Source organism: Martes martes, assembly GCF_963455335.1.
Source record: "Martes martes genome assembly, chromosome: 13".
Taxonomy (NCBI): domain Eukaryota; kingdom Metazoa; phylum Chordata; class Mammalia; order Carnivora; family Mustelidae; genus Martes; species Martes martes.
The window spans coordinates 48,446,489-48,518,577 of NC_137901.1; the positions used below are offsets into that span (position 1 = coordinate 48,446,489).

The 72,089-nt window shown below is 44.9% G+C and overlaps 1 protein-coding gene across 1 annotated transcript; it reads right to left on the reverse strand.

Annotated features, from left to right (window-relative positions):
* Positions 1–16,824: 16,824 nt before the first annotated feature.
* GATA6 (GATA binding protein 6) lies at positions 16,825–48,191 on the reverse strand. The gene is made up of 7 exons (XM_080820933.1): positions 48,119–48,191; positions 45,575–46,737; positions 40,853–41,019; positions 37,008–37,133; positions 36,058–36,145; positions 35,864–35,967; positions 16,825–18,211 (listed from the first exon to the last, which is right to left on the reverse strand). The coding sequence occupies exons 2-7, from the start codon at positions 46,698–46,700 to the stop codon at positions 18,044–18,046; spliced, it is 1,779 nt and encodes a 592-aa protein (XP_080677059.1). The 5' UTR covers positions 46,701–46,737; positions 48,119–48,191; the 3' UTR covers positions 16,825–18,043.
* Between the last annotated feature and the right edge of the window lie 23,898 nt (positions 48,192–72,089).

Consider the following 72,089-nt stretch of genomic DNA (forward strand, 5'->3'; position numbering starts at 1 on the left):
CACATCTGTTGGAGTCCATGAACTTCCTCATCACCTAGAGTCCATCGTTTATAATAGGATCCACTCTTGGTGTTGTACAGTCTATGATATATTCAGTTTTCAAGGAAGGAAATGGGCAAGAGGAGATCAGAAATTCACAAACCGATCAGTAAGCAAGGACTCCAGGCTCCAAAAACAGAACTTCCCTCTCTTATCCTCAGTAGAAGGTTTTCCTTCAACCATCAAGCAAAGGAACACCTGATGTATATTAACATGTAGGATAAGTGTTTTAAAAAATCAATTTGCCTAAACCAGTTGCTTCTCAAACTTTCCCATAAATATATAACCCTAAGAGTCTTGTTAAATCCAGATTTTTGCTTGAATGGGTCGGGGATGGGGGACGGCACCCAAGATGCTTCAACAGGTTCCTAGAAGATATCCATGCCCCTGGACACTGGACCCCACCCTGAGAAGAGAAACTGAATTTGAGGTGTATTCAATGGGTTGGAAGCTTTCAAGTTAAGTGTATCTGGGTTCAGATCACAGCTCTGCCGCTTCCTGGCTAGCCAGCCAATGACTAGATCTATAAAAATGAGATGATCAAACTTACCTTGCAGGATTTCATGAGGTAATGACCGCGAAGTTCAGTGAAGAGCTGATACTCAGTGAACTGAGCAGGAATCACCATTACTTATTTTCATTGCTTTTATCAGTGTTCCATTTGCTTTTACTCTTAAAGATTTTGTTTATTTATTTAGAGAGAAAGCATGCACGAGCAGGGGGAGGGACAGAGGGAGAGAAAATCTCAAGCAGACCTGAGCCTGAGTGCAGAGCCCAACCCAAGGCTTGATCTCACGACCCTGAGATTCTGACCTGAACTGAAATCAAGAGTTGGATGCTGAACCAACTGAGCCACCCAGGTGCCCCTGTTATACCTGCTTTTGATCAGTTCTGCTTATACCCACCTTCATATAAAAAGCGTATTAACCCCTTTTAGACAAAAGCTAAGCAATCTCATTAAGAACACCTCATAAAACCAGATTAGCATGTGTTAACAGAATCATGTAACCCAGAAGTTTAAACAGATGCCCCCAGTTTTTTTTCCCACTGTGGTTTTGGTGGGTTTTTTTAAAGATTTTATTTATTTATTTATTTATTTATTGGAGAGAGAGAGAGAGAGATCACAAGTAGGCAGAGAGACAGGCAGAGGCAGAGAGAGAAGCAGGCTCCCTGCCAAGCAAGGAGCCTGATGTGGGACTCCATCCCAGGACCCTGGGATCATGACCTGAGCAGAAGGCAGTGACTTAACCCACTGAGCCACCCAGGCACCCCTTCCCTATAAAATTCTTGTCCTAAGAGTTTACGAGCACTCCTAGCCACTTCCTGTTTGTTGGGGCCCGTTCCAATTGATTTTTGTTCAACTAAAGTCTTAAAATTTTCAACACGCCTCAGTTTATCTTTTAACACTTTTTTTTAAAGACAGCGGTGCATATAATAAAAGGCAACTTGTGTTCAGGGGAGAAGGGGTAGAGAGCAATGGACAACAGCACACTCTGAAACCATAGACAAATGTAACAGCAAGGCTCTAGATTAGTGGTTCCCAAGCTGCGGGATTTCACAGGCCAGAGAAAGGAAAAAGAAATTATAATTGGGGGTGTTATTAACTTTTGACTTTGTCAAGAAAGAACTTCTTCCTGTGGTTATTACCATTCACTAGCACCATTATCCCATAAAAGGACCAAAATATTTCAATGCCAAATAAATAAATAAATAAATAGAATGGACATAACCCCAAAATAAAGGCATTCTTACAAACTTTAGGTTTATGAAAAATTCAATTGTAGCTCCTATTTTTCTCATTTGATTGCGAGTGAGCAATCAGAAGCAATCACTGATGTTGCATCTACTTTGAGTCACAAGTGCCTCTGAGAATACGGTGAAAATAATGGACCTTCCCCCCCAAAAATGTACATACCTACCTACATATATTTTTCAAGTAAGTCTAAATATTTGCAGGCCCTAGGTCATGATCACCTGCTCTTTGCTGGTAATTCAGGCTCCACCTTACTCACTAGTGACCTCAGCCTCTGGCCATCATTAATGGATCTGAGGTCCTCTACAAACTATAGGAGACTCAGAATAAGTTCCCACCATCAGGCTCCAAGGCTCTCAGGAGTAACCTTCTGCACCGTGGCCTGAATTTTCGTAAGAGGAATAAGGAGGAGTTTCTTCTTTTGCCTGGATCCTGCCCATCAGAGATAATGCCAAATCCAAAAGAGCCTCCACTCCCCCCCCACCCCCCAAAAGCCCCAAGACCGAAAGTTCTCTGGGTCCAGAACCAAAAAGCTCCACCTGGTGGTATAAGGTCATGGAATTCTGGGAAGGAGACTCAAAATAAAGGAAAAGTCACTCTGAAACAAGACCAAGGAATACAGATTTCGATCTGGGTCTCACATCCAGATGATTCTCAAAGCCCTGTGGAGGAGGCAGCCGAAGCTAAGACAGCTAAAACTGGTCCAGGTTCAGTCCAGCAGTCCGTGCTATAGGAATGGGGTGGAGGGCACTAACAATCCTAGAAACAGTATCCAGTGACACCCAGAAAATGACGTGGGTGACAAGATCATCACAGCCTGTTTTTGAGTGATAAGCAATGGGAGAAGCTTCTGGACCTTCAGAGGCAGGCAGATCGCTCAGAAGGGCTTCTCAGCTACGTCTGTCTTAGTAAACCTTCCTGCACCATCCACCCACCCAGCCTGCAGGTCCTGAGGCTGCCCATACAGAACCTACGATATCGTTCTACAGTATCCCTCTGCGAAAGGCCAAAGAAAAGTGATCTTTGTTGCAAGCCTCGGTGACTGTTTATTAAAGAGAGGAAAATCTACTTGCAACCTCCCCTCCCATCCCTTTCCCCTGAAAGATAAGGGTAACGGCTTCGTCCTTAAGTCTGTAAATTCCTGGCTCAAACTTCTGCAGGCTTTAGCAAGAGTCAGGACGCTAGGTGGATGTTATTCATAGAAACAGGTCTCTCTAGATGGATTATCAACCTGGTTTTTGCCAACAAAGGTTAGGGAAAATCTCTAACGGTGGCTAGGGTGGGGGAGAGGCTAATGAAAAAGGTGTGGGGAAAGTCAGGAATCCCTTGAATCATTAAAACCAGGTTGTATCTGGGCTGCCTGGCTGGCTCAATGGTAGAACATGTTACTTGTGATCTCGGGGTTGTAAGCTCAAACCCCACTTTGGGCATAAAGCTTACTCGAAAATAAAATAAAATAAAATAAAATAAAATAAAAAATAAAAACCCATTCTTATCTGGAGAATGCCAAAAGAGTTGATAATTTGGCATATTTAAATGTAAATGTATGGTGGATTCAGATACCTACCTGACCACCGAAATCTGTTCCTGGAGCCCCCCAAGGGATTAATGAATACTGGTAATGCTTTACTTCTTAAGCTGTGTGGTGGGTACCTGAGTATCTCATGATTATTCTTTGAACTGAATATATGCAGATACATATGCTCTTTGGGTTATATATTTCATTGAAATAAAAATATTTAATTAAAGTCGTCTCTCTTCCCATTGCCTACCCTACCTGAAGTTAACAGAATGAGTCGATTAGTGGATCAGATTTGAGAGTTTATCTTTTCTCTGCAAGGTCTCTCCCTCTGTACTTCTTTCCTCTGTGTGGCTTCCTGTTTCCTGACCCTGCTGGAATGTGAGCAGCAAATCTTTAAGAAGGGAATTTGTGAACAGGACTAAGGGCAGTCTCTGTCTTTGTGTGTTCAGGGGTAAGGCTGAGCCACAGGCCCCCTGCCCTCCACTGCCTGAAGGGAGAGAGAGATCAGGCCAGTGGAAGAGAGGACTCCCTCTTGAGGGCCCACCTGTCTCAGACGAGAGACAAGCTGTTGGACGGGCCACAAACTGCAGCCTCTTGGAACCCAGCCCAGCACTGGAAGGGATGCGAAAGGGCACAGGCTCTAGAGAAACAGGTATCATCTTTAGTGCTATTCTCGCTCTTTTCTCGTTCTTTCTCTCACCATATAACTGGCGGCCATCAGCTTGGATAGAGCTGCTTGGGTTCCAGGGGAAGTATCCACTGCAGGCAAAAGCAAGCTTGCCTTTCTACTTTGTAAAAGAAGAGCAAGGAACCCCAGATCCTTGGCTCCTGGTTAAAATCAGCCCTGCCAGAAACAGCTTTGTGCGCTCCCCGTGGAAGTGGAATTGAAGCAAGTGGCCGGCCATTGACCTGTCCGTCTATTGACCTGACTGGTTTGTAGTAACCAATCCCAAGAAGCCATGAGTCTAATGGTACAGTGACACCAACTGCCAACTGCAGCCACTTGGGGTCAGTGAAAATCAGATTCGGGGGGGGGGGGGAATCATGTGAATAACTTAAGAACAGAACAGCTGAAAGAAACCGGTCAATGGCAATTAACATCAATTTAGAGCTTGAATGAAACCAGTGGAACTAGAGAGTGAGGACGTCTTGGTTGGGGACAAATCTGCTATAAAGAAAATGGTCAGGCCCTTGTGCTCACCCCTGCCGGCGGGCGGCATGAGCCGACCTCGGGTTCTGGAAGCACCAGACCTTCCCCATCTTCCACAGCTGGGAAAGAGCTTTTTTTCCAGCAACCCATGGAGGCCCATCTTTAGTTACTCATCATTATCTGTCATTATTCCTACTACCGATGGTCTCCTAAATCTTTTGCTAGGAGACAGCATTAAACAGATTTATTTTTCAATATACAAGCCCATTGTGGCCTTGGAGACATCATGACAGGGATTAAAACCATAACAGGATTAAATAACTCCAAGAGGTCAACTCCAAACCCGGGATGCCCATCTACATTCTTACTTCTCCCAAAACTGTTCTCAACCGAAGTTTCTAGTCTTAATTACTTTCATTGGTAAGGTACTCAAGGAAAAAAAAATACAAAACTATTTCCTGTAATGATTAATCACTTCTTCCTAGAATGGAAGAATGGCTGATTCCTAGAGTACAGCTTATCTGTTTTAAAAAAAAAAAAAAAAAAAAAAGCACTCCATGGCCTAACCCTCCCCTTTCTCAGTTGATAGACTCAGATGGTAACCACACCCTCGGTCAGATTTGGGGGCTTTTTGTGTTTTTTTTTAAGCGGATAGAATTCTTCCACACCCCTTAAAGTAAGCCTCTTGCCTCACACTTAAGTGGCACTGTTGGTCTCCAGAACTTCAGAAACAACTGAGGGGAAGAGAAAGGAGCTCATCTTTATTTCAAGTTTACTTGGTGTCAAGTACAATGCTTGTCAGTTCACATACAGCATTTCATTTAATTTCACAACAACCCCAGAAGACATCCCATTACTCTCACTCTGCAGATGAGTATACACGGAGAGAGTCAGGAAAGTCAAATATTATGACCACGTTTGCACAGCTGGTAAGTGGAAATGCAGGGTTTAAGTCGACATCTGTCTTCTTCCAAAGTCATGGTTCTTCCCAGGATCCTCTATAGTTACCTAAGTTTCAAGAAAGCTAATACAGAAGGTGAGTCTACCTGTCATTACCCCGGAGCTTGTGCTGGGAACATGTCTTTTTAATGAGGCATACTTTTCTAAAAAGTATTTTTTAACCTAAAAACACCTCTCAAACACTGACTAGATGAACGACATCATCACATCACCATGATAAGAAGACACCCCTTTTCTGGTTCATAAACATGTGATGTCAATTTTTAATACCATCTGAGAACACAGTCATATCCAAAAAAAGTGAAGCAATCACAAGCTGTGAATTCCTAACAAGTCTCTGCGAATCTTGTACCCACACTAGAGGAGCAGAGAAATGCGGTCTTAAAAGGGAGAAGAAAACGTTAAGGTGCATAAAGTCTAAACGTCCAAGCGGAAGCCCGGAAGAGCCCAGTGACCTGCCCAGAGTCACACAGCTAGACCATGGCAAGCCAGGCTCAGGACTGGGCAGACGGGAGTCGCCAGCTCCCACCCTTCAGGAAAACACCCTCGTACAGAATGGTCCCCACCCAGTGACAAGCCTACGGAAGTCCCCAGTATTCGTTCACACGATGCTCTGAAAATTATTTTTAGATGTAATTAACATATGAACAGTAAGCTGAGTTAAACAATTACCTGCATAAGAAGGGTGGGCCTCAACCAGTCAATGAAAGGCCTTAAGACTTTCCAAAGAAGAAACGCCTCCTCAGGAATGCAGCATAGAAATGGGGCCAGAGTTTCCAGACTACTACCCTACAAAGGAGACTCAAGACTCCAACATCAACTTTTATTTTTTTCATCTTCAACTCATTTAACCTACCTCCCACTCCCTGCCTCCGGCAACCACCAATCTCTTGTCTGTATCTATGAGTTTGGGTTTTGGGGGAGGGCTTTGTTTTTGTTTTCGATTCCATATGGAAGAAAGATCAGATGGTATTTGTCTTTCTCTGCCCAACTTACTTCACTTAGAATAATGCCCTCAAGGTACATCCATGTTCTCACAAATGGCAAGATTTCCTTTTTTATGGCTGAGTAATACTCACAGATGTCTCTCTCTTATCGTCTCCATCCGCCCATCCACTGATGGACACCTCCGTGACTTCTGTATCTTGGCTATTGTAAATAACGCGGCAGTGAACAGGGAGTGCGTGTATCTTTCTCCAGATAAATACCCAGAAGTGGGGCGCCTGGGTGGCTCAGTGGGTTAAGCCTCTGCCTTCGGCTCAGGTCGTGATCTCAGTGTCCTGAGATGGAGTCCCGCGTCGGGCTCTCTGCTCTGCGGGGAGCCTGCTTCCTCCTCTCTCTCTCTCTGCCTGCCTCTCTGCCTACTTGTGATCTCTGTCAAATAAAAAAAACAAACAAACAAACAAACAAAAAACCCCAGGAGTGGAATTGCTGGATCATATCGCAGTCCTATTTTCAGTTTTCTGAGGGAGCTCCATCCTATTTTTCCTACTGGCTGCACCAGGTTGCATTCCCGCCGAGAGTGCACAAGGGTCCCCTTTCCTCCACAGCCTCACCAACACTTGTTGTTTATCATCTTTCTGATGCTAGCCCTTCCGACACATGGGAGGGGATATCTCCTGCAGCTCGGATTTGCACCTCCCTCCTGACAAGGGCCCTGCAGCACCTGCACATGCACCTGTTGGCCGTATGTATACATGTCTTCTTTGGAAAAATGTCTGTTCAGATCTGCGCGATTTTTAATTAGATTTTTTGTTTTATTGCCACTGAACTGTATGGGTTATTCATGTATTTTGGATATGAGCCCCTTATCAGATACGTAATTAGCAAATATAGTCTCCCATTCATTAGATTGCTTTTTTTCATTTTGTCTGATGGCTTCCATTGCCAAGCAACGGCTTCTTAGTTTCATCTTCACTTTGTCTTTGATTTTGGGGTTCGATTCAAAAAACCATCCTGAGGACCTACATCAAGGAGCTTACCACCATGTTAATTTTTTTAGTTTTATGGTTTCAGTTCATTCAAGTCTTTGAGTTAGTTTTTGCGCATGGTGTCACAGTGGTCAAGTTTTGTTCTTTTGCATGTGGCTGCCCAGTTTTCCCAACATCGTTTACTGAAGAGATTGACCTTTTCCCATTATACGTTTTTGGCCCCTCTGTTGTAAATTAACTGACCATATGTGTGTGGGTTTATTACTAGACTATCTATTCTGTTCGATCAATCTATGTGCTTTTCTGCCAATACCACACTGTTTTAATCACTATGTTTTTATAATATATAGTTTAAAATCAGGGAGCATAATGCCTCCAGATTTCTTCTTTCTTAAGATTGCTTTAGCTGATTGGGTCTTTCATGGTTCCATTCAAATTTCAGGATTATTTGGGTTTTTTTTTTTTCTGTGAAAAATGCCCTTGGAATTTTGATGGAGATTGCACCAAGTATGTTGACTGCCTTTATTTTAACAACACTGATTCTTCCACTCCGCGAGGACGAAATGTCTTTCATTTATGTCTTCTTCAATTTCATTCATGTCTTGTAGTTTTCAGTTCACAGGTCTTCCACCTCCCTGATTCAATTTACTTCCAGGCCTTTTATTCTTTTTGATGCAATTATGAGACTGCTTCCCTAATTTCTCTTCCTGATAGTTTTATTAGTGTACAGAAACACAACAGATTTTTGTGTATTGCTTCTGTATCCTCCAACTTTACTGAATTCACTTACTGTTTTTTCGATGGAGTCATTAGGGCTTTCATTAGGGTGTTCTATATATATCATGTCATCTGCAAACAGTGACAGTTTCACTTCTTCCGTTCCAACATGGATGGCTTTTCTTTCTTTTTCGTATAATTGCTCTGGATAGGACTTCCAACACTATGGTGAATAAAAGTGGTGAGAGTGGACATCCTTGTCTTGTTTCTGACCTTAGAGGAGAAGCTTCCAGCTTTCCACTGCTGAGTGTGCTGTTAGCTGAGGGCTTGTCATACATGGCCTTTATCTTGTCGAGGTACATTCCTTCTATACCCACTTAGTTGAGAGTTTTTATCATAAATGGGTGTTGATCCAACATCAACTCTTCACAGAGTTATCAGCTTGCTGGCCTGCCCTATGGATTTCAGACTTGCTATCCCCCCATCACTGCATGAGCCAATTCCTTAGAGGGAGGGGAAGAGAGAAGAGAATATACACACAGAGATAATATATACATGCAAATGCAAATACACATATAGAAGTACACACACATGTACATGTACATATACATATATAGTTCTGTTTCTCTGGAGAACCCTAACAGAGGGCGAATGAATGAACGTGGTTTTTCTAGGCTGCATATGGGAAATAAAAAGCAACTAAATCAGTGAGTGTTTATTTACCTCATAAACGCACTATAGTAGAACCATGCTCAGAGTTATAAATGCTGTTCCTCCCTCCACAAAGCTTCACAAAGCCAGGCTGACGAAGGAACTATGAAGTGGTAACATCACTCTCCTTTTTGAACACTGAACACTGCCTGGAGCAACTTGGTCAAGCCACAGACCTAGTGTGTGGAGCCAGGATTCAAACGCCTTGACTGCATGACTCCAAAGGCCAGTCTTTCCCACCTCGTCGCACTTCTGATTTACTTAAAACATCATGAAAAGTCAAACGCAGAGATCTCAGGGAAAATGGAGCCAGCCACAATGTCAACTGCTTTAAAGAGTTGGTCAAGGAAGGACAGCTGAACCAAGAAGCCTCTTGCACGGTGCCCGTCGAATATAAAGCCACCAACCAAAGGGTTTCTCTGGTCAGTTCCAAAGTAAAAGAACCTCTCACTCACTTGGAAAGGAAAGGACGCACCTTCTAGGAATGTCTCCTGGAAGGATTCAACTAGAAATTTCAGCGATGAATCTAGTGGTATCAAAGTATGAGAAATACAAGTATTCAACAAAATGTAAATGGGAAAAAAAAATAGAAAGTCCTGGTCAAAAGTAGGTAAGGAATAAGAAGTGTGTAAGAAAGAGCAAAGGGATATTAAGAGTTACAGAAACATTAAATATTACATAATCTATGCTAGTGTGTTCCCCACAGACCAACTGGTATTCAGTAGGTCTTTATGAATGACAGGTAATACACAACAGGTACTCCCAATACGATTTACCACAAGTAAGATGGCTTGTGTTCTCAAAGTATACGGTTCTCCGGTTCTCCGAATAGAATACACAGGGTTTAAAAAGTTCATTGGGGAAAAAAAAAAAAAAAAAGTTCATTTGACTGGAGTCATCACTCTCAGCCAGCTTAGCTACTGGTCATTGCCCAGCTGATTGGAGCCAGAGATCTTCCCTCTGCCAGATTCAACAAGGGAGCATAAAGAATGCAGTCTCTTATTTACAAGCTGTGAGGCCTACAAAAACTTTGCAGAGTGTTATCTGTCCATTTGGTGATAAATGATTCCAGGGGCTCAGAAAGGGAAGCTGTTTGGGTTAGCAAGTTTAGGTGTTTGTCCCGATTTCCTGCTCTCACAATGCTTTCATTTATTCCAGCAAATGCAGCCTTATGATTCACTGGAGACCGATGGTCATTTGTGCTACTCCCTGGAGGTAACTCTGAGCTGGTGTTGGGGGACATACGCAATCTCTGAACAACTCTATTGGCCCAAGTCTCAGTAGCTTGTTAATTTCTAAACTGATTAATGAAGCAATGCTCAAGAGTAGAAGTTACTAGCCTCTGCCAAAGGCCAAATTTTTGCTCACAGTGTTTGGTTCTCTAGTTTCATTTAGTGACCTCTCAGCCTAGCCCAGAGCCAAGGCCACTGAGTCAGAAGCCTGGAAACCTGGGGTCCACAGGCCAGCACGACTTAACCTCTTAAGACTCAAGTTTCCTCTGCTGAACCTCGGGAAGGTCCCAGCCCCTTCCATTTCTAAAGTTAAATGAATCCATGATCTCTAAGTGAGCAAGTACATTAGAAGGTATGTATTTCCTCATTGGAACGACGCCAAGATCAGGGGTTCCCACCAATACCCAGGCCTCCAGCAGTGCAAACAGAAACTGCATGTCCCCTCAGAAAACACCAGAGAATAAACTGAAAGAAGATAGGAAAATTCAGAATGATTCTGGGAAACAAGCTCAATATACACTTAGCATATGTAACTACTAATTAGAAAAGTGAGACTCTAATATCAGAAAGTATGAAACATCTAGGGATAAACTTCACTAGAAACATGTACAGGATCTAAATGGAAAGTTTAAAATGCTAATGGGGGATGCAAAAAAAAAATATCTAAACAAATGAAATGATATACTTCATCTTGGACAGGAAGAAGATATTAATACTCCCTAATTCAAAACTTTAGTATTATCCCAATAAAAATACCAGTAGGTTTTTTTTTTTTAACTGAACAAGTCGAATTTAAAGTTTGTATGGTAAATAAAGTGAAAATAGTGATCAAGTTCTCATTTTTTTTAAAAGATTAATGAAAAGGAGTTAGCCCTCTAGATATATCGAATAGTAAAGCAATCTGGGATCAAAGCATGAACAAACAGATCATTGATACAGAATAGAAAAATCCAGAAATAGAGCCAAATATATATAAAAATTTATATTATATATATATATCCACATAAGAATTTATACAAGAATACATATACATATGAGAATCTACATATTTTTTTAATTCCCATTTTCAATCAGTGGGAGGTAAATGGATTATTCAAGAAATGATACTGGGACAATTCGGTTGCCATTTGGAAAAACATAAGGTTAAATATATACTCTACATATTACAACCAAAAACAAAAATTCCAGATGGAACAAAATGTAAACCTCAAAAGCAAAACCATAAAAGTACTTGAAGAAAACACGAGATTAAAAAAAATCTTAACAGTGGAGAAGGCTTTCCTAAATATTACACAAAACTCCAAAGCCATAAAAAGCAAGATTGATAAACTGAAATACCTTTAAAAAAGAAAAGATCATCATGGCTTCTTTTAAAAGTATACACAAAGTCAAACGAAAAACCAGGAATAAATATCTTTAAAGTGTATTTCAGACAAAAGGCTAATGTCCTTCATATGCAAAGAGCTTCTCAAATCAATGAAACCAGTAACCCAGTAGAAAAAATGGGTAAAGAATATGAACAAAATTGGGCAAAGAATTCACATAAAAGACTACACACATGGCTCTTAATCATAGGAAAAATGTTCAGCTGCATTCACAATAAGATAAATGCAAAACAAAACTCAAGAGATGCAAAAATGACAAAAATCAGAATGCCTGCTAACAAACGTGTCTGGCTAAGGGAAAACATGCAGTCTTGTACATTGCCTGTGGGAGTGCAAACTGAACCAACCTCTATAGGACCAATTAAAAGTAGAGATACCCTTGACTCAGTAATGCCACTTCTAGAAACTCACCTTATAGGTGTATCTGCATCTGAGTGAAATCACACAGATAAGGGATAATTGCAGCACTGCTCAAATAGCGAAAGCCTGGAAACAAATATTCTTCAGTAAGGCACTGATTAAATAATGAACTACCCATAGTAGTGAAAAAAGCAATTAGTGTTTATAGTACACTACCAGGTATATAAAAAAAATGAGTATATATACTTGCATATGCTTATGTATGCACTGATAGTCAGTGCATATAATCGATACAAGAAATAAGTTACATCTGGGAGAAGAACAGAGTGGCTCGGGGAATAAAGGATAAGAAGGGCAACTGTTTTTCACTGTATTCCAATTTTTAACTTTTGAATTTTGTACTATTCAAGCAATTTTATAATTAATGCAAGGCCAAAAAATGCACAATCTTCAGCCTTACACAGGACCTGCAGAATCAGATTCTTTGGGGAAGGAGTCAGGGGCTGTGCAATTTTAACACACACAATGCATGATTCTCATGCAAACAGAAGTCTGAGAACCCCTGACAGAGAGCATCATTAGTAATGTTCACTTAGCAAAGTAATAATAGCAACAATGATATAAGCACTAATGAACACTTATTTAAAAAGATAAAGCCCAAGACACCACTGCCAACATCTTGCACAAGTTTTTCTGAAAAAAAAAAAAAAAAAAATTCCTTGGCACAACCAGGCATAGAAAGACTTGGCACCATAATGAAGCATTCCTTGTTCTCTTGTGTTCGGTTTTAACCACTATTAATAACTTCGCCGGCTTTTTACACTTTGCAAAATGCTTTACCCTCATCTTTTGTGCCAGGTAAGGGCATTAACAAGCCTTACTTGGAGTTCCATAAGTAAATTGCTCAGAATTCCTTCAAACTCTTTCCCTTACTTTCCAGCTAACTACACCCTACCTTCCGTGTTCTAAAGAAACGTGTTGTGGGAAGAAATACATTTATTAACTAGGTGTCTTATAGAGGCAGACCTATATTGCAAATCACAATTATGGATATCTGAAATGCTGGGGGAGAGGATGACCACCTAGCCTCATGTCTCAGGCAATTCTGGCTTCCCTTCTGCGTTCTTCAGTTTCTTCCCCTTTAAATCGAGATGAGAAACAGTATGATGGAGAGATTAAGAGCATGTGCTTTGGAGCTGGACTGCTGGGGCTCAAATCCTACCTGTGCCACCGTGTAACCTCGGGCAAGTTACTTCTCTGTGCCTCTGCAGACACATCTGTAAAATGGGGATAGCACCACTTCATTTCCTTGGGATGAGGATTACATGTATGGACATACGTGCAACACTTTGTACAGAAACTTGTATGCCTGAGCTAGATAAATTTGTTATTTCAGACCAATCTTGGAGTGTTAAAGGAACAGAATTCACAAAAAGAAAGGTAAAACCCCAGGGAAGGGGCAGAAAGACACGGAGGAAAAAACTCTCAATGGCTAAAGAGAAGACACAGAAGGCAAACAATGAAAAGCTGGTTGTTTCCAAGAAATAAAAAACCAACTACAAGATATTGAAGCAATGGGCCAAGCAAAGCAAAGCTGTTTTTTCCTTGTTCTGCGGACGGCTCAGCTGCCAGACGTTTCCATTTTCCGGTCTGGGTCCGTATCGCTGTATTAAGTTTTGTATCGGGGCCCCAGACCAAGCAGGTTCGGCATGCAGGGTTAGGACAGTACCTCTTACAAGGCCCCTATGTTCATGAGTATGACCAGGCTTCTCACCCTCTGTGGCTTAAGGCAGCAGGCAGACAGCACATGCACTCCGTAGACCAGAACGGTGGTGAGGGGACCGGAAGACAGCTACAAGGGTCCAACTCCATCAGCTTCCCACAGGCACACCATCGCCTCAGCACAGAACCTGCACCTGGGCCTGTGGGCAGCAAATGCTGATGGGAGGGACCTCCGAGCAGCCATGCTGCCTGATTTCCACATTTTATGGTTGCTCAGAGACAGAGGTCCAGAGCGAGGAAATGACTTGCCCCAAAGTGAAGAGATACCAAGATCATTACCTTACCACAGGGAACCACTGACGACTGAAATAGAAGCCCTTCCACTAGTTAAAATACTATTTCAACTTTAATTGCTATACTTAGGCTATTTTTTAAATGTCCACTCTTTAAAAACAAAAAAACAAAAAAAGCTTCCAACCGAGTTTCTCTTTTAACTAGGACAGTGTTAACAGCCGCCTCTCTGGGCTAGCTCCCAAGCAGGAACGCACAGCGTAGACCAGCCGTCCCGAACCCGTTCTCGGGTGCAGTGTTGGGAGATGCGAGTACCTGATGGGAGCATGGTTGCTTGCTCTAATGTCTAACTCGGGGGTTCAACGTGAACCTGCCCCTTCCTAACTTTCCTTGAGAACCTCTGCGTTAAGTATCAACCATAAATCTTATCCAGAGCCCCTACAAACTTACTGAGGCTTTCAGCCCTCCTAGTAGTTGACATCTCAACCAGTCGCAGACACCATAGGATTCTTTTCCTCTGCAGGTCCTACAAATGGATCCCACCCTGTCCCAGACACCCCAGCACCCCCGTTGCCGCAGAAGGTTCGGCCACACAAAATTCATCTTGAAGCCTCCAGTAGCCAGAGATGTAGGTACCAAATTTTTACAACAAACCCTGTTTTTGAAAAATCTGGTCTACCAAATGTATTGGTATTTCTGATTTAAAATAATTAAATTCATATCTGACTGCCCATCAGAGTTTCCAAACAGGGGATAGGTAATGATTGTTGCCAAGCTGACTTGGTATTTCAACCCAGAAACAAAATGCATTTTCATCAGCAAGAGCAAGAGCTACCTTACCCTGAATGAATCCTGCTGCCGACCTGGCCTCGCCTACACAGTTATTTCCTCTTCAGAGTCACAGATTCTAAGACCCCATGGAAAATGCCAGGACATAGAACTGAACACACCACAGCTGCCACACTGCCCCGAACTCCCAGCAGCCTGGAACCTGGCCCAGCCACCGGAGACTTACTGCACTGCCCTCCCAGCAGCTAATCTAGCTATGGGCTGAAACTGCATCAAGTTTCCAAGGACTGGGGAAAACACTTCCCATGAGCAAGAAGTTAATTTATTGCAGGGGGAAATGAATGGCTCCCTTTGCATTCCTGACCCTCCCACAGGCACCGGGCAACACCACAGTGACCCCGGAGAGAGACCCCAGACAGAGGCTTCAGGTACGTAAGGTGGCCTGAAACTGACAGGTGACGGTAATTCTGCAACCCATGGTGATGGGTCCTGAGGCTGAGCTGCACCATCTATTTAGACGCACTCCCTTTAGAGACAGGACTTGTTTTTTGTAGGTCACACTCTATGGGAGTAGCGCTGACATCACCTATTTGAAACAAATTATCTAAGTTCTTTATACAATCACAGGTGAGAAGGTTATTGTTTAAAGGCCTACTTTAGGAAAGGTCATGGTGTTAGGACAGGCTACATACGTACAAGCAGCCCCACTCCCCTCCTTCTTGCTGCTTGTACTTTAGGAAAGCTTGAATTCCTTCCCTTGTGTGTTCTTAAAGGAAAAAAAAAAAAAAAGCGAGCTTTAGCAACCCAATGGTGTGCTGGGTTTGGAAGCAGCAACATCTAAGACCATCCACAGGAAAAAAGATGATTTGAAAGCCCCAAAACGAGTAATTCATTTTCCAGCCAACTCTTAACTCATATTAACTCAACTTATTTTATTTAACTCAACTCTTTTTAACTCTCAACTTATTAACTCTTAACGAACTCCCAACCCACCAGAAAGCACTCAAAGTAATGAGAATCAGAAGAGAAAGAAGAGGGAAAAAATAGTCGGGTAACAATTTTCTTCCGCTCTCAGACTAACCCTATTCTTTTAAATAGTCAGCCAAACTCAGCAGACTGTCTAGACTGCCTCTCCTGTGCCTCCTCCCTCCATCCCTCCAACTCTGCCACCCCCTGGGCTGAGGAAATCCCTCATTTCACTCACCCCACACTTGTTCAGAAAGTGCAAGCTGAGTCAAGGGACACCATACCCTCACAGACCATACACTTCTGAATACCCCGCAGGGAGTAAGGTATTCCAAACCCCCATGTGGTTAAAGCACTTGCCACCCTCCCTCCAAGTCAGCACTTAATGCTTACTCTGTGCCCACACTGCTCTGCACCAATTCACACGGGTTATCTCATTTAATCCTGAGTTATATGCTAACTGGACTGATTTCAACAAGGAGGAAAATGAGAACGGGGTAACTCAATCACCCAAGGTCAGAGAGCTAGTGCAGGCAGAGTAGGGACCTACCTGAAGCCTGGCGGTCTGACTCTACCAGACCATTCTTCTAGCCCACCGTAGAGGTATCAGGCTGCACGTGGAACTCTGTGGCTTACCCGGACACATATACCCCTCAATTCGGAGTCTTACTTGCACTACCACCCACCACAAAGCAAGATTCTGCCCTCTTGGAAGACTCAACATAGAATGACTATCAGCACACAAGAAAGAAGTAAAACATGTCCCACATTTCAGGAGCCAAAATGAAATGCCAGTCTCCTGGTTTTGTGTTGTGAAACAGTCTCCTGGTTTTCTGAAATCCAGAGACTGTCCAGATCACCTCCTACCTTCTAGAGAGTGTTAAGGACTTCAACCCCAGAGGAGCTGGGAGACTTTGGTGGCAAGAGGAGAACTGGAAGGGAAAACAGTTCTGTTTCTGGGTCTTAAGAGTGTCTTTCCTTCAGAGGGAAAGACTCTGGACTCTCTAAATGTTTTCAAGGATGAGTCCCTACACACAACGCTTATAATCTCAGATACTGTCATAGACACTGGGTCCTTTTCACTTTTATAAAAGTCATCCCCAATGCAAACTCAAGGCGCTAACTAACTCCGTGTGCCAACTTCAAATAAACCAAGGAAGAAAGCAGCTCCAAAAGGACAATTCATTGAAAGGAAAGTCAAAAGGCAATTTGCAAACACCACGTGCACTTGTTTTATGTGAGTATCTCTAGCCACATACAGTATCCAAGTGAAACTAGAAGGGAAGGAACTCACTGTACAGAAGACAAAACAATACCCTTTTTATTTTAAAACTTTGGAGAAATAAGTTTCCATACGCCATCCCATTTTTTAAAAAAAATTAATGTAAACCAACCTGCCTGTGGGTCAGTCACCCTATAGACTTCATCGTAGTGTGTACAGATGCCTAGAGTATTTACAAATGTTATCTGTTAGGTAGTCAAGTTTTGTTGCAATTTTTCCAGCACATATTCCACAGTAAGAATGAAGAGGGGATCCTGGTGTCGTTGTATAAAAATTCTTAACAGATGGATAAAGGCAATTTTCCTGAGAGAAGATTTGTTCTTGAAATATTTTTTCTTTCACAATTGGAAATATAGAAATGGGATGCAGTTGTAGAAGAAGTCTAAGAATGTCTACGTTAACATTTTTTTCTTTTAAATTATTTAAGTACCATTAAGTTAAAATGTTTACATTCATTATAAAAAATGTTGTTAAATCTTATGCAAATGATTTAACACTGATTGCTGCAACGCAAATTGCACTTTTTAAAAAAAATTATTGTTTACATGGAAGAAAAATATCTTGTTTGCTACCCTGTTTACAAATCCTGACTGACTGCAGATCAGTCACACAATATGCACTTTGAGAGAACGTCAGTCACAGTGTACGTTAGTCATTACGCAGTCTTGCAAACTGAGTCACAGTTCTGACTCAGCCTCCAGAGGTGTGTGTACCAAATGGCCTCAAATGGTCTTCTCCATGAAAGCAGGTGAAATTCAGGTGTGGAAAAGGTACGAAGAAATTCTGGAACAACCAAAACCGATCAGAAGAAGCACATGATTTGGGGCAATACACATAAAACCTTGAAAAAAAAAAATTTCTCTTCAATATTCCTTCGCAGGCAAGGCCCCAGTCCTAGTCCCAGTTTCCGGAAGTGGCGTGGCAGACATGAGGTACCCCTGGCAGGCCCAGAGGCAGGCTGGCTGAAGGGGCCGTGGGCAGGGAGGAGGCCAACAGGCTGTGGGCTGTACCAGCCCTTCCCTGGAAGCTCTCCGTCTTTTCTCGGACTCTTCAGAGACGGGGGTAGGGTGGTAAGGCAGAGCAGGCCTCGAGGGAAAGGAAATACATCTCTTTCAAAGTAAAGGCACGGAAATCACGCATCAGAGGAATGTTCCGTCAGCATGCTCCCCCTGGTGTGGCCGGCTTGACCCAATGCCCACAGGCCGTGCGGCCTCCTGCTCCCGGGCAGCGGACTCAGGCCAGGGCGAGGGCGCACCAGGAATCCTGTCTCACCGAGGATGTGACTTCGGCCGGCGAGGCCAGGCTGACACCTATGTACAACCCATCTTGACCTGAGTACTTGAGCTCGCTGTTCTCGGGATTAGTGCTCTCTCCTGTGCCAGACATCACCGAGGCGCCCGCCTGGTGGAAGAGAGGGACAGAGAGTGAAAAGAGAAGGGGAGAGTCAGTTATCCGTTAAGTCTGTCAGGCGGCACTCTCCTGCAAGGAAAAACCTGGGGACAAAGGAGATGGGCCATGGGGCCAGCCGGAACGTGGCGCCGTTGGCCTCAGCCTGGCCGTGTAAACTCCTAAAACACTTTCCTGTGAACTTGGGAGCTCATGGCAGCAATCCCCAGCAAAATGCACGGCGGGACACAGGAGGGAGGCCTATTTGTAAGAAAGCACTGAACTCTCAACTCTCTTGAGAGTGAGACAAACCACATCACCTGGGTGAACAGGTCTCCATGATGCCCACACAAACTCATTTCCAGAGAAACAGTACACCACGCACACCACACACACACAGCAGAGCCACCGCTTACCACTTATGCCGGAAAGTCTAAGATGGAAAAGCTATGCACCTCAGCAGAAATTTTTGAGCACCGACTTCATGGAAAATTAACTCGTGCGTACACAGGTTTTAGTATCTACCGCATTTACCTTTAATTCTTCCAAGGAGAACGGGCCATTTTGAAAGCAGAGCACAATATAAAGAAAATACTAACACCCAGTACCTGTCATGATTGTGGCCATGATTTGTTGAAGCCAAAGGTCACTGTTCTCTTGTTTCATTCCTTCCCTTCATCCAAATGAGTAAAGCCAAATGGAAAACATGATATAACTTAGCAGAAGCAAACCCAAAGAAGTAATATCATGTTTAGACTACAGTTTGAGAAAACTTGTCTTTGACTTAAAAAGAAAAAAAAAAAAATCTAGCCATGACTAGCATGACACCCACACTCCATGTGGCTCGGACAGGGTCAGTGACGTGAACAACACCCAGAAAGACAGTGCCCCGTGAACACACACAGTACCCCTGGAGGTTGAAGAAGCTCCAGTATGTCAACAACAACACGTCTTCCTGGAGCACCCTTACCAATCTGAGCTCAGGCACACACACCACCTCCAGTGTAAGAACTCGGCCTGTACACATGCATCAGCCACAACTTCCACCTGCAGAACATTCCACGGTTCCCTCCAGCAACACGCAGTGCTGACAGCCAGGTACAGGAAACACAGGGGTGTATCCCTCAGCATTTATATGCACGCTTTGCCTGGTTAAGAAGTTAAGGATTTAGGGGCACCGGGTAGGGTCCTGGGATCCAGTCCCCCATCAGGCTCCCTGCTCAGCAAGTTGTCTGCTTGACCCTGTCCTTTCAGCCTGAAAGCCCAGAAACTCGCCTTAAGTCAGACAGACTTAATGAGCTCATGGAGAATATGCAGTCCAGAGCAGGCTCAGAAGACCTGCAAGGCATGAAGAGGAGCCTTGCTAGGCCAAGTCTGAGACGGACGCCCCTGGGGGGCGGGGGCTGGGGGTGGGGGGTCAGCATCTTCAGTCAGTCAACGGACCAATGTCCCTTCCATGATTTGGACAAAAGCATCCTGAAACCTGAGAAGTCAGCACCTGGGAAACTGAGTGAGGAGTACAGGAGCCCTCTGCATCACCTCTGCAACTTCTCTATAATCCTAAGATCACCCCAAAAAAAAAGTTTATTAAAAAATTAAAAAATAGGGGCACCTGGGTGGCTCAGTGGGTTAAAGCCTCTGCCTCTGGCTCAAGTCATGATCTCAGGGTCCTGGGATGGAGCCCCGCATTGTCCTCTGCTCAGCAGGGAGCCTGCTTCCCACCCCTCTGTCTCTGCTTGTCTCTCTGCCCACTTGTGATCTCTGTCAAATAAATAAAATTGTTAAAAAAAAAAAATAGAGAAGCCTGGATGGCTCAGTCAGTTAAAGCTTCAGCCTTTGCCTCAGGTCGTGATCCCAGGGTCCTGGGCAGTATGCTGCATCCAGCTCCCTGCTCAGTGGGAGCCTGCTTCTCCCTCTGCCTGCCTCTTCCCCTGCTTGTGTTCTCTCTCATTTATTTTAAAATTAAGTAAAAGCTGAAGATTTTTTAAAAAAATCTAGCCATGATTCCATACTTAAAATCACAGCTTTTTCCTCCTAAGAAACTCAGAAGCCTGTTATTTCTTCCTAGGTTCCAGGGTTTTATCCCATAAATTACTGGCTATTTGCTGTTTGACATAGGCAGAATCAAAAACATCCCTCTGCCTGGCTGAGCTGATGTGACATCTACTTCAGACAAACGTTGAGGCACCAGACACAGGCTGCACTGAACAGAAGGTACTCTGAGCCCCTCTGGCTCCACTCAGGGCCTGGAAGTCAATGTGGTTCTGCTCTTCATGGAACTAAACACCTTGTTTTCTCTCATCCTCACCATAACTGCCATGAGGCTAGGAAGGAAGGCTCCAGGAGGTCTGGCCATGGGAATTCCTAACTGCCCATCCCAACATCCCCATCCCACCCCTGACAGGTAACCCACCAATCCTTCCCTTTCCTGGCGAAAATGAGGGTTTGTAAAAATCCAGCCACAACCATACCACCACACTCCAACTTCTTTTTAACATGAGACTTAAGCTGCTTTGGGTGCCTAAGAAAGCAAATTTCGTGAAGTCATTAAGAGGACTGAAACTTAAAATAGGTTTTGAAATGACTGAAATAATCCTTTCAAACACACCAAAGCACTGGGTTTGATTACCCATGAATATGGTAATTCACGTTAGCCTTTAAGTCCAGAAACTCCACTGTGAGCAAACCCAACGTGGACCCAGATTCACCCCCTGAAGAAATAACGAAAGGGTGATATTCTATTACAAAAGGACTTAGTTGAGAAAGGAGGTACTAGACAACTAATAAAAAGAGTGCAATTATAAATGATTTGTCACATCCATCCAATCTCATACTGATCTACCTAATCCCAGAAAAAGCACTGAATCTGACAGCCAAGTTTATTTTCTGAAACAAAAAGGTACCTGGACTGGCCCAGGAAGCAGGTTACCTCACCTCACCAGACATGCTGAGATAGCAGAGGGGTCAGGCAGCAACAGGAAACATTAGCAAGGTGCTTCTGAGAGCCAGGCACTGGGAGCCCCAAAGAGACAGTCATTCTCTGGACAAGCTCCCAGGCCACATACACACCGGAAGGTAACAATCATCAACTGCCTATCACGAATGACAAATGAGTGGATGAGATATGGGGGTGGGCAATAGGTCGAAAAAGGATCAGAGGGGCAGGATTCCTGGGGATGGACTGCACGCAGCCTTGTTTCAGCCATCTACTGAGTAAGGTCACCTCTTCTCCAAGCCTCCTCCCTGGGTAAACTTGCCTTCACCATCACCCATCAGGTAGGGCTGTGAGGATTCAATGCTTCTGAAAGATCAGCGTGGTGATGCCTTGCAGTACACATAGGACATGGCCTTCTGAAACGGGAGGAGAAGCAGAGGCGGCAAGGAGGCAATATGGGAGGTAAACCAGAAGGCCAGACTTAAAACTCTCTATGCCTCAGCTTCTTACCTAGAAATTGGAAATTTTTTTTAAGTATTTTATTTTAAGGAGAGAGAGCAACAAGCAGGAGGAGCAGCAGAGGGAGGAGGACAAGCTGCCTCTGCGCTGAGCACAGAGACCAATGCAGGGCTTGATCCCAGGACCCCGAGATCATGACCTGAGCCGGAATCAAGAGCCAGATGGACACTTAACTGAGCCACCCAGGCATCCCTAGAAAATGGAAAAGAGGCACCTAAGTCCTAAGGTTATTGCAAGAATTAAATTCATTTACATACATAAAGCATTGCCAACAGTATCTGACAAAGAAGAATGAAGCAAGTATGCAATACTGTTAGTATTTTATTGTTCTTGCTAAATAGCATAGACCTAATTTAATCTCCCCAAGTCTGCCCTTCACCGGGTGAGTGACCACTATCACCTAGCAGGAGCAGAAGGGGAATTCATTCAGAACTAGGTGAAAACCATCTACTTCAGCAATGACTTTCTTCTAATTGTTACTGACAACTCTTCAGGGAAAGAAAAAAAAAAATAAGGTACTCCCTTAGCCTTTCAAAAGGTTAATGGACCTTCTTCAAATAAACTACATTAAAGAAATCCTAGTACCTTGAACATTATTCTTAACACTTGAGCATTAATTCCAAAAGCTACCAACTCAAGTACCTATTGTCTTCGTTGTTCAGTCAGAAACGTTAAGCTAGGGGTGCCTGGGTGGCTCAGTGGGTTAAAGCCTCTGCCTTCAGCTCAGGTCATGATCCCGGGGTCCTGGAATTGAGCCCCATGTCTGATTCTCTGCTCAGCAGGGAGCCTGCTTCCCTTCCTCTCTCTCTGTGCCTGCCTCTCTGCCAACTGTGATCTTTGTTAATCTTAAAAAAAAAAAAAGTTAAGCTATATATGGCAGACTAGGACTCCTGTATCAAAGGGCAGGCAAACCCCAAATTATATCAGTGACCCCTATCAGCTCATCTGAAATCAAAAGCAACATCTGACCGACTTTCTCAGGAGAAAATGAACAAGTGCTTGTGCCAACACTTGAGAACCTTATTTGTAACTATTTAAACTATTTAAACATGAAATACTGCAACATACAGCTTTTGTGTATCAATCATACCTTAATTAAAAATGTTTATGTAATGATACATAATGAGATCATAGTGATGAAATGAGACTCTGATAACCCCAGTCCCCTCATCCATGGCCAGTAGGGCTATATTCTGGTATACGCCTTGGAAGGCAATTAGCAAAGCTACCAAGAACCTTATACCCTACTTAGCTCTGTAATTTCACTTCTGGAAATGTGTAAGGAAAGAATTCAAAGGAAGGGAAAGGCTCCACAAGGGAAGACATCCGTTGCAGGTTAACTTGTAATAGTGGAAACCATGGAAATAATCTAATGCCTAATAATAGGGGATGGTTTGGAAAAGCAAGGTACATCCGCTCAAAGAACTATCATGCAATTATCAGAAATATTAAGATCACGTAGCAAAGTGGAAAAAATCCTGTAATGCAGTGTTAACTGAAAAACAGCAGGATATAAATTCTGTCATCATTACAATTTATGCACACACGAAAAGTATTTCAAGGCAACCCAGTAGCATGTGCAGACAGAAGACCATCTATTAGCCATCAGCACCTTCCTTTGAATATTTTAACTGAATGGCACAAGGCAGTCTAACTTTGGGGAAGGCTTTTGAAAACATGAGCACCAGAAATACAAGCACTTGAGGGATGAGCCCGACTGGAAAGGAGTCATAAAGTAGCATGAAAAAATAGGGAGGGATCTGAGTGGAGGCACTAAGTGGGACCAGAAGGGGCCCCCATGCACCCCCTGAAGGCATCTCCATCCATACCACCTGCCACCGGCTGGACCCTGGCTGACGTGTGAAACGTGGTTCCAGGTACGCTAAAACGCTGCACACACTACAATGGGGAAATCCGAGCTCTTGAGACCAGGATTCTGTGTGAAAAATCCAGAATCAGCACAACTCTCCTTATGAAACCTGGCTTGTCCTAATTGTTTCTCTGAAGTGTCTTTCCCTCTTTGATGAGGTTCAAGAGCTACCTGATCCAGAATCAATACAACTTGGAGGAAAAATGAAGAGAAAACTTAGAACCCTGGACCTGGAACACACCAGAAAATTCTAAGCGTAAATTCTGATTGGTAAGTATGTTTTCCCACATCTAGTTAAACCCTTGAACAGGACCCTAGTTCCGATGGCAGTTATCTGAACATAGAAAAAGCCGGCAGTTCACTGAAACCCACCTAACCCACAGCGTTCCTGCAGGAGCTGTGGGTTAGGTTAGGTTCCTGCAGGAAACCAAAAAGGAGTCTACTGGAATGTGTTCGGTCCTCTGTGTTACAATCTCTCTTAACAGAGTCCTGAGCAGAAGAAACAAAACACAGAGCCCCAGGCAGGTTGAGGTGAGCTCTGAGGGGAGCGTTTCCACAGTGCCCACAGCTGAACCATCCTTCCTCCTCTGGGTGGGCAGCTCACACAGGCGGAGGTCCTCACTTTCTCTGATCAAAGTGCATTATGAGGGTGGGGCAGAAATCTGTTCTGTGTTTCCATTCATGGCTTATCTGCTCTCCACCCTCCCACAGACAACTGAAAATGGAGGCACTTCCTGTTCAAAGAATGTGTTATCAGCTCCAGACTCGGCCAGGGCTTAGCACTGAACTCAGGCCAGGTTAGGTAGGAGACGCGGCTGAGTGGCTGGGCAGGCAATCTCCCTCTTCAAGGAATAAACGATTTCAGGGACTAACAACGCAGGCTTCTGAGAGGCAGCCACATGGAAAATGTCCACTAGCTTGTGAAGTAGGCACAGTTTATCTTTAGATCACATGGATTTTTTTTTTCCTGTGTGAACAACTTTTGGACATGTATCTGGGAAAGTCAAGATTTTATTTATTATTATTGTTTTGTTTTGTTTTTTTTTTTAGAGTTTATTTACTGAGAATGAGTGCACAAGAAGGCAGAGAGGCAGGCAGAGGCAGAGGGTGAAGCAGGCTCTCCACTGAGCAGGGAGCCCGGCATGGGGCTCGATCCCAGGACCCTGGAATCATGACCTGAGCCGAAGGCAGATGCTTAACTGATTGAGCCACCTGGGCATCCCCTGAGGAGTCAAGGATTTCTAATATGATGAACTCCTGAAGTCAATGCCCAGCAGTGTCTGGCTCACAGGGGGCTAACCAACCCTGTCCGTTCTCTTATCTTTTCCACTACTACACATTCCCCTTACAGGCAGGCCCAGAGACAGCTCCTAAAGCAGCTCTGGAGAGGCGACTCATCGGAGCAACGGAAACCTTAGAGGACACAGCCATTCCAGAACACGGCTTCTCTAGCTTGTGAATTACAAACATCAATTTCATCTCTGAAAGGAAGGAAACCAAAAAGGAGTCTACTGGAATGTGTTCGGTCCTCTGTGTTACAATCTCTCTTAACAGAGTCCTGAGCAGAAGAAACAAAACACAGAGCCCCAAGCAGGTTGAGGGGAGTGTGTGGTCATTCCCCTTTGATGATCATCACACTGCCTCCTTAGCTAGAACTCAGACTGTCGGCTTCCATGGCCTCTGATCTGTCCTTCCTACACATCTAAGCAAGCTTGTGGTTATGGCTTTTTCTTGTGTGAGGGAAAACCAGCCATCCCTCACTGCCAACACTCTCTTCTCTGCTTTTGTAACCTCTAGGTTAGGCTCTCACAGTGCTTTACGGTGGCCTGCCTCAAAAAAAAAAAAAAAATTAAAAAATGACCATGTGTAAATTCCAACAAAGGAGAAAACACTTTCAGATAAGTGAACTTTAACTCTAAAAACTGTACTTATTTCAGTTTGGAGGGAGACACAGAAGTGGCTCATCAATTAGAGTTTAGGTGAAGTGGCACAAGAAGATACACTAGGGTTCCATCTCCATCAGGACCCATAAAAATCCTAGAATTGTCAATCACAACAAAACCCTTTACGTCTCCCATTAACAACTCAAGTAACTCGAAAGAACATTAAGCACCTTCTCTCCCAAAGAGAGTCATTGTGCCTGCAGCCATTGACCAAATTCAGTTTATAGCAGAATATTTTAGTTATTTTTTTGTGTGATTTAACAAGCAAATTCTTCAATGGAGAGCTCACTGGCTGTCCTCTTGGGTCCTTTCGCCCCTTCTGGGCCTCAGGAGGTCAGGTTCCATCCATACCCCAGGATGATGCCCTTTTTAAGGAGGGAAGAACAATTCTATGCACACAATCTACCCTGGGAAAGAGACTTTTATACACCGGGACACATTCAAATATCAAGTTTGTTACGGTGAAGAAAGAATAGCCCAAAGTTGATATGACCTTGGACTAATAGTAAAATGCTACAGGGGCGCCTGGGTGGCTCAGTCGGTTCAATGTCTGTCTTTGGTTCAGGTCATGGTCTCACGGTCCTGGGAATGGAGCGGAGCACTGGGCTCTGGCTCAGTGAGGAAGGAGCTTGCTTCTCCCTTTCCCTCTGCTCCTTTCCCCTTGCTCCAGCTCTCTCTCTGTTCTCTAATAAATAATAAATCTTTTTTTTAAAAAGCTGATTATAAACCTAAATGGTGGGGGGGGGGCAGAGGGTTTGTCCCATGACTTGAAGTCACTGGCATTCTAAAGGAAAAGTTTATCTTCTAAAATGAAATCAAAACGGATGACTCTATTCTAGTCAAAGTCGTAAAGGATCCTGAGGAAAGATTTAAACCTGGTGAATTATGATCTTTTATAACAGAACTGGCTTTTCAAATTGGATGAGTATCTTAATCTCACCATCTTAATCGGAGGAAGCAGACCATGGTCGAAGAAGCAGGCAGCATTTGCAATACAGTATTATGAAGGGGAAATACGAAGTGTCACAAGGAATGAAAAATTGTGGCTATCAGAAAAACAAAAATATGTATCACATGGTTACTTTAGGGACGCCTGGGTGGCTCAGTTGGTTAAGCCTTTTCAGCTCAGGTTGCGCGATCTCATGATGTCGGGGTCCTGGGATTGAGCCCCATGTCAGTCTCCCAGCTCAATGGGGAGTCTGCTTCTCCCTCTGCCCCTCCCCCTCCCCCAACACACATTCCTGCAGGCTCTCTCAAATAAATAAAATCTTTTTTTTTTTTCTTAAGATTTATTTAACAGAGATCACAAGTAGGCAGAGAAGCAAAGCACGCAGAGAGAGAGAGAGGGAGAAGCAGGCTCCCCGCTGAGCTGAGAGCCCCATGCAGGGCTCCACCCCAGGACCCTGGGATCATGACCTGAGCCAAAGGCAGAGGCTTGAACCCACTGAGCCACCCCTCAAATGAATCTTTAAAAAAACAAAACCCATGCTTACTTTGTTAATACCATGAGTCATGTACATCTCTTAATTTCCCCCGTTAGAAAAGTAAGGAGTTATTTCTAATGTCTTGGGGTGGAAAGAAAACAATGCCATGAACTCCAAAATTATGTTTAAATAGTACTGCTCTTCTTGGGCTTCAGAGAGGTCTGTGGGCATCTTCCACTTATGCTACACAACGCTCTTGAGGACCAGATGGTAGGAATTACTTTTCCCTTTCGGAGGAGGAAAACAGGGGCTTTACAAAATCTTGGCTGCTTACTATAGTCACACGTACAGCTGGAGCTAGTGCCTGGATGCCTGAATTTGTTTCCTTCCAGCTGCTAATCGGTGAACCCCCAGAATAAACTTCAGACCCTACAGAGGCTTCACCAAGAATCCAGCAAATAAGCTTAATCAGGGCTTTAAATTAAAAGTGTGTGTCCTTAGTAAGATAAAACAGGATTCCCAAGTGTGTGCCCCAGCTCCAGTGAAACCAGGCCATGTTAACAACGAAAACAGCAGCACAGCAAGTAAATTTAAGCATCCTCAGACACTGACTTGGGACTATTTACTCACAAGACTCCAACGGGACACAGAGATCAATACCTATCATTTATTTTTCAAGTGTTTCTTAAAATCTGAGGTCAACAGAATCATCTGTTTGTGCTCAGTCCCACAATTTCCAAGTGCTGGCTCTGGCGCAACCCGAGCCAAATTATGAATTATCGCTTATACCAACGCCTGTCTTTGGAGATGCTTTTTTAAAATTATTCAAAATTTCAGAAAAAAATTAACAGGTAGATCTCAACAGGAACAAAGCTAGCAGACTGTATTTAATTCATATCCATTAGATCTTCATATTGCTAGTAACTCTTTTGGCAGACACCCATGAGAGGCATAATAAATTACTTTCGTTCCAGTAAAGGAATTCATTTTCTTCAAAGATTCATTTAGCAATAACATTTCAGAGCATTCTAAGCCAGGATTTCTTAAATTTGGCCATGTTTTCCCGTAACATTATTTCATGTTTTGTGACAATTTGTGTATTCTTACAGAGGCAGGGCGCGGGGGAAAAAAACTACAAGGAAATCTGTAATCTGCAGAGAAATGTGTGTTCTAAGATGAAGCCTTCTAACTAACCTGAGGCCATGAGAAGGCGCAGGACAGCCTGCCCACACTTCTTCCTCACCTAGCATTCGGGCTTTCAGACTGTGATAATGAGTCACTTATTAAATAAACCACAGTCCTGTGATAAATTGCGTGGATATATCTATTAGAAACTATTTAAAGGACGATATAGTTGGGCTGACTCCCAATACATATATAAAAGCACTGAATTATTAAATGCATCTCGAACTCTTCCTCCTCACTCTCCTCCCCGTAACACACAGGCAGGCACATACACACACGCGCCGAGCAGACAAGACAAAAAGGGGGAAGTCCAGAAAAGGCCTTGAGATCAAAATGAAAGTATGCGAACTCCACATGCTTCCATGTTCCCTGCCAGGTTGGCGTGTGACTTTCTCAGCAAAGGCCAATGTGGTCAGACAGGAACGTGAGTTATTAGAAGGAACTGAAAGAAGAAAGGGAGCCTGGCACGTAGGGAGGGTGAAGATAAAATGCCAACAAAATATTTACGTTCATGGCTTGTAGCGAGTGGCAAGTGGGATATTAATAACTGTGATGATTGGTCAACTCCCTGGGAATGGTAACGGCCCCGGGACGGGGAGGCAGGAGACATCGGTTCCAGCCCCGGCTTCAACACCAGCTGGTTCTGTGACCTTATGGAGTCACTCTGGATCCTGGCTTATAAATGAGGCAATAATAAAACCTAACTGCAGCACTCTCTCAGACCCTGGTGGGAGATTAATGACTTTTTAACTCTTTTTATTCATTTAGAATAGAGTATCGTGGACCATAAATTCTGCAGGGAAATGGACACTTGCCTACTAAATGCTTTTTCAATGATTTCATAAAAACAAACCGAAGATTGTGAACAATTCCAACTAACATGACACTCACGATTATTAGACGGAAATCACACCATTAGAAGGATCTTAGTACTACGACCTTGTATTTGATATTTTAAGACAGCCTTTCCAATAATCATGTTAGGTTCTTCAACCACAGTAAATTTCACTACCTGTTATCCTTTTATTATCCAATTAAACACGGTCTTAGTACTGTAGGACAATTTATTTAGAAATACATGAAAATCTGTACAATGTGCCTTATGTTTGGTTACATGCAAATTACTTCTCTGGTGAAATTTTCCCACCTGTTTCCCACCTACAGGACGATTTTTTGATGCTCAAATTACTAATGAAAATTAGTCAGATTTCTTTAAGAAAGTATGTCCTCTCTCTGAAGATTTCACTATCACCTATCACGTCTTACTCGTATGCCACACTAAAACTAGTAATATACTACATGTTAATGAACTGAATTTAAATTAATTAAGTATTAAAAAAAAAAAAAAAACTCTTGTATGCCAGTGTTAACACCAACTGCCAGACCTGGGTCCAAATCCTGCCTCTTAGTACATACATAACCTTGAGCCTGTTACTTCGTCCAGAGTCCAAAGCCCCCCTACCCAAATCAAAACAGAAATGGACCACCACAGGTCAAATGATAATTATGAATAAGAGAATGTACACAGAACACCTGACACACAGAAAGTACTTGGAGAAGCAAGTTTCTGCTTTCCTAAAAACCTGCTTTCCTATGTCTAGTATCTTGTAAATGATAAAGTATGGACAAGGGAGAGAGCTTCTGAAGACCAATAGTACAATGACAAAATGCAGGGCTAACACTAATAAAATGCCCTGCTCTCCTGCAACCTAAAGGCTCCTGTAAAAAAATACTGAACTGAATGAAGAGATGAGCAGTCATTTTTCTGTCCCCCTCCAGGAGCCTCATTCAGAACTGCTCTGCAGAGTCGAGTTTCTCTGAGTGAAAACAGCTCATACGGTACGTTTGAGTCCTTCATGAACGTACCTTTCAGCTACTTAACTATTGTAGGAATAATTAGTAAAAACCAGAATTATTATTTTGTGACCAACCAGAATGCCACAGTAAATCCCAGCGTGATCCGATCACCTGGAGAAGATGACAGTGTTGTCTAAGTTTGCTAATATGGAAGCAAGCTACGTGACTGCGAAGCAGCATTTTCCAATTTTCAGCATAGGATGCAAATATTAACACATAAAATCTATGGAAAAGACCTTTAAATATTAATCTACAAACTACCTAGCCTTTCTTCGCAAGGCCTTCTGGGGACAGCCAGACACCCGGGAAGCACTTGGGGTGCACATTAACTCTTTCAAACCCCTTACAGCTCGAGATTTAGCACGACACAGCCCAGAAGCAGTGTTTCTTCTGACCAAGTCGTTGAATACAGTTATCACCAAGGAGGGACAGCAGTCAGGACACAGGTCTATCTAGGCACACAGCATCCCAGAGAATAAATGAGGCAGGAAGGAAGGCATCTATTTAGTATCGAGAAAATGACCCATCAGCAGTTACGGCTCCCCCAACCCAAAGGGGCAGATCAGCCAGCATCCAGTCTGAGATGGGGTCCTTGTCTCAGGCTGCGGAGACATCTGCCTCTCTCCGTGGAAGCTGTCTATTACCAGCAACCAACCACAAAGGTACAGCAACATTTCCTATCACCAACACACTGTCGTGCCTGGTATGCGTCCGCTCTGGAGAAGATTCCGCAGGCAGCCAGCCCACACCATCTCTCCCTCAGAAGCCATGGACACAGAAAACCAAGCCCAGGGCCTGCAGCGTCTGCCCTGAGGCCAGGGCGTGCCACCAGCTCCTACAGGGAGTCCTTTCCTTACTAATTATGAGGGGAAACCCTGCTTGTAGAATGTCCAGCAGGAGCATGCTAGCATTTGTTTACATCAATTACCAAAATCCTCTGAAGAATGCTTTAATTGTGGGACTCTAGCACAGAGACAGACAGACATCGGGGATTAGACAAAGTCCACATTTAGAAATGAAGGCACTCTGAGCCCCACTGAAGGCTGCCTTTATTGACTTCTGCCTGTTTCCAACGTGTATCTTCTATGTCTTCACCCTATCCTCTCACATCCTGCCTTTGGCTCCACACCCGATGCTTCAACACTAGCAACGATGTCCTCAAAGTAGCGCAGCTGCCCAAGCTCCTTTCTGGAGAGCCCAGCATTTCCTTTGCCCTGAGAAGTCCTACTCCACTCGTTCAAAGGCACTCTGAGCAACCATTGCCCACTATGCTGTCGGCATTAACCACTCCTTCCTTTCAATTCCTACTCCAAGGTGACCCTCATTTAAGGCACCTTCCACATCTGACTGGCCGTCAGTCTCTACACATGTTCCCCCACCCCTACCCACCACATTAGCAACAATCTTGAGATCAGATACCTTGTTTTACTCCATTGTAAGCAGCGCCTTCCAGGGCACAGTTACTTTTTAAATCCAGCAAGGACCGTAAAGCAAGGATTAGTCTGACAGTTCATCTCCATGTATTCCAATGTTGGATGTTGGATGTTTCATGATGACTTCAACATTGTAGTTGCAGTTTTAATAATAAACTTAAGTAGCTTTTAATTTTTTTAGAGTTATTATTTATGGAACTACTTTTAGGCAGGCAAATATGTTCACTGACTTACTCGCAGACATTACGTCTTACTGCTAATTTCATCCCCAAATTCATTCTCCCTGTCACAAAGGAAATTGTGAAATACCTTTTATCTATAAAATCTGGGGACTGAGCTATAAAACATATACATATATATAATATTTACTTAGTATACATATCTATTACACATACACAAATAAATATTTTACATATATGTAAAGTAATTCTCCAGTTTTATTAATTTTTAGTTACAAATCATAGGAGAGTAATATTTATAGATTACTGACTCTTATTTGGAAAACAAATAAATGTCATTTGAGAATTGCTAAAACAGAACATGTTCCCTATTTGCGTCTGAAGTAACAACCAAAAAAACAAATCTGTAAAATGTAATTTAGTCAATAAATGGAATTCAAGAAACGATTTAAATACTCTTATAATCAATCCACCAGGGAATATAAATGCCGAAGAAAATGTTATCCATTTAAGTCAACCGAATACCTATTTTTCAGTAAACCTCTATGTGTAAGAAAATTTTACCAAATTTCTTGGAAAATGTTATCTATAAAGTTCAAAAAGCACAAAACTAATCAACTGTCTATGAAAATTTAAGTTTAACACATTTCCTAACAAATACAAGAATCTGAAAGAACAAGACAGAGGCTGTTTTAATTGCGAGGCTGCATGGCAGTCAGCCTTCCCAATCTCAGAAAAAAAAAAAACACTGCCTTCCCTCCATCTCCAACACACACACCACACAAAAAACCGAGAGAGAGAAACGGAGTCATTTAAAAAAAAAAGTGCACAAAACTGTGTCATAAGGTAGCCAAGTCAGCCACCTGATTACCATACGGAGGATTTGTCTTCTTTTTCCAAGTTCTAAACTGAAACACAAATTAGCAGTAAACATACAGAAAGCTAAAGCACTGTAGCTTTATTGTATGTAAATAAGGGAAGACATGAGGCCTCAGAGCACCGCAAAAATATTTATGTGACCCTGAGACACTTGTCAAGCCTTTGCTCACAGCAGCAAACTACCCTCCCTCCCCTCCAGAACATTCAGCTCCTGCCAGGGTAGCTCAGGAACCAGCCATGGGAACCTGGTGCACCCACATGCATGGCAGGGCAGGAGTATCAGGACTTAAAGGAGCCTGCTGGGAAGGCTACTACTGACCATCTCCTATGCTGCTTCTGGAGGGGCCGGGGGAGTTAAAAGAAGAGCAGGTCTGCTGTGGACCACTGCCACCATCTTTGACTTCCTTGCTGTTCCGATCTTTAAAGTTGCCACTTACATCATGTGCCCTCCCCTTCCTGTCTTCCACTGGGAGTATGCCTAAGATTAGCCTTTGTTTTGTAGCTCTGATGACCCTCTGCAAGTGAAATAACCCTGAACTACAAATTTCCACCACGTCAGCCATGGGGGCCACTGGAGATCAATGGGATGGGCCCATCATCAAAGGAGGCTTAAAAGCTGAGCCTACCAGGGTGCTGTGTGCTGAGTACCAGGCACAACCTTGCTATGCGCGTGGAACGTTTTTCTCACCTATAGCACTTCCCCAAATCCTATAATCCTCCAGTCACCACACCAGCTGCCCTCCAACGTTACAAAAACTGTGACCAAAATGGGAGGAAAATGACACATCTTGTCAGCACAGCCACCTTTCCCAAAATGCTTCCACCAGCAGCTCACACACAATTCCCCGGCAAGGTCCCCCTCACAGGTCCTCAGCAGACACACGCCAAGACCCAACCCACCCAGAAAAGGCTCTGAAGGTCCTCAGGGACCACAGGGCACACATACTGGCACTCCTCGGTAGTCACCTGGGGAGACTGCCTGGGTCTACAACCATTATTCATGGAGAGGGACAGCTCCCAAAGGCAGGCAGCAGACTCGTTTCTTTCTGTCATGTGGGCTTGTTCTCCAGGACAGTCCTGTCACATAGGGGTTGCTGGAGCCATCCCTGATGGACTAATGGGTGAGAGAACCCTGGGGGAGTGGGGTCCCTGTAGGGAGAGGAGGGCAGGCAATCTGCACCCCTGCCCTGGGAAAAGGTATCAGGAAACTTCTGAGGTGGCTTGAGCTCACACACACACACACACACACACACACCCTGCCCTGCAGTCAGCAGCTCACAGGGCTGGCTCTGGTAGAGGCTGCCAGGGCTAAGAACTGCTAGGGAGGGCTTACAGCACAAGATGTCGCATGGAACTGCTCTCCAACTCCACCAACCTCCAAAATCCTTATTGCTCTGCCGCCTGGCCTCTAGCAAAGAATGGAGCATTCCTCCGAAGGGCGAGGGCCAGCAAGCTGTCTCCAGCATGCGGGCTCTCAAGGAGATGAGATGCCCAGCCAAGCTACTGGGGTACAGCCGGCACAGCTCCCGAGGTCCCTCCTGCAGGCGAGGCCAGAGCCAGACCCCATCACTAGACCCCATCACTGACTTCCCACCGTTCCTCCCTCAGAAGAGGACAGATCAGCCTCACAAAGGGCTCTTCTTGAAATTTCACATCACAAAACCAGGAAAGCAACAGGTTCCCAAGTCCATTGTTGGGCAAATACCTGTATTCCTGTGCCATTTATCATTCAAATCTGGCTTTTTCCAGGCTTCAGCGGACCTTGACAAACTCTAGTGACCAGAAGCCCGCAGCCATCCCCAGTTCGGCTGAACAGACGGACACCCAAGCCAAAAACCTGGATGGCTGCTCCCCCAGCGCTTTCAAAAACCAGGACCTCGTTCTGCCTCATTTAGCTGCTACAGAAGTGCTGCTGAGGACTTAGAACATAATAAGGAATAAATCATCTTTATTTTTCCATTTCCACATAAGTAACTGTTCTATTTACCACTTGAGAGACTAAAAATTACACCTAACCCTCTGTACAAAAAAAAAAAAAAAAAAAAAACCAAGAACAAAAAACAAAAAACAAACCAACACCATCTTGCACGAGAGTTCACCTTTACAAAGGCTACAAATGTTCTTTAACATCTATCTGCAACAAACAATGGAAAGGCTTTTTTGCCTTGTGAAAATTCTGAACAGACTTCTTGGGTCATTAAAGCAAAAGAAAAAGCCCAAAAGAATTTGGCATGGAGGACCAACAGAATTATCAAATTTAATTTTTTTTAATGTTTCATTTTTGCTTGTCTAAGCCGTGCAAAATACGACAAAAAAGAAACCAGCTCTGTGGTTCCAAAACCCAGGTCGGAAGACACCTCGAGGGCAACAAGCTTCAATTTCACCTGGGGCGCTGGTTCAAAAACACAATTCTCCAAGCCCCACCCCAGAGACTTTGACTCAGCAAATCCAGGGTGGGGCCCAGGAATCTGTAGCATTTCAAAGTACCCCAAACAGGGCAAAGCTACACATAAAAAAAAAAAACACCTAAACAAACAAACAAAAAAAAAAAACAATTACTAAGTAAATAGGGGTTTTAATGCTGGTGTTTTGCCTTAAACTAGCATAATCCTAAAAAAAAAAAAAAAATCACCACGGCCTGCTGTTAAGTCCTGTAGCCCAGACAGAACCCCTGGATCCCACGGAGTCCTAGGGTAAGGCCTGGTTGTTCTTCAAGAGCGTTCTAGGTAAATTTGGAAAACAAATTTAGGGTGGGAATCACACCTTTACAGAAACTGGGATCCTCACAAAGCCCCCAGCATCCTTACCCTTAGGAGCATGAATTACTCACAAACCTCACAAACCGACCAAGCTTGGGCAAAGGCAGGAGCAAGCCAGGTTACCACAAAGGCGCATTACAAGGCCAGAGCCCCCCGCAAGGGGCCAGCGGGTAAAGGATCACCAGAGAATACATAATGCTAAGCTTTGCTTTAAGTAAATAAATAAATAAATAGTAAGGGAAGGAAGAGAACAACGTAGGGAATAAAGACGGAGTCGCTATGATAAGCAAAAGCAATATAAGGCCACGGGCACAGGCATACATAAAACCTCAGAGTTCACAGTTGTTCTGATCTCCCTCAGAAATACCTATATACAGCAGCTCAGAGAGAAACCTGGAAATAAAACGACTTCAAGCACTTCAAGACTTCTTGCTTTCACTTGGGTTAATTTAACCATAAAAAAAAATGATATAGATCTTAATTAAGAGGTTTGTAAAGTACTTAAGTTTGTCATTTTGTTGACATTCAAATGTAATCTCCTCTGAAAACGATTCTTAGGTATCAGCTAACTAAACTGAACTGTTGGTTTAGATTATTGTACTACCAGATAAGATAAAATTTGAGATAATCTACTAGAGAGCAACCCACTAGTTTTGGAAGACTCTGCGCTGCTTTCACACTTACCCCTGAGGCTGTCGGTTGTGTTGTAGGGGAAGTATTTTTGCTGCAGTCATCTGAGTTTGAAGAGGTGGAGGTTGGAGTCATAGGAACAGAATTATTGCTACTACCTGCAACAGTGAAAATTAACCTCATAAATATACACATATTTTAGTCTTACAGTTGGCCAATACCTTTCAATAAAACAGCGTTTTATTTACCAGAGCAAGCCTTTGACTTATTTATGTTCTTAGGTTTTCTTTTCCTGGTTTGAATTCCCTCTTTTTTCATAGCAAGAGGTCGAGGCACCTAAAAAAATTTTCATACAGGCTTTAAGTTTAATAAATATTATATTGAAGAAAAATCCAACTTTAACCAAAGAACTCAACATCAGTACTGAAAGCCCTCGTTTAAAAGAAGTTGGCATCAATTCCAGTCCAATTTTTACACATGCTCAATAGATCCCAAAATGTACAGACTATACTTTCCCCATCAAACATAGATTCCTTTGGAGAAAAATGAGATGATTTGCCAGGGAAAATCCCTCCTTCAACTTAACCGTTTATCGTTTTTAACAACTTCAATTGCAGAGTAAAACCTCTGGGTCCTCTGGGTACGCACTTTTATTTCAAGGAGATTGTGTATTCTCTTCCTCCTACACATACAAGGTTAATTTCCTTGTTAAGATTGATGTGTTTATAATATTTCATGCTATCCTTCAAAAGATGTTGCTAACTATGACTACCGAATATATCATTACTCCTTTGCATAAACGGACCTGATCATATTAAAAGTCAAGATATAAACTAGTTACTGTGTATTTCTAGTTGATTCTATGCTTTTTCTAGGAGTATACAGTTTTAAAAAAAGTCACTACTATGTTTGATTCTAAAATGCAGATTTTTCATTTCATTTAGAAGTACTTTTTATTATTTCTAAAATTGGGATGTCTTACCATGGATGTGTGTGACAGTTTAATTGGCAACATTTTCTTGTTTCTTACTGGTATATAAGGTTAACTGTATTATAATTAACATCCTCAATTTAATAACGTGCACAGAGAACATCAGATTCCTCACTTTCATCCCCTCTCCTTGACTTTTTTTTTAAAGGACACCACGTACAAATGAGAGACTAGACACGTATACACAGGAGCAAACAGGTGGCGCACCCCATGGAGTTTCATGTAGAGTCCACAAGCATTGCACACAGGTTCGCCCTCGGCATTTCTGCGCCACAAAGTGGTGGTTGTGGTGTGACAGTTGGCACAGGACAGTCCAAGCCGCCGGGAAGAAGGCTAAAAAGTAGCACAAAAAAAGTAAGTGTACAGATGTTAAGTGATTACGTATCTGCTACATACATTAACGTATCCTTTCCCTGTGGTCATAAGCATAGACCTTTTATTATATTTTTAAAAAAATAGAAGGTCCCCTGAGAAAAATATATAAACTAATTAGATGACCTTCCCGAATCACATCAGGTGCTCTATCCCACGAGTGCGTTTGGGTTGCTCCAGGAATATTCATGCACGTTGTATTAAAAAACAGGGACCGAGTCACAACCATCAGCCAATTACCTGTGCTCACTGCTGTCAGAGCTCTGGGATAGGAGTGTCATGAAACTCAACCACAACCTCCCCCAACTCCAGTGTCCAAAGTGTCTTTGGGCAGTCTCAACTCCCGTGGAAGCTAGAGATAATCAGTTCTATTTCTCAGGTATATGCACAGGAGTAACCCAAAAACTACAAAAGTCAGGCAGACAGAAGACAGATAGAAATGGATCTTGTAAGGACGCCTGGGTGGCTCAGTTGGTTAAGCCGCTGCCTTCGGCTCAGGTCATGATCCCAGGGTTCTGGGATCGAGTCCCGCATCGGGTTCCTTGCTCCGCGGGGAGCCTGCTTCTCTCGCTGCCTCTGCCTGCCTCTCTGCCTGCTTGTGTGTACTCTCTCTCTCTCTGGCAAATAAATAACATCTTAAAAAAAAAAAAGAAATGGATCTTGTAAAATGTACAGAATTTTTATGAAGAAATATATTCTAATCCATCTCTTAATTATCATGGTTGCCTGCCACCTGCATTCTTGTATTCGTTTTACAAAGGATAAGCAAATGTTACAGCACTGTTTTAATGCTGGCATTGTCTAACAGTGATAGGGATGTATTTTCTTTCCCTGTTAGTACAGTCCCAACTTTTGCTCGTAGGAAGAATTAAATGGTATTATCAGAAAAGGCACTGTCATTCTGATTTCCATGTTCCTTAGAGGGAATTTATCTCATCTGAATTATGTGTGAGTTATAAAGGAGGAGAGTTTAAGCTGTAAGTGTAAGTTCCTACCCCAAATGCCAAAATCTAAATTTGTTTTTAAAATTACCTAGATAGGCAACTAAAAAACAGCGCCATGACTTCAGTAAAAAAGCTGTGAGGAAAAATCCAAGGACAAAAATAAGTCGAAGATTTTTTTTGACAGAATTCAGAAGTTAAGCTATACCAATTTCAGGAAAGAATAGTTTTAAAGAATGTACAACAAAAACTGGAATTGAGGGTGTACTGAATAGTCACAGGTTTAAGGACAGATTTATCAAATCCTCTGCTTACATATGTTAAAATACTGAATTTTGCATTTACATCCTATTGTATTACTGTAGCACTATCCTTTTCACACAAATCATAAAGAGACACTGGTAAACGTCTTAGCTTAGAACTCAATGCTAAGAAAAAATAGATTGACTTTGGTTGAAATGAACATGCTTGCCTGACAGGCAAACCATTTGTGGGACTGTTTTTGCTAAAATGATAAAAACATATAAAACCTTACGCATCAGGACTTGTTGCTTTCTTTTTCCTTTTATGGTTAAAATAAAATAATTTCCTAGGAGAGCACTCCTTTCTCTTCATGAATGTGAAATCAGTGAACTAGGGACAAGAAGGTTCATTTTATAAACAGGTCATTTATGACAGTTTCCAGTGGAATTTGAAGCCAACGTGAAGTAACCTTGTTATCAGAATTTGCCATTGTAACAAAGAACTTTATGACTGTCAACTGCAAATCATAAGTGAAGCCAGTCTCCATAAACATGAGAAATGAAGGTGAATGGGTTATAAAAGTTCCTTGTAACAAGTGATCTCAGTTATATTCATCACTGACAAGGAATTCAAGTTACACCATAAATCTCTTATTTTGCAATGTATTACAAGTTCAAATTCACAGTGATTGGTTCTGGACTGCTGGCTAAACAAACGGGTTCAACCTTCTGAGAACTAAGCTAGATTCATCAAAACCATAAATAAGAAGCCCACAAGAACTAATTGATGAACACGCCCTTCAATTGGTATCATTTATAATCCATTTACAAAGCACAATGGCTGACCTTGGTCACGGCCAAGACACCTGCCACACAGAAGGAAGACCAACAGATTTAGGAGATGTTAAGAACTCTTTCCTGGTAAGTACACAAAACAAATGGCACTTCTAAACATGGATGTCACTAGATCGAATTTAGAATCCAACTAGAATCTAATCAGCTACTCGAAGTTCTACCAGTTTTTCCCTCAATCTCAAGAAAAGATGACCTTGCAGAACTCAGCTAGAACTCAGTTCACTGTACCTTTCCAGAGGAAAAAAAAAATCAGTTTCACTGTTCCGACACAAAAACAACAAACTTCTCGAGATATTTTCTAGCCACTGCTTTTTCTGAATATGATGCCTAAGAAATGAAAACCATAGGAAGGCAGATGCTGAAATAAAATGCAGGATGCCCTCTAAAGACTATTTGAAGCTGTGGGAGGTTGTAAGGCACATACATTAAATTAGCCTCAGCCACTTTATTTTAAATGCATTAAAAACCAAAACAACCATAAAACTAATTGCTTCTCTTTAAGGTGTCAGACTTCCATTGTGATGCAATATCACCCTAATCTATTTAACACAAACAACATGTGTAGCGTTTGTTCCTGCTAATTAGAGTATAACAATTAAATAAATTACTTGGATACTTAAGATGTCTGGCATCTCACTGTAAAATATTTTACTTTAAAAGGTATTAAGAGTGTGAGTGCTTGGTTAAACAAATGTTAGCCCTACAGTGGGGCCTGTGAACACTTTATTTTCTCTAATCACTACAGCAGTAAATGCCCTCTCCTAACCACACCTAACTCGAAGATTTACCCCTGAAGAAAATCAGAATTCCTTAATTTAAAACAGTAAACAAATGCATTTGGATTGTGAAAATCCCAACCTGAGCACCACCTAAGACTGCATTTTTTCCCCCTCAAGTTCTATGTAGTGTTCTGAACAGCCAGACTTCAAAAGTAACAAAAGTTAGCGGAAATTTTCATCAAACTCAAAGGCAATCCAAAAGAAGGATGGAATCTGGGGGCTAAAATCTCACTTTACAGGAGAAGAGGTAGATGGGACCCAAGTAAGAACGGCATCAAAGGAACCCTGAATGAGGCTGTGGGGAGAAGGCGAGTGTGGGTTTGTAACTGTCATATTCGGGGGGCGGGGAAATAAATGAGCACGGTTTTTCAAGAATAAAATCCAAACCAGAGCTAACAGTACACAGTGGGAAAAGATCTCCCCGCTTCATCTGACCAGGATTGGTATACTCAGTTTTCCTCCCTGGAGGTTACTGTCATTACTGTATGTCCTTCCAGAATCTTTCTAGTGCATTTATAAGTACATCTAGAGATAAATCAATACAGACTTGTCTGTTATTTTTAAAATGGTAGCTCCCTACACTTTCCTCCTCCCACGTTTATTGACATCATGCCCTGGGTGTAAATGCGAGGGAAAGGCTATCTTTCGTTCCCCAGACGCTGGTTTCAGGGCAACCTGCACTCGGCTGTTCGGGGGTGTGAAGGGGACATCTGCGTCCCCGCGCTCGGGCAGACCCCGGCGCCCCCGGCCCACGCCGCACCTGTTCCCGCGGGGACGCCCCCGGGGCAAGCCGGCAGCGCCCGGGCCACAGCAGAAGCGCCGCTCAGGACCCGGCCGAAGGCGAAGGCGGCGCTCGCACTCACCACGCGCTTCTGCGGCTTGATGAGGGGCCGGCTGAGGCCGTTCATCTTGCTGTAGAGGCCGCAGGCGTTGCACAAATAGTGGCCGGTGCCGTCCCGCCGCCACAGCGGCGTCTGGATGGAGCCGCAGTTCACGCATTCACGGCTCTCGGGCAGGTCCTCCAGCAGGTCTGCGGCGAGAGCGGGGACAAGAGGCCCGGTGAGGCCGCGCCGCTCCCGCCCCTCCCCGGAAGACCCCCGGCACCCCTGGCCCCAGGGCTAGCAACGTCCTGCCCGCCTCCCCGCCCGCGCCCTTCCCCACGGATCTTCCCGCTCAGCAGCCAAGCCAGGAGCCGGCCGTGGTCGCTATCGAGCGTTTGTCCAATACTTGGGACAAACTGGCGCAGCCCTGGGCGCGCCCAGTGAAACCCCAGGAAAGAGCAGGAGCTGGTGCTGGAGACCGAGCTCCAGTCATCTGCCTTCAGTCTCCAAGGACCTCGGAGGTGAGAGAAGCTGCGGCCAAGTCGGTTTGGGTCCCTGACCCCTCCTTTCCGGCTGTTCCCAAGCGTCTCAAAACTGAAATCCATCATAATTAGTGTGCCACTTGCCAAACCGAGCCGACCATACAGTATCAACACTGATCACTGACCCCTGCACGGATCCCACAAATATCCTGGGACACAGTCGGACAACCTTATTACTTTTATCCCAAGTAATTTTTAAAGTATTTACTGTCTGTCACCCTTCCTTTTCTCCAATTTAAAAAAAAAAAAAAAGACACGTAAAATCAGAAAATACTGTTCTTGGGCACTTTCTCAGTTGACTATAAGTGACTCAGGTCTCCCCAGGGGAAAAAAGCACCAACATTAACAAGCACAGAGATAAGTGTTACGTTTTCTTTTCACGCCACAATACTTAAGTAAAACTTAACTAAAACTTTACTAATATATTTTGAGTTCCACATAGGTCTAACTGCTTCTATCTGCAAATTTTCTACAAATGGCTGGTTATTTTATTGATTCAGAACATCACTAAATAAAATTTTCATACATAAAACGCTCAATGAAACTTTCATATTTTCATACACTAAACTTGCAATATACCTAAATTTTGTCACTTTGTTACTATTTGGTTCATTTTTGGTGTTTACAACTAACTTAAACCTGTTAGTAAGAGGGAAAAAAAACAAGAGTAAATGGTTGTAACATTTATTACTTCCGCTTAAATTTGTTGACTAAATGAATAAATACTATCTAAAATGAGATAGGTATTTATTAAGTACTTTAAAAAGACACTTCATAAAAGTAAAAATACCCTTCTGTTTAGGGTTATTTATAGAGGATTTAAATACCTAAATTTGGCTTTTCTTCTTGAAGCGTTTCAGAATTAATTTTTAAAGTAAATAAACATTACATTTCAAAGCTTTATTTGAAAATGTGTCCTAGCAAACCTTTTCTTCTCATCCCTGAGCAGTTTACAGCTGGTTTCTACTATCAAACTAGTTGTAAAGATATTTAAATGTGTCCTTGGCATGAATACTCTTTTAATTCCATTAATCTATTTACCCCAGAAAACAAGTCTCCCGTCTCGAGAAGAATTAAGTTTAAAAGGAACTAGCATCCTACATAACTGGAGTTCAAAGTTGTCGCGGGGATACTGCAACTTACAACACATCACAAAGATTTATTCTTCTCCCCCCTAAAAGCCACTATTGACTACGGTAATCAGTAAAATGCTCAGGACTTCAAGGACACTGAAGTTAAACAAGGTATTTGTCTTAGTTGTTGACTTTAAAATGTTACCTATCAGAGACCCTCTCGATAGAGGAGTGGGGGCATTCCCTGGAGAACCCTGCCCTACGCCTGGCCTCCTTTCCCCCAGGCTGGAACAATAAAGACTCCAAGAAGACTGTGAGCTCTCCAGGTAAATCTCTTTAGTCATCTAAGAACCCAAAGACAAAACTTTTAAGTCCACTTTGGTAAGTAAAATTTAGGAAGTTTGCTTATGTCTAATTAAATCTCATCTAGAGCTCCCATTTTCTCCCTACCACTACCCCTTACCCAGTGGCTACAATCTACAACGGACTAACATAACAAAAACCCCTAACAATTAGAAAATCTTAATTAGTAGTGCTGAGGTTTTTGTTCACCGGTTTCCCCCTATACATCATCTCCCAACAGGACTGATTTGCCCCCCCCCCCGAGAAAATAAAAGGCTCTGGGGAGCAGAGCGCACCAGCAAATGCCATCCCGGGACCCAAAGAATGGAACACACTTCAGCGGGGGTTTAGGAGGCCGCTGAGCTCAGGGACTGAATCACTGTGAAGACTCACCCCAGGAATCCCCCCACCCACCCAACTACCACGAAAATCCAGCCGGTTCCCGAAAGCCTCCACACTGTGTAGGTTGAAAATGCTCAGTGCTGAGGTCTTAGCCCCGCTGTTTGCCCTGATCAATTAAAGAGTACCTTCAAAAATGGGTGTTATCAAAGTGGAAAAAGGAGGAATCTAGCTAGGAAGCGGGAGAAGAATAGCTGGAGATCAAGGTTTCTCTAGCTCTTAGAACACCGGTGAGGGCAACAAAAAATTAGGTCTTTCGCCCCCCGTCCCCCACCCCTAGACCGGCTGATTCTCAGTAGCTTTCTGCCTTCTTTCAAGACTCCATGCAAAAGCTGGGTGTTCCCAAGCCCCTCTCCAGAATTTTTGATTCTTGCTGTTTTAACATACTCTGGATCTGCAGAGTATTTTTCTGATTTTGCAATGTCCTATCTGGAAGTTCAGTGAAAAACTGTTGGTATAAGAAACTGGGTTTTAAATGAAATCTATTAACTCGCCTGCAATTGCAGCGTACTGCTTCTGAAATGATAAAATGATTTTCTATATACAAAACAAGTTGCTTTAAACATCAGAAGACTCTCATTAGGTCTTCTAGGACTCCTTCTCTTTCTCCCGCCTGTGAAATGCCGTAGTAGGGGGAGAGGGATAGGGAGACCACACTAGGGTGTGTCCCCGCCCGAGAAACAGGTGCTGCTGCAGAAATCTGGCTCCAAGTGGAGGTGCCCCCTACCCAATTCACACGCCCTTTTGGAGTACCAGCTGGATTCCTGACTGCCAAAAGCCTCACCCTAACCACCCCCCCCCGCCCCCGTTCTTTGAAGATCTTCATCTCCCAGTCTCTCAGCTCCAGCCGGGGAACCAGCCGTGGGTCCCTATGCTGCCCAACGGGTGACAATGCTCTGCTCTCGAGTCTCTACTCCAACAGGGCCCTCCACACCCACTCTCCATGACAGTAAAGACAGTCTCCGGGGCCAATTTTGCAGAGGAAAAGAGGAGGGAATTCTGAGACCAGAATCTTGAGAGAGAGAAAAAGAGAAGAACCTGCCACCAAAAAGCCTGTTGCCCCCCTCCCAGTGTTACTAGGAGGAGGATTCAAGTCAGATCCTTCGCTTTCAGGCCCCTGGCATTTTCCAGTAGGTCTTCTGAATACAAGGCTAACAATTCATCACTTCACTCTACTCGTTAGGGCCCCTGAAAGATTTGTTGTCCCAAAAAGGTAACACTGAGGCTCCCAGGTAAAGCCCAGACCTGGAGTGTGAAAACACCAGGTAGGATAATTCAGGCTGACATGTCTCCTGCCTCTTTGCCACCTCTCTCTCTCTCTCTCTCACCTCCCCTCAAACAAACAAACAACTAGCCCCCGCTGCCCCCCAACAGGGTTTTGTCTTGGGAGTCTGTCATGTTATCAAACAGGTTAAATACAAAGACAGACACCCATGAAAGCACCTAGAAGAACCCAGAATACTGCATCCCTGAGTGCCTTCTCAGGCCAGACACCACAGTTCATAATCTCTGCTTGAGCAAAAAAAAAAAAAAAAAAAAACAAAACACTTCACAGTGGGGTGTTTCCAGGTGTTTTGACTATTGTGTTTTCCCAGTTCACCCCGCATTGCCCCCAAACACTGGAAGGAAAGTATGGGTGGCATGGAAAACCTAAAAAATTGGCGGGCTGAACCCTGGACTTAGAAGGGATGTGGGACCTCCAGGATCCCTGATTCCCAGGCTGGCAGGGGCCAGCAACAGAACCAACTCCAGACACGTCAAGCAAAAGGGCCCCTCCACCAGCTTTCCGTGGGGATAGTCACAAGGCTGACCAGTCCAGGTATCCTCTTCCCTCCCCCTCTCACCGAGGACCAAGCCAACTAGTTCCTTAGCATCTTTCCCACGGTGGAGTTCTTAAATACCCTCCATGAGAAAAACACAATTCCTCACCTCTAAAGAGTTGAACTGGAAGAGACTATTATTTGAAGGTAATGTGAAGCAACTGCCCAACACCTTCCCAAACTTAGCCGCCCCCCCCCCCCCCCCCCGCCAAGAATCTCATTCTTCCACTAAGGCAAACTAGAGACGGCGACAAGTTCCTTCCCAGGCCTTTTTCCTCCAATTTGCCCACCCCATTCACTTTTCAAGCCCCTCGAGCTTTTCCAAGGCAGTGAGACCTACACGCGCCCTAAACCTCCCTCGTGGAAAAGAACCGAAACAATCCACAAACAGAAGCACCTCACCGACACTGCCAGACTCTGGGGAGGGCCCGCCAAAGTTCTGCAAATCCTCCCTGGGACTGGGCCGACCTCTAGGCACCAAAAACAGAAAAGCCCTTCGAACAAAGCCCCAAGTCAAATAGGTGTTCCACACCCCCGTCCACTCCAGAGCCTCAGGCCCCCACTCCCACGCGGCAGATACCCCCTTACCTGCGCTGGGGCCCCGCGGCACCGGGAGCGGGGCTCCCGCGCGGCTCTGCAGGCTGTGCAGCACTGGGGTCTCGAAGGGTCCTGCGGGCCATGCGGGGGTCAGCGGTGCACCCACGTAGGGCGAGTAGGGGTTTGGGTGGTGGTGGTGGTGATGGTGGTACGTCCCGTTCAGCGGCCGCGCAGCCGACAGCGAGCTGTACTGGTGCTCGCGGCCGCCCATGGCCGCCAAGCTGCCGCCGCCGCCGCCACTCACGCCGCCGGCTCCCCCGCCACCAGCTGCGGCGTAGCCCCCGGGGTCCCTAGCCGCGCCGTTAGCCATAGGAGGGCTGGGCGAGTACGGGAAGCGCGCAGAGACGTGCGCCGCGGCGGAGCCGGCGCTCCCGGGCCCCGCCGCCCCGCCGCCCGCCGGGCCGCCTCCACTGCCGTACGGAGGGCTGTCGGCCGAGGCTTGAGGCCAGCCGGGGTGCGCGCCTGCGCCGCCCGCGTGGTTGCCGGGCCCGCTGCCCGCCCCCTGCAGGTACGGCAGGCCCGGCAGCATGGAGCCCACGCGGGTGGTGGGCACGTAGACCGGGGAGCTGGCCGCGGCGGCGGCTGCGGCGGCGGCGGCTGCCGAGTGCACGAAGCCGCCGGGCGCGCCGTCGTAAGCGCCCGGCCCCTGGCTGGAAAGGGCAGCGAGGGTCTGGTACATCTCTTCGGGCTGCTCCGGTGCGAAGGGACTCAGCTTGGCGCCGCGGCTGGACCACAGCAGCTTGCTGGCGGTGGCGGCCTGGTCGAGGTCAGTGAAGAGCAGTAGGTCCTCCCAGCTCGACAGAGCGCTCCCGGGGCCAGCGACCCCGGGCGCCGAAGGTCCGTGGGGAGCCCCGAAGGGATGCGAGGCGTACGGGCTGAGCAGCAGCGAGCGGGCCGGGGGTCCCGCCGCCGCCTCCGTGTCGAGCTGCGGCGTCCTGCAATTGCTGGCGCCGCCGGGGCCACGCTCCCCACCCCGGGAGCAGCAGGAGGAAGAGGAGGAGATGGGGGAAGGCGGCGTGGAAGGCTCCCGCACTGGAAAGACTCCGGAGTCGCTGGCGTCCGCGGCCGCGGCCCCGAAGCGCTTCGGCAGGCACCAGCCGCCGTCAGTCAAGGCCATCCACGGTCCGGCGCCTCTCGAAGCTAACTTCTAGCTCCTGAGGCGGGATGAGGAGAGGCAAGAACAGGGGGGAAATTTTTAAAAGTTACCAAAACCGTAGGCCGCACAAAACCTCATTCCCACTGCCTTTTCTAGCTATGGGAATCCTCAAACATCCCGTTGCTGCCCCGGGCGCGGGAGATGGAGAGAGAAAGGGATCGGAGCCTGGACAGCCGCCGCAGGGTCCTCCCAGGACCGCGATATCCGCCTTCCCTCGTCTGCACCGCCCGGGTCCCCTCGCCTTCCCGCCCAACCCCCTCCGCAGCATCCTCCATCTGCGCGCGCCAGATCCCAGGAGGGACGGTGAGACTAGCCGCCGTTTTCCTTCCGCCCCCAAAGTGGCTCCCTCTCGGCCGCTGACACACAAAAGAATTTTTTAAGTAGTTGTGCTTGTCGGCGCTGCCTTCTCCCGCCTGGAATGCCTCAGTGTGAGGTCTGCCCGTGCAAAAATCATTAGCCTAAAAAAGGCAACCTGTCCCCGAAAACGAAACCGCCTCCTTCTCTCACACCGGCTTTCCCAAAGCTTCCCTGACTGAGCTTGACGGGACAAAACGCGAGCTCCAGAGAGAAGTACGATCCAGCCCAGGGAAGGTGGGGCGCCGGGGCGGAGACGAGTCTCTGACCTTCCGGGCCCAGGCACTGCTGGGTGCCCGCGGGGGGCCGCAGTCTCACGCCCAACCCTCCTCCCCGTGGCGCCGCACACCTTACACAAGGCTGGCGTCTGCAGTCACCAGCGCGTGCGCTCACGCCGGCTGGGCCACCCCCGCCCACCCCGTGGTCATCCCCAGCCGCCGAAAAGGCCAGACCGTTCCGGAATCGGACGTAGCGGGGTGGAGCGCAGCGCGGAGAAAAGGAGGAGGGGGAAATGCAAGGGGAGGGGGGGAACGTGAGACCGCCCCGCGGCCGAAGCTACCCCAAAGAGGAGAGCAGGAAGACAAGACGGGGAGACTCAGAGGGAATGGGGTAGGGAGATGAAATGCAGCCGGGCCTCCTCCGAGCTGCTTTTCCAAATCGCTTCGCCTCCTCCGAGATAACCATACTAAAATTAATGCCCACACATAGACCCGGGCTAGATAGCAAGGAAGAAAGCTCTCTGCCCGCCTGACTGCCGGCTCCCGCCCCTTTGCGCCAGATAACTCGGAGATAAGGCTGCGCGCAGATAAACGCTTCAGAGAGAGGAAGAGACAGCAGAAGTTGGTTCACGGTGTCCCGGGAACCTGGGAGTCGCTACAGCCAGCCGCGACAGGAGAAAGGAGACACCTCACAGCCAACCGCGGCCCGCAGAGAGTCGGATAGCCCGGGGCGGAGGGGCCCGCGACGGGTGCGGGGGGAGAGGGAAGGAAAGAGGGGAGCCCGAGCAAGCGAGAAAGCAGCCGAACCTCGAGTGCGCGCTGCGCATGGAGAACGGCCGCGGCGGAGACTGCTCTCGGGCGTGGAGAGGTTGTGGGCGCCGGCAGGCGAGCGCGAGTCCGGGGTCTGCGCGGCGCTGCTGGTGAATAAAAAGGAGAGAGGAGGCGCCTCTTACTGCTCTGCCGGAAAACTGCAGCCTGCGCTCCTGATTGGATTCACCGAGCCCTAAACAAACAGCGCTCGCCGAAGGGTGCCAGGCTGTGGGTCGGAACTGCGCTGTGCGAGCAGCTGGGCGCTGGAGGTGAAGAGGAGGAGTAGGAGGAGGAGGGAGCGAGGGGAGGAGAGAAAAGAGGGTGGGGAGGGGATCGCGGGCGGCGGGGGGAGGGGAGCGCGCCACCCCAACAGACAATGAGCGCCGCGCAGCCTGCGGGTGTGGGCCGAGCTGCGAGTACCTTCCCGGGAGGGGGCCAGTCCAACAAGGGGGCGCCGAGTCCTGGGACGCCCGGGGAGGGGCGGAGGTGGCGGAGCGCTTGACCTGGCTGGCGACCCACACCCACCCGGCGAAGCACTTTCCTCCGCCCCCAGTTACACATGCACTCACGGGGGCGGGGGGTGGGGTGGCACGAGAGAAGTTGGCTGTGTACAGCCCAGCGCAGCCATCGCGGCGGGAGAGACACTCCAGCTTTCGGGTCAATGTGCCCCCAGAATGAGGGGGAAAGTGCTTTGCTCCTCGGGCCTTCCGCGCTCCTCCGTCCATGTTAAAAGAGCTGTATGCTCTGCCTTTGTATGTGAACTACCTTAAACTTTCCCCGACCTCTAATCGAGCCCCTGGGTCGTGGTGACCGTCGGGGATCGAGGTTCCAAAGATACGGGAAAGAAGGAACTCCAGTGCCCAGCTCCCTATCTCTGCCCTGCTTTTTAGAAACAGACTAAATTCCTAGGAGATTTCGGGACGTTCACGTCGACACTCATCAGCTAACCTTCGGGAACTTTTAATTCGGAGTAGTGGTATACGTAAAGGCTAGTCCCCAAAGGTGCGCGTAATGAAAAGGGCTTCCACCCCAGTCGCGTCCCGAGGTGCTTTCCAAGTTTTAGTGTCCCGTTTGCTCTGAGCTTATCCTGGAGAAAACTTCAGGTAAGTCTCCGGATAAGTCGTTGGAAAGGAGGGAGGGGGTTCACCTTCCATGGACCCAGCGGGAAATACCGCTTCCCCGCCCCCACCCTCACCCTCACATACACACCCCTTCTTCGCTCCCTCCAAATGGTTATCACAACTGTGTACAAACTGATACGGTGCTGAGCCGGCAAGGGGACTGGAAATGAACGTCGCGGGGTTATCAGCGCGGATCTGTCAGCAGCGAGGCGCGCGGCTGCGGGTTCGTCCGCGGCAGGAGCAGTGATATATGTCTCCGCTCCCTTTCGCTCACAAAAAGATTTCTTCCGACAGACGCGACCCCAGAAGGCCGCGGAGAGAGAATTTTAACTAGGGCAGCAGGAGTTGGTTTGTGAGGTTGGATTTCACATTTTCTCCCAGGTAATTCGATGTTAAATGATTTTCCAAAGGTCAGTCTCCCTGGAAGCATTTTGGGTTCGTTGGGGTTTTTTTGTTTTTGTTTTTGTTTCTGTGTTGTTTTGGATTTTGCGTTTTTCCTGTTGGGGAGGGGAGAGGAGCCTAAGCAGAGTTGAACCGGCGTAGGTAGGTAGGGGCATTGTAAAATAATGATTCTGAGAGATTGTGAGACCTCGTCGTTAAAAAGGATGTTTTCTCTCAACATAATTGTGAACTGTGAGCTTTGTCTATCCTAGGGGGAGAAGGGGACGGGGCCTGGCAGTGAGGGGAAGAGAGCGAAATCGAGGAAGTTGGCGAGAATTCTTTTTTTCCATTCTTCGTTGTAAATTGCTGCTGAACACTTTTGAATTTTAATCTGCTGTTACGGCGGTCCATAAACCGTTCTCACCCACTCGAATCACTTTTATTACGGTTCCTCTTTGCTTCCCCCAATCACTGTGGTGGCTCCCAGTTTCAGTGTGGCCACAATTCTGGAAGAGTGAAGGTGGAAAACTCTGGAACAGAGATTGGCACCAGAGCAGGATTCAGGACTTTAAAATTTAACCTGAGTTCGATCGAGTGGAACTAGCAGAAGAGATGACCCGGTGTCCACCTCCCACTTAACTCCAACCAAGGCTTCCAAAGCCTTCTCTTTTGGCTTTCACCTGAGTTCTGTATCAGCAGATACAGAAACGTTGTGGACGTTTGACTTTCCTTTGAGTCCAACTGTTTTTCAAATGTTTTTTGGTTTTATTCTTGAAAGCAGTTGGTTTTTTCTTAATTATCTCAGTGAGGTGATTTCCAATAGAGAGGAGTTTTTTAAAAATTCACTTTAGATTTTAAGCGGTGAACGGCCTCCAAGCCTGAGCCCCGAGGAGACCTAGCCCCGAAATTGGTTCCTGTTGTATTTCTTTATATTAGCAAGTATGAAGGTGTCTGTGTGAATTTCCTTGGACAACAGCTAAAGCCCTAGGGACCTGCTTTTCCCGCAGCTTCGCAGCGGTTGTGAGAGGGTGCTCTGGCCTTGGGACCGCTGGGACAGAGGTGAGCAGCGGGGCAAACGCTGACTATAGCCTGTCGCTTCTAAGGGCTCGAGAAGGGACCTGGCATTTTTTTTTTTTTTTTTTTTACCTTCCCGATTCCCAATCTCTCTAACACTGCCTAAAGCAAGGGTGGGAGGTTGTAATTTGCTCCTTTGCACGGTAACAGTTTATTAGATTGGTTTTCCAACTAAAGGAGGGAACAGATAGTAAAATATTTTTCTTTTTAGTTAACTTAAAATCAAAACTGTTTAAACCCGCAGAGTTTCTTCAGGCGGAAAGGCAAGTAAAGCCTGACCCATCCAGTTTACCATTTTCCCAAAGCACTGGATTTGGCCCCTGGGGAAACTTCCACTCCCGGGGTGGGGAGGAGCGGCACATTTTCAAAGCCACCCCCTAGGGGTTCCCAGGTCCCGCGCTCTGAGTTTCCTCTGAGTACCCGAGTTGGTCCGGGAAGGAGGGCATCATAGGGAACACGGAGGGAAGAAGTGTACCCTAAACTAGGGAAGAACCCAAAAACTGGAGAAGTCCCCCCATAGTTCACCAGTAAATAGACAGGCTCTTAACAGTTCTATTTTCTTCATGGTTCTTTTTTCTTTTTCCTTTCCTTTCTTTTCCTTTCCTTTTTTTTTTCTCCTTTTTCTTTTGCCTATCTCCTTTGGGGGTGGAGGGATTGCTAATCTTAAACGAAATTCTTTCTCTCCCGACCATTTAGACTCAAGGAGTGGTCCCTCCGGAGTGTGCCTTCCGTCCTCGAGCCCCCCTCCTCGTCCTCGGAGAGTTGCTGGCTCTGGGGCTCGACCTGTCCCCAGGGCTGATTTATTTGGGGCGCGCCGCCACACTGCTATTCGCGATTCGAATCCAGCCAGAATAGAGCAGCCAATTGGGCAGGGGGCGGAGGCCTTGTTGCCAAATGCGAAGGGATGTTTGGGGACCCAGTCACGCTCTGCTTCCAGAGGAACTGTGACACCCGGGCGGGGGTCCGCATAACGACACGCCTTGACCCCTGCAAACTTAAGCTCATTACGCTGTCAGTTCCCCAAAGCTCCCGGCTGCCCCAGCGACACTTGAGAATTTGTGACTTAAAACTTAGTTTTAAACTTGAGTTTTTACAAAGCCACATCTCTAGGGCCTTCTCGCCTATACTGGATTTCTTACCGTCCCTGGGACGCTTCTGCCGAAGGACAGGGGTCACCCCGGTGAACCCCAACCGCAGCCATCCTCCGGGCCCAACAGTCGGGTCCGGCGGCCTGTTCTCGGACTCAGCCGCTGTCAGTCCAGTGCAGGCGCGTGCATAGTCCTGACGGTGTTTGGGGTGGGGGAGGGCGGGTGGTTTTGTATTGTTTTGTTTTAATTCTCGAAAGCCCAAAAATATACGTTAGAAATGTCAGATGGTGGCGGGGGGGGGTGCGAAAACTGCGCAGCCTAGAAAACTGGGTCGCCCCCCCCCCCGCGCCCCCGGCTCCCCGCCCCCTTTTCCCGCCGCCAGTCACTTCGGGTAAGGAACTCGCCCGGCCAGCGGCGAGCCCGGGCGATCGGCATCGCGTCCCGGCGCGCGGCGGCTGCAGGCCCGGCCCGGCCGCCCCGGCCCCGCAGTCCCGGGCCGCCCCCCGCCAGCGGCCGCCAGCACGGCGCGGAGGTGGGCTCGCGGCGGCGGCGCGCGAGAGGTCACCGCGGTGGCATTCCTCCCCGCGCGCTGTTTACGTGACTTAATGTATTTCATACGCCGCGGGTAAGTTAGGGCCGCGATAAGGGGGCGGCCGGAGGAGGGTCGCTGTAAAAGCCCCACGCTGGGCGCCTCCTAGCCCTCCCCTCATCCATTAACCTTTTTACTTTCTTCTTCCCTCTCTCTTTTAAAGCCTGTTATCTAGGCCACCCATGACCGACGAAAGATCTTCCCTCCCGGCTTCTCCCAAGGCCGCTTTAAACCAAATAAATTTAGCTATTAAGGGCCAAGATGTCTGACAAAAGATCGAAAGGTGTCTATCCGTGATCGCTTAAAACAGCGAAGGAGAAGCTTGTGGCTCTCTGATCCCGATAAAGACATTCCACACGGCGCCGGCCTCCCTCCCCGCGGCCTGGTTGCGTCCTGACGCCCTGAGATCTCCGCTTCGCTGGCCAGATCTCCACGGGCCCGGCGAGACTGCGTCCGTCGCCCTGGGAATGCGGAGGTCCCCAGGCGGCCGGGCTTGGGGGTGCCAGGCCCCACGGTCCCGGGAGCGGTGGAAATTCTGGCCTGACCGGGCTGGGCGCTGAAAACAGACCCTCTGCACCTGGCAGAAAAACTAAACCGAGCTCATTAGGACCTGAATTACTATCCTTTTTGATTATTTTCTGATGCTGAATACTACTGTAGGCAATCCACCCCTGCCTTCCCACCCTCACTCCCTGCGGGTTTGCCGAGGGTCCGAGTTACTCCACATGACTGGGCGTTGGGAGCAGAACTCGCTTTGAACCCCGGTCAGAACCGGTGGGTGGAACTGCGTAGCTAAATTAGACTGAGGCTAATGGGGAGGGTGTGGACTCCCAGAGAAAGAGCGTGCAGGTGGGAGGCAGAGGTCCGGCCATTCAGTTATACCCAGGTTGGGTTTGGTTATGAAGTGTGGTATTTATTATCATTATTAATTACTACTGGCATCACTACACAAAGCCAAGGGCTGCCAGCTTGGCTGAGGCCCTGCCCCTGCGGGGATCCCTTCCCTTTCACTAAAGGTGAAGCAGGGAATATCCACTTTCCTGATCCAGGACTGGGAAGTGGTCTTGGGGAGCCAGGGGCTATGTTTTGGGAGTTTCTGCACCGAGTCATTTCTTTTCCTCTTTGGTAGCATTCCCCCATACCCTAAACACACAGGGAAGCCCTTCCTACCTCTTTGCAGTATGTGTGGGTAAGAACCTCAGGGTGGTATATTAGAGAGGGCACTGACTTCCCTGCCCAGGAGATTCTCCCATATCTTCTGCCATCCCATTGTGCTCTATGGTGAAGCTGGAGGCAGGAGTCTGAATTCCAAAGGCAAACCAACTTCTTCAGTTTCTGTCACCTCGTTCTGGGCCCAGGAAGTGAAATCTGCCTCTCTTTTCTCCTTGCCCCGCTCCAAATAAGGTGAACGCCAAAACCATCCGTTTTATCTAATCCTTCCACCACCACCCCCACCCCCACCCCAGCCTCCTGGGATAGGAAAACTCAGCATCAGAAGGAAAAGGACCATTTCTACTCCCCAAAAGGGGAATGAGATACAGAAATTTCCAATACACTAGACAGACAGGCCCCAGGCTTTCCTTGGAGTTTGCTGGTATCACTAGATGTGCAGACAATGCCAATTCCAGGGTCAGAGTCCAGATGCCACTGCCCCAGAGCTGTCTCAGCTCAGAGACCTGTTTTTTTCTTTTCTTGGGGGGAGGGGGGGCGGTGTCGGTTAGGTGTTGCTAAGGAGGAGCGGAAAAGGAGATGATAAGCTTTTGGACGTTTGCTAAGTAGGTAATGCTCCTCAAGTCAATTAAAGGGGGGAGTGCTCCCCAAATAAAAAATAACTGCATTTTCCCCCAGAACTATGACCTCCGCACTCAGTTATGTTACAAATATGCAGAGAATCAGGACCAAGAGTTGTGTACCCATATGCAGCCCTCCAGTTTCCTGCACTTGCCCCATAGCACTGCATGTACACTGCACAAAGAAGAACTAGAAGGGTTAGCAACTAGTTTTGAAGTGTTTACAGTCTAGAAGTTTGGCACTTCTGTAGAGCCTCAAAGATAGAGGAAGATGCTTGATCCTTTTTCTGAAAAAGTACCCAACCTCATACTGTCCTGTAGGCTTCACAGTGAGTTTGTAAAGAAGGGAGTTACTCCGACTCACAGAGTGAGGCAGTTGAGATAGGTTTCAAACCTGACTCCACCACATTCTGTATGACCGGGACAAATTGCCTAACTTTTCTGTGCCTCAGTTTTCCCATCTGTAACATGGGGATGATAAAAGTACCTGCCTTACAGGATTGTTAGGGGATTAAAAGATTACTGGTATCTATACTGTATTAGACTCCTGTACTACACCAGATTTCAATTTGTTGTGTGTCCCAACTGTTCCCTGGAGCTAGTTAATTTCCAGGGAAGAACTACTTTAAGCACCTTTTCAACTTTAAGTCCTGCCATTCATTAAAGGTCTCGGGCATTCTCTGTGGGCCAGCAGTGAGGATTTTATTTATTGCATTATAGTAGAAAGGGGTGGGGTGAGACAAACATAGATCCTTTACTCGGCTTTTGGTTCCTTTGAAGAAGAAACATTCCTTGTCGTTCGCCTTTGCAAATCCCAGCAGCAGACTCTAACATCCTCTTTCCTGGAAATTAATTAGCTCCGGGGAACAGTTGGGTCACACAAGAAATTGAAATCTGCTGTAGTACACGCGAGTCTATTACAATATAGATAGTAATCTTGACAAAGATAGTAATCTTGAGGCTCATCCCCTGAGAAAAGTATCCCAGTCCTCAGCAGCACCCCTCCCTGAGAACAACTTTTTGGCAACAGGAGTGAGTTAACAGATGGGACCATGAAGGAGAGCAACCTGTGGGCTGGCATTAGATAAAAGGGAGGGTGGGGGCTAATTAAATGGACCTGGTCATTTGATTATACTGCTATACTCCTCTCATGCTTTGTACCTTTCAGTTTGGTATTGCTCTACATGCAGGAAACTTTAACTTCAGTCCCATTTTGTTAAGAAATAGAAAAGTAAAGATCACTTAGAAGTTATGGAACACATTATTGATAGAGGAAAATCTACGTCGTTCTAGCTATTTTTCAACTGATTTTCTTTCTGGGTTGTTGGTTTCGGGGGTTTGATTTGTTTGGTTTTTGTTTTTTCCATGTAGCACCCCATCTTCTAAAACAGGATCTCAGCTTCAGTAATGAAAACATGAAGAAATCCGTGGGACAAAACAAAGAATACCGTTCTCTAGATAAAATGACAGGGGAAGAGATTTGTTTTTCAGAAGGCACAGTCTGGAGGGAACATAAAAGTCTTCTGCCTGCCTGCAGGTTTTCAGCGGGGCTTGTGCCCAGAGCCTGTTTTTCTCTTGTCTCTGACAGTCCTGATCTTCTCTACGTTTGATTTACTGAGTGCTGTCATTTCTCTGCTCTTTACTTTCACAATCACACATTCAAACCTGATAAAGTTCAAGACCCTGAATACTTGCAGCTTTCCCAGATTTACAGTCCCCCTGCCCCCCAACCCAGCCGGCAGCCCTGAGCCTGATTGAATCCTCATGGACACATGCCTTCAGGGATCAGCAGAGAGCCAGCGGGTCCGAGAGGGCTGGGTCCATGGGGACAAGAGCCCCCAAGGCAGCACTGTTAGCCAAAGCAACCCTTCCTTGGTCCCTCCCTTCCCCTAGAAAATGATTGGCAACATCCTCTCATTTTAGTTTCAACTTCCGGTTTGTAACCTGCCCATGGGCAGGTACAGGAACTATAACTTTCAAAACTAAGATTTAAAATTGGTGAAAGTTGAGTACAAAATCATGGTCGGCTTGCATTCGTGCCTGATTTTCTGGATCTCCTAAACAGCTTTTGTGATCAAGGGGAAGCCACTTAACCTCGTAGTGCCTCAGTTGCTCCATCCATAAAATGGTAGAAATATTACTTTCTACAAACATTAATCACAAACTAATGACTCAGGCCCTGCTCCCTGCATGTAGCTCTGTCCAGGCCCCAGGAAAAAGACTGCCAGCACTGTCTGATCTGGCTCTTTGGATTCTGTCAGGTTAAATACAAACCTACAAGTTAATCTAAATACTATACCAATGGGCTAAACAAAAGGAATGATTCATCTCCAAAGACTGAACAGTTAACTCAGCTTCAAGTTTGCAAACCACTGAAATGTCTTCAGGTGGAAGATGCTATCTAAATAACCTATTATTTGTCTATAAATACATAATAAACTTAAATCACGGGACATTGATGAAAAGCAACCACTGATGATGAATATTCTTACTTATAATATGGTTCCTATATGGGGACTTCGCATTTACTAAATTGGTTTTAAGTGATTTAATACTTTCACTTTTCTTGAACTCTCAGAATTTTCTCAGTAAGGTAAACATTTTAGGCAGTCGTGGTTGGAGGAGGTCTTTAAGAAAAATCACTGTTCCCAAAAAAAAAAAAAAAAAAAATCACTGTTCCAAATCCATGAACTAAAGAAGGTGTGATTTTCCCCCCTTTTAAAAATTCATTGTCTAAAAAAAAGCTAAACTGTTGTATTATCTAAAGGGAAAACTGGGCTTACCTGTTAGGGAAGCAAGCAGAATTGTTCCCTACCTTCTTCAGAAGGCTCTTTTATTTTTTTATTTTTTTTTATTTTTTGTTACCCTAACCCATCCAGTCAGGAGGCACCCATTAGACTATATTACAATGTTGCTTTTTCTGGACCATAATAATACTCACCTCTACAGAGGTGAATAAAAATAGCAGCTTGGCTTAATGGATATCAAATAACTTTCTCTGGCTACTCCTAAACCAGATTACTGGTCTGTTTATAATACCACAAATTAAAAGCATGCAATTATCCAACAAAAACAGTGTGAATATTACACCATTTTTTTAAAGACTGCCTACCACATCATAGCCAGTGCCCAGTAGACTCCAGCCAAAAGCCACGGTGAGGATCCACAAACGAAGCTGTCAACCTTTGCATTTCAAAGGCATTTTTGTAAAGAGCTCCCCATGCTCTGGGCCAAAGTGAAAAGGCAAAGTAGCAGAGAGCCTACAGAGTGGTTGAGCAGGTGGGCCAGAGGCAGGACATATCCCCGCTTTAGTGTTGTGGCTGGGCTAAGCACCCAGGTGGATATTGAGAGCATAGGTCTCTGGGTTCAGATCCCAGCTCTTCAGCTTGCTCTCTGAGGTTGTGTTCTTAAGGGAGTTTTTAAGATCTCTACTGCTCATTTTTCTCTAAAGGGTGGTACTAACAGTAGCCACCCCAAAGAAATGTGAGTTGACTCAGTCGATTTTTATGAAGTGCTTAGAAGAGTGCCCGGCTCAACACGCAGATTTGAGTTGTTTAATAAGTAAAAATGCACATTCTAGTTCAGGCCACCTCTTAGGGGGAAGGGAGAGGTACCAAGGGCTCAAAAAGTCAGGAAGGTGATCAAAGGCATAAAAAAACTAAAGATGGGGGAAAAGCCATTTCCTACTGGAGATTATTTAAGATCATAAACTCACCCTTTCTGTATATAGTACCTTCCAGTATGCTGTCTTCACAGTGGCAGATGAGCCAACAATTCTGTGAATGGAGTCCTAGGATTCTTTTTTTTTTTTTTTTTTTTTTTGAGATTTAGGTATGTATGTATTTGAGAGAGCATGCCAGGGAACAGGAGGAGCAACGGGGTAGAGGGAGAGAGACAAGCCAACTCTGCACTGAGTGTGGAGCCCCACGTGGGGCTCAATCCCACAACACTGAGATCATGACCGGAGCCAAAATCAGCCGCCGGACCCTCAGCCAACTAAGCCACCCAGGTGCCCCTGGAGTCCTAAACTTTTGCCCACCATAGCATGTTTACATCAGAGGCAAAACTGAAGGTTGCAGAAGCAATGAAACTCTTTCAGGGTGCAAATATTTTAATGTCTAACAAGTAAAAAGATTCTTCTTGGGGTGCCTGGGTGGCTCAGTGGGTTAAAGCCTCTGCCTTCAGCTCAGGTCATGGTCCCAGGATCCTGGGATCGAGCCCCGCATAGGGCTCTCTGCTTGGCAGGGAGCCTGCTTCCTCCTCTCTCTCTGCCTGCCTCTCTGCCTGCCTCTCTGCCTGCCTCTCTGCCTACTCGTGATCTTTGTCTGTGAAATAAATGAATAAAATGTTAAAAAAAAAAAAAGATTCTTCTTTCTGGCAAGTCAATAACCTTTCTCACTTGGGGAAGCACTGTGTAATAGCTAAAACTTGGCCTCTGGTTTCTGCACCTGTTTTATCCTCATGAACTCCCCAGGCTGTGTCCGCAGCCTCAACTGGCATGATTCTAATAATTGTAAAGCTTATCCCCAAACTAGCAAAGACCATCACAATGTGTCCGTACCACACACCAGCCCTCTTCTTCCTCCGCCGCCCACCAGTCGCACTCCCATGATTACTGCTGCCTCCTTTATGGCCAGGCAGTATCGTAATCATCTGGACACAGTAGCGAGTCACAGGTGGCTCATCTTTACTACATCCCTGTGCTCCTCTAGTCTGTGAGAGCGGAAGGGTACAGATCACGTCTCTTTCATTTTTGTCTCCCCATTAACACACACAAAGTCTAGCACAAAGCACTCGCTAAATACTCACTGAATAAATTTGAGTATGCTCATACTGAAAATTTCAGGTGCAAGGCTCCAAACTCAAAGCATAAAATCCAGCAATACCAATACCACATCATCCCACACTAAAAACAGTGATCTCTTTATGTGACTTCCTAGAATTCCATTTTTTCCTTCTACTCCTGAATAGAATCCTCAACCAGAATGTTTGAACATCAGCTTTTGCAGGTGATTTTTATATTGAGTAGAGCTGATTATCAAATGATATCTATATGAGTCATTTTCTGATCCAATAATCCTAATACACACAAATCATGACTAGCTGTGGAAATTGGCTACTCTTTAAAGAAGCTGAGGCTTTGCGTCAGTTTTTGTGGACTGGATACTCCACAGTATTCTATTACCAACCAACTTCAGAATACTTTCCACACGCCCCCCCCCCCCCCCGCCGCCAATTCAGCCACTTAAGAATATTGTCTGTAGGGGTGCCTGGTGGCTCAGTCATTAAGTGTCTGCCTTTGGCTCAGGTCACAATCCCAGTCTCCTGGGATTGAGCCCCACATGGGCTCCCTGCTCTGCCAAAAGCCTGCTTCTCCCCCTCCCACTCCCCCTGCCTGATCTCCTCTCTAGATGTCTCTTTCTCTCTGTCAAATAAATAAATAAAATATTTAAAAAGAGGGAGAATATTGTCTGTGCTCAGAATTCCGTATTAGCCATTAATTTATTAAGCCAATTGGAATGAGCACTTTAAATAGAATTCATGGCTAGTTGTTCCAATCAGGAAGAATTTATTAAATATCAGCAGCGTCTCCAGCGTCTTCATGAACATGAAGCAGAGATCTTTTGTTTCCATCACGCCAGTATTAAAGGAACAAATTTCAGTCTTGAGAGCAGTGCCTTTTGCCATTAAGTATCACATAAAGAAACAGACTTATGACTGGTACACACCAAAAATAAAATAGGGTAAGTTCACACCAAAAAGGGGGAAGGAGTAACAAGAGTCACTTCTGAAGGGCTCATTCACATGCAATGTCAAGTTCCTTTCATTTCTGCTGAACTCAGTTTAAGAATACTATCATCTATGTTTACCACTGTGCTGCTCGGGGTAGTCAGAATTTCTCTTCATTGGAGGGGATGTGCCTAGCGTGATCCCTGGTGCCCTATTTGAAGAAAACCAGCCATCATCGACACTGAGGGTCCTCCCTTCGCAGAAGCCCCCAAGTACATGGGAAATAGGGCAAGACCTGCTAAAGAAATAAGGTCCAGTACATTCTCACATGCCACCACGAAAGGCGGAGCATCTCACAAGAATTCTATAGATAAAGGTCCTTGCCTCCAGAATCATTTTTTAAGGAACTGCACCATGAAATATCCTACTTCCCTGCACAGTCCCAGACTCACATTAGTTCAACTGTGCTGCTTTTGTCCCACAACATCAAAAACAAACATCAGTATCACATTTTCTCTTACTTGCTTCATCTCTCCACTGATACAGGGACTGTGGGCCAGAGATAAGGACGAAGCAAAAGAAGACCTCTCAGTTCCTCCCTCCATGCACCAACTCAGGGGCTCACCGAAGAGGCATTATTTCTGGACATAACCTAAGTACACCATTCAGGGGAGAGAAGCAGCATATAAAGCAGCCATTCTCTTACCTACAGAGCACCTGCTGGCAACAGAACAGGGCTTTGTAGGAGATCATACAATGGGAACCAAAGGGCAGAGAATGGGAATAACGTGGGGAAAAGGAGCTATTCCAATCCACAGCCTCTGAGACTCAAGGATAATGAGATCTATTGACTTCCTGAAAATGAAGATACGTAGGGAAAGCCCAAGACAACAGTTTGAAATGGGTCAAATCATCTTTGGTCTCTCATAACGAGCGCTGTGTAACCGATAGGGGCTGTCGTCAGGCTACCCCACAGTCAGTCTTTGTGTCTTCATCCCTCTCCCACCAGCCCACCCCCAGGCAGGTGGCCATGGGGCTGATCTAAGCTGGTGTGGTACCAGAAGTCAGTGGACTAATAACCAGCTCATTAGATGTCACATACTGTTGTTCTAGTGTGGACTTGTATGAGTTTCCAAACTCTTAAAGGTCTTGTGAAGATTTGGGGGAGGAGTTTCTTAGTAAAATTTATTTTCCATTACCTGCCATACCTGGAGGTAAGGTCATTTTCACCTAATCACAATTCCAGGCCTGGATCTGTTTATTTTAAGGCACTCTCTGGCTTACTCAGTCACTTATTTTTTAATCTATTATGACTTAAGTGTTGAAGGAAAAGTATTTTGAACCATTGCGTTTTTGGATTGAAACCATCTAAAGATGGCAAATACCTCACTCTTATAAAAAGTCCGTGCTTTGACAAATCCATGAGTAGAGAAGGAGGAAATTACTATTTGCTCTTAGAAATGTGAGCCTGTTTGGATCTCTCAGGTTTCCAAAAACTGACAAATCAAAAAATGAGTATTCTGTGTATAAATATTTAAGGGCAAGATGTGAACAAGATGCTAGAATTTCAAAAATGGCTGAAATAATGATGGCAAATCTTCAACTGCTGTGAAAGCAAGATACAGCTTGCTGAATGGGAAATGTACAATCTTCAAATGCCATATTAGTCAAGAATGCTGCCCTATTACCAGGTGTCTCTTTTACTAACTTAAAATGAACTGGTTAACAAAGAATCATAGAATGTTAAAGCTAGAAGTTACCTTAAACTTCATCTACTGTGACATCCTGGTGAGAAACCTGATCTCCAGAGGATCCCTAAAAGTTGACTCATAATCACTTATTTGGGACCTGGAGCAAATTCTGTCATAGAAATAATGTGATAAGTGATTATTAGAGCCCAAATATTGTCCTTCCCCCTCTTGTTATACAATATTGTATATACCGGAACAATATTACTTTCTAGCATTGGTCACTGCAAATGTATACTGTTTAATCTACATTCTAGGTTAATGTGAATGATTGACTACCATTTATAATCATGTCAGAAGAAAGAGACAGTTAGGACACCTGTCTGGCTCATTCGGTAGTGTGTGGCTCTTGGTCTTGGGTTTGTAAGTTTAAGCCTCACAGAGATTACTTAAAAATACAATCTTTAAAAAAAGGAAGGGAGGCAATGCCCCTAGAGATATCCCTTATGATGCCTACATACCAGACACCTGCACCCCTCTGTAAAGAGTTAGAATCCAAGACACAGAAAATGTTCTCTAACTGATTTGAACAATGAGGACATTCATGTGTTTATGTAACTGGAAATTCAAGAGTGGGGCAAGCTTCAGTGTAATTTTAACCCAGGAGCTCCCACTCTATTTCTCGGCCACTCCCTCATGTACGTCTCTCCCATCTGTTGACTTCATTCTTAGGTCATTTCTGTCAGGTGGCAAAAGGACTGCAATGGTTCCATATTTCCTTGAACAAGAAGGTGAAAGAGAGCGCCCCAGTCATAGCATTTTAAGCAGGAGTCCTGAGATTCCCTTGATGCGACTCTGTAAGCCATATACCCACACCTAGACCAGTACCCTTACCTTCAGAAATGAAATGGGCTGATCAGATTAAGTCAACTAAGAGTTGAGGTTGAGATTATCTCACTTCAGAATACATGGGTGATGATGTAAACTAAAATGAAAACATGGTCCATTGAGCTGGATAAAGAGGAGAAATGGGCAGAACACCAACAAAATCCTCTAAACCATCTTTCCCCATTGACCCCAGCTTCTCCCTCTCCCTCTGCCCCTCCACCACCCTCATGCTCTCTCACTCTCTCTCTCTCTCAAATAAAATATTTTTTTAAAAAAAGATCTTGCATCGCTTAGTAGTCGTTATGTGTCTTTCATCTTCTTCTCCATTCTGCTTCCGTGTTGAAGGGAAACATAAGCGCCCTAGAAATATGACTTATTCTTTGTCCCTTGACAAAATAGTTTTGGTATCCATTGACTTCCTGGGATGCTTTGAGACAAAACTGTGGTGGCTTTATTCCACTTTTGATATCTGTCTTTAGCCCATCATGCACTAAGATTACAAGGGCAACCATGAGACTATCTAAGAAATGTACAAAGAAAGTGGGGTCAATACTGCTTTCCTAACTAACTCACAGTAATAAAAGCACATTACCCCAACTCCACAGAGTATCCTCTTTTTGACTAGTGGCGGTTACAGTGTTTATTCATGAACCATGAAGCTGTAAAATGTAATATAGGCTTGTGATTGGAAAACAGGCTGGACTGGGATTCATGACAATCAGTGAAAATACAAAATAAAGAAAGGGTCAGTTATTCAGGCTTCTCAGCAAAATTGTCCCACATAAAGATTGATTTCAGTCCCACTCCCACCGTACTCCAAAATCCCACCTTCTAAAACGGTGGTTTCCCACTGCATGACTGGCTCAGAGCCCAGAGCTCTATCTCTAGAGTTTTCCATGGGGTTCCAAGTACTGCAGCCTTTGCTTGACTGGAAGTCTGGAAATAGAAGTGTCCTTCCAAGGGTTAAATTTTAAATAATTAAGTTCTTTTATTGCAATAATAATACTTCACATGTTTGTAATGGCTCATAGTCATTTTAAATGCTGACTTAATAAAGAGATGTGTACATGTTACATTTAGGAGCTAAAGGACTTGTAGTAGGAACTGAGCAAAGCTTCCAGTCTGGTCAGCCAGTCTCTGAGTCTCTGAGGTGGACTAAGCAGTTGTAGAAAAATACAAGCACAGGGGTGCCTGGGTGGCTCAGTGGGTTAAAGCCTCTACCTTCGGCTCAGGTCATGATCCCAGGGTCCTGGGATTGAGCCCCGCATCAGGCTCTCTGCTTGGTGGGGAGCCTGCTTCCTCCTCTCTCTCTCTGCCTGCCTCTCTGCCTACTTGTGATCTCTGCCAAATAAATAAATAAAATCTTAAAAAAAAAGAAAAAGAAAAATATAAGCACCAGAATGGAACTTTTTTTATGATGATAGCAAATAATTTTTGACTTTTATTATACATTATTTTCCTATGTAATCTTTTGGCTTTTATTTTATATTGTTTTTGAAAATCAAGTTTTTGTTTCAAGATGAAACATTTATTCCTCAGAAGTGAATGTTCATTTTTTTTATTTTTTAAATTTTATTTATTGAATGTTAATTTTTTTTTTAAAGTACTCTCTCCTTTCAGCTAGTTTCTAGCCCAGATATTTCCTTTTTTTCACTGGCATGATTTTACCTTTTGTAAAGAGAAAATAGTTTCAAATTTGGGGCATAAATTAAGTGTCAACAATGAGCATAATGGTATTAGTTGTTTTGTGTTATTAATCACTCTGTTTGGGGTATTATTGCTCCTTTGCTTTATCTTAAAAGCTTTTTTTTTTTTTTTTAAGGGCTAATGCTCTCTTCAGTTTAGGTTGAGGTTTCCAGGCATGTTTTCCAAATTATCCACTCCCCTGTGATTTACCCTATCCTTCACAGGGGCCCAGAATTAAGTCTGCAGGAAAAAGCTAGCTTATTCTCATCACACTGGAAGCTGTTTAAAAGAAAGAAGTTGTTTCAAAACCCTTGTTTCTCAGCTGTCAACATTTAAAATCTACGGGGCACAAGCAAGTGGGTTTAAGTGGATATAATCTTTCTGGAAAGCAACTTAATAATCAGCTTTACTAGTCGGAGAGTTTATTGTACAACATGACCACGTTATCTCCAATGGTGGCAAACTGTAAAGAAATTATATGACCCACAACAAGGAAATGATTAAATATGGCACATCCACACAATGGATCATTTCACTGCCATTAAAAACATGTTTTTGAAGAATATTTAATAAATGGGAAAATGCTCATCTTTATGGCGTAATCAGCTTTATGGCGGGTAAGATAAGGAAGAGCTCTATTTTCTCTTTTGAGTGTGTGTGAATTTCTCTATTTTACAAGTTTCTATAATGAGCGTGTATTGTTTTTTGGAATTAGGGAAAAAAAATCCCAGGAATTCAGGAAGGCCCAGGCTGGGCCCTCACCCTGGCTATGAAGTCTAGCTGTCAGTGGGTCAGTAGATCAGTCATCAAATATTTATCCTGTGCCTACTTTGTACCAGGCACAGGGACAAACACTGGGGACACAAATGACTTAAAAATAAAACAACACCAGCCAGGAGGGGTTGGTTGCCTGCTCTGAGACACTGAGTTCACAGTGAGTCTTGATTGTGGGAACAAATGCAGATGCTTGCTGTCTGTCCCATTGGTAAACTCTCATTACTGGTACCCTAAAGAAAAGAAACTAGTTGAACAGAAATATTAGTATATTTTTAAAATCCTTGGAGCACCTGCGTGGCTCAGTGGGTTGGGCCGCTGCCTTCAGCTCGGGTCATGATCTCAGGGTCCTGGGATCGAGCCCCACATTGGGCTCTCTGGTCGGTGGGGAGCCTGCTTCCCTCTCTCTCTCTCTCTCTCTCTGCCTGCCTCTCTGTCTACTGTGATCTCTCTCTGTCAAATAAATAAATAAAATCTTTAAAAAAAAAAAAATCCGAGATACCAATCACCAGGAGGTCCACTTAATCTAAAATTTCTTTCTTGTCCATGCTACTTTTAGGAAAGAAGAAAATGACAAGAAAATAAAATAAGGTAATGTAGAGGATAATTTTTTTTAAAAATTAGGTTATCTCCTACCTCCTGTTTTAACAGCACCATGCCATTGCTTTTCGTACTAACATATGCTACTGTCTGATTTTAGAGAATATTTGCCCTTCATCTTTGTCCTTGGATTCTTTGAAAGGTGGTGATCTGCTACATAAGGTAATGTTCAGTTAACCAGAACTCTTAACCATTCTGGATAAATGGCAGATTCCACATTTAGAATTTTAGGTCATCATCAGGAATTCAGCTTGAGGGACGCCTGGGTGGCTCAGTCCGTCAAGCGTCTGCCTTCAGCTCAGGTCATGACCCCAGGGTCCTGGGATCGAGCCCAGTGGTCAGACTCCTTGCTCAACGGGGAGCCTGTTTCTCCCTCTGCCTGCTGCTCCCCCCGCTTGTGCTCTCTCTCTCTCCCCCTATTTCTCTGTGACAAATAAGTAAAATCTTTAAAAAAAAAAAAAAAAGATTTCAGCTTGAGATGAAATAAATCAATGAAATTTATGTCTGTAAGAAGCTTATGTTTAGGAAACTATTATTGTTATTTGCAAATAATAGCCTGGATTACAATGGTAAACAGTACAATAGCTGAAAGAGTGATAGTCTTATTGATAATAAGTTTGTTCAAAAGCAACATCTTTTCTGAAGACATATCATGTTATCCCTACACAAATAGAAGGATATACTTTTCAGACCAGCCCCAGAGAGGAACTAAAAACCTCCAGGAACTGGAAACAAATTCCAGTGGTGCTACTATCTGATCCTGATAGTGGGTCCACCTCCTTGGGTTTCATTTTTCTCAGCTGTAGAATGGAAGTGGCAATTGCTATCGGAAGGTAAATAATATATGAGGAAGTGTGTGTGTGATGCCTCGGTGGAATGAGCTATAATTAGCTGAGAAGACTCAGAGAATCAGGGGTCCACACAGGTACATGAAGATGCTCTGTTGTCTCCATGCCTTTGGCAGCCCCCTTACGTTCTGATGACAGGAACAACACAGGGTGAGCCCTAGGTAAATATTCTCTTCTTTTGCTTTAACACAAGGATGATGAAGGGCTATATGGTTTAAGGACATCTATAACCCTTGTCAAGGAAATTACAACTCATAACAATAGAAAGAATAATGAAAGTAGAAAATCACGTGGAAAACACAGTAATAATTGGTTCAGAGAAGTATCATCGACAAAAGCTAAAATTGGTCAGTGAAAGTATAATGAAAACCAAGAATTTTACAGTCTCAGGGTAGGTCCCCACAATACCTATGAAGGGGAAGATAGTGACTTTACAGTGAAGAAATTGAACAGACACCACCTTAACCAGGTGATAAAAGTTAACATTACTTGCAGTGGGACAGATCTGCACCATGTGCTTCCCCATAGAGATGCTCTGGGAAGGACACAGCAGCTTGGTGGTATGGAAAATCCATGAGGAAATACAAGACAACCCCAGCTGTGGCATTCTATAAAATAATTGGCCAGTACATTTCAAAAGTATCAAGGTGTGAAAGACAGAGAAAGACTGAGGAAGTGTTCTAGATTAATGGAGACCAAGGTGACATGGCAGCTCATACAGCCTGTGATTCCTCATTGGATCTGGAGCTAGAAAGAGGACACAGTGCAACAGTGGGTGAGATCTGAATCAGGTCTGCCTATCTGACCAGAGTATTATATCAGAAGTACTTTTCCAGTTTTGATCATTGTACTATGGTTAGGTAAAATGTTAACTTTGGGGGAATCTGGATGAAAGGTGTCTAGAAATTCTTGATAGTCATTTTCCATTTTTTAAATTTTGGAGATAATCTGGAGAAAAAAAAACTCTCCTACATCGTCAACTAGACAGAAATTTCTTAAAATTATTTTTATGAGGTGATACTCAGGAATAAACAGAAATCTGACTTACTTAATGTAACATGTCAGGATATCTCTAAAGGCCCCTTCTTAAGAGTAATGAGAGATGGAGAAGATAATATGAGAAGTAGTTTTCATTTCCCTTTGCCAAACACAGAATCATAGACTTTCAGTGCTGGAAGGAAACTTAAAGAGAATATTGATAAGGAAGAAACCAGCCACAGACTTAACATCCGACGACAAGGCATAAATTATTATGCTTCATGCACTGACTGGACTTACACAACCATTCAAAGTTATCTTTATAAGAAACCATGTAGTGAAATAAGAACATGCTTAGACTTTCATTTTATTCCTTTAAAAATCAGGATGCAGGGGCACCTGGGTGGCTCAGTGGGTTAAAGCCTCTGCCTTCGGCTCGGGTCATGATCTCAGGGTCCTGAGATCGAGCCCCAAATCGGGCTCTCTGCTCAGCAGGGAGCCTGCTTCCCTTCCTCTCTCTCTGCCTGCCTCTCTGCCTACTTGTGATCTCCGTCTGTCCAATAAATAAAATATTAAAAAAAAAATCAGGATGCAAATCATACGTATACTTACTCTATTCAGCTACCTATAATATACTTACTCGAAGAAAAACAAAGGAAATACATGATGAATTTGGTTAAGATAATAGAATTTTGGGAGTGTCTGGCTGGCTCAGTTAGTAAAACACAATCTTGGGGTCGTGAGTTTGAGCCCAACATTGAATATAGAGATTACTTTAAAAAAAGGATAGTGGAATTGTGGGGAGATTTTTTTTTCTTTTTCTATTTTACAAATCCCCTATTATATTTTAAATTTCAAATGTTCTTACAGAGGAAAAAGTGAAAGTTCTCTTAATTCTGAGCTCAAACTTTCCCTTCTATATAATAAATCTTAAATCTGCTTCTGCACAACTGACTTGCCTACCCCACTCAGCCATGGGTACTAGGGACCTCTCACATGATCACATGGTGGAACCAGCCTTCTTGGGTTCTTACCACCTTATATTTGATGTAAGATCTTTTATGTATGGGAGATGAGTTTGGGAAAGCCCATGAGAACAGCTTTAACTTCACAGAGTTGGTCCAAAATTCACTAGACAAGTCTCCATTCCCCTTTTTATTTTCATTCCTCGTCTGGGGCTGTAGTTCCACTCCCCTGCTTGGTTGTTACCTTAACATACCTCTCCTGGCCCCCCTCTCCTGGGAGCTGAACTCTATTTTTACTGAATGAGTTTGTTCTGGCTACTGTAACAAAACACCACAGACAGTGACTGCAGGGGGTTATTAACCTGACCAGGGCTATCCTATGGGCAAGTCGAGTGTATCACCCATCAGAAAGGATCTGTTCGCCTTATCAGATGAATTTCAACACTACATATGTCAATGGCAAAAAAAAAAAAAAAGAAGTACTATTTGATTATCTATAGTCCTATTGTACATTTTTAAGTAGTTGTAGATAGTACTTTTGTACATGTTTAAATAGTCATAAAAATTTCAGTTTTTTTGTTGCCTGCTTATACAACAATTTTTTTTTTCCTTGAGAGAAATTATTGAGAGTTTCAAGAGGTCATTTTTAAAAAGCTTTTGTTGCGGGGCTCCTGGGTGGCACAGTTTATTAAACGTCCAACTCTTGGTTTCAGCTCAGGTTGTGATCTCAGGGTCATGAAATGGAGCCCCATGTCAGGCTCCGTGCTCAGCGCAGAGTCTACCTGACATTCTCCTTCTCCCTCTGCCCTCAACTTGTGCTCTCTCTCTCTCCCTCTCACTAAAATAAATAAACAAATCTTTAAAAAAAAAAAAAAAGGATAAAAAGTTTTGTGAGGAAGCATGTATAGCTATTTCAAACATAAAATCTGATATGAAAATGTGATGTTTGTAAAATCCGGGTCCAATCTCCCATTTAAATTTGAAAAAATTGGGGCGCCTGGGTGGCTCAGTGGGTTAAGCCTCTGCCCTCCGCACAGGTCATGATCCCAGGATCCTGGGATCGAGCCCCGCATCGGGCTCTCTGCTCGGCAGGGAGCCTGCTTCCCCCCCCCCCGCCCCCCGCCTGCCTCTCTGCCTACTTGTGACCTCTGTCTGTCAAATAAATAAATAAAATCTTTAAAATAAATAAATAAATAAATAAATAAATAAATTTGAAAAAATCTTCTCTGGATGTTTTATACAAATGTGCCTTCTGACCAAAGGGTGTATAGTAATGTTCTGATCCTCTCCTTCTAAATATTTATCTGTATGCTCTTCAGCGGGCTTCTACCCGGTTCCTCTACAACGTGCGTAAATCCCCTCCCCCACTTGGTAGGCGTGCTTCTTTTGAGGAGGACATAGTTCGATCTCATCACTAGGTTTAAGTCTTGAGTCCCATCCACAAGGTTTTAATGAGAGCATCATGTTTACACCTGGTGTTGCAATCCCGAGTTGACTTTGCTTGTTGCCTATGCCCTGTGTGTTTGTACACAGACATCTAAGGCACCAGCTATAACTTCTGGCCCCCTTCCCAACTGTTTTCTTATGTGAATCACCAAACACCTCCTGCTCCCTTACTCCTTCTGTGTCATGCCTACTGCTCTGTGGAGTAACTGGATTCACAGGTTTACCCGGGGGCTTTCCTCCCTTCCCTCATTTATTCTCTTTTCAAGCTCCATGGATAAATTCTTATTTCATCCAGTAAACTCCTGGGGTAATTATTATTTCCCAATTTCGTGAAAGGCCCTCCACCGCAAATCAGAAGTGTGTAATGTTTATGGTGTAACTATCCAGAATCAAGATGTACAAATCCAGATACCGTAAAACAAAGCCATCTTCATGGCCCGTCACTCATGTCTCAGATCTTCTCCCTTTCAAACTCACAGACGTCAGCAAAATACAAAGGAAATGAGGAACTGCGCTCTCAAGTCACTCATTTCCATGGGGACAGGGGAGGGCAGAAAGGTCATTTTCAAAGTCCTGGGTGTTCTGTTCCAGCAACCAGTCTCTTCCACTCAATTCAGCCTGTCCAGTATCTTGGCAGTTCTCCCTTCCTAAATGCCATTTGGATCTGCCCCATTTCCATCTCTACTGCATTGACTTAATTGAAGCTCTCCTTATATTCTGTTTGAAACATTGCAGTGATCTCTTTTACGGGTTAGTCTCCACGCTGCCATCAGAATTCTTGTTTGGTGTTGGGACTCCTGAGTGGCTCAGTCAACTAAGCCTCAGTCTCTTGATTTTGGCTCAGGTCCTGACCTCAGAGTGGTAAGATCAAGCCCCCTGAGGGGCTCTGTGCTCAGCGGGGAGTCTGCTTGGGATTCTCTCTCCCTCTCTTTCTGACCCTCCCTACCTCCCCCTCTCTCAAATTAACAAATAAATTTAAAAAATTTATTAAAGAATTATTGCTGGATGCTTCTCAAAAACGTCCGTAACTCTCATTACTACACAGGGAAATTCATTGCCTTCGGCAATATGGCCCCAACTTTCTTTTCTGGCCTCATCCTATTCTTGGTGCCAGTAATCTTGTGCAAGTCCCTGAATGCACATGTACGTCCCTGCTTTGGGGCCTTTTCCCATTCTTTAATTATTTAGCTATCAACCCACTTATCAAAGCTCATTCAGAGAACTTTCTCTGGTTCTCCCGTTTCCCCACACTCTGCCGAGGCTGATCTGTCCTTCTGCTAGTTCGTCTTTGAGCTCCCTTGCTATATTTCTGTTGCCTGGCAGACAAGGATTATATCAGAGTTTTTCCTCCATCTCTCCCAGCACTTGACACAGAGCCTGGCACATACTAAGTGCTTGAGTTCTTAAATGTCCAAGAATTTGTAACCTGGTCAGTCTCACATTGGTTGCTTGAAATTAGCCACAGTGGAAGTACTTACACCATGGAGAACACTATCACAGGAATTTTTTTTTTTCTGAGACAGAACTGCTTCTTAAACTTATGCCAGCACACCACTGACTACCCACGTGAGACATGGGTGCAGTAAAAATCAGTGGTCCCCTTTGACAGCCCCTACATGCAACCCCGATCTCCCTCCTGGGACTCGGCATGCTAGCATGTATCTGCCAGACTGCCATTTATATGTTTTGTGTTGTAATACTTGCTGAGTTGAAGCCTGCCCATTTGTTGTTGCCTCAAGCTGCTCCTGCCATCACTAGTGTGACTCCTCTGACTTCCTTCAGCCCCAGCTGTGGCGTTCCTAACTCTCGTGTGCCTTGTGTTAGTAAGATTTTAAGTTGTTTGGAGAGAGTTGTCATGCCTGTATTTTCTACGGAGCAGCCCCTCATTAAGATGAGTAAGTTCTAGGGGCACTTGGGTGGCTCAGTGGGTTGAGCGACTGCCTTTGGCTCAAGTCATGATCTCAGAGTCCCAGGTTCAAGTCCCGCATCAGGCTCCCAGCTCCACAGGGAGTCTGCTTCTCCCTCTGACCTTCTCCCCTCTCGTGCTCTCTCTTTCTCTCTCTAATAAATTTCAAATAAATAAATAAATAAATAAGATGAGTAAGTTCTAGAGGCACCTGGGTCGCTTCATCAATTAGGCATCTGACCCTTGATTTCGGTTCAGGTCATGATCCCAGGGTGGTAAGATCAAGCCCCAAGCTGGGCTCTGCTCTAAGCAGCAAGTCTGCTTGAGAGTCTGTCTCTCACCCTGCCCCTGTCCCTGCTCCCTCTCTATAAGAAAAAAGATGAATAAGCTCTGGGGGTCGAATGTACCTCATGGGG

What these genes read in the sequence shown, in the direction of transcription:
- GATA6 (XM_080820933.1), bottom strand. Translation starts at nt 46,700, where the DNA reads ATGGCCTTGACTGACGGCGGCTGGTGCCTGCCGAAGCGCTTCGGGGCC. An exon ending in TCAAGCCGCAGAAGCGCGTG is followed by an intron (nt 37,134 to 40,852) that starts GTGAGTGCGAGC and finishes GCTACTTTTTAG; the next exon opens with CCTTCTTCCCGGCGGCTTGG. An exon ending in TCTACATGAAACTCCATGGG is followed by an intron (nt 36,146 to 37,007) that starts GTGCGCCACCTG and finishes AAATTTTTTTAG; the next exon opens with GTGCCTCGACCTCTTGCTAT.